The 72,089-nt window shown below is 35.8% G+C and overlaps 3 protein-coding genes across 4 annotated transcripts; 2 read left to right on the top strand and 1 right to left on the bottom strand.

The window, feature by feature from the left end:
- The first annotated feature begins 13,027 nt into the window (after positions 1–13,027).
- Positions 13,028–19,044, top strand: LOC130981657 (uncharacterized). 2 transcript variants are annotated; one of them, XR_009086973.1, is made up of 15 exons: positions 13,028–13,475; positions 13,557–13,638; positions 14,366–14,863; positions 15,100–15,268; positions 15,375–15,527; positions 16,549–16,646; positions 16,847–16,938; positions 17,240–17,310; positions 17,408–17,543; positions 17,740–17,799; positions 17,900–17,965; positions 18,127–18,203; positions 18,296–18,366; positions 18,594–18,651; positions 18,796–18,829. XR_009086973.1 is itself a non-coding variant. In XM_057905280.1 (15 exons), exons 1-15 carry the CDS (start codon positions 13,252–13,254, stop codon positions 18,916–18,918), a joined length of 1,995 nt encoding a protein of 664 aa, XP_057761263.1. In that variant the 5' UTR covers positions 13,030–13,251; the 3' UTR covers positions 18,919–19,044. The 2 variants fall into 2 exon arrangements, 1 of the variants encoding a protein (XP_057761263.1); XM_057905280.1 differs by having other exon boundaries at positions 13,030–13,475; positions 17,883–17,965; positions 18,796–19,044.
- A 2,707-nt stretch (positions 19,045–21,751) lies between these two features.
- LOC130982588 (protein FMP32, mitochondrial-like) lies at positions 21,752–24,995 on the top strand. Its single transcript, XM_057906626.1, has 8 exons — positions 21,752–22,019; positions 22,208–22,496; positions 22,667–22,798; positions 22,886–22,945; positions 24,136–24,212; positions 24,296–24,352; positions 24,465–24,531; positions 24,626–24,995. Exons 2-8 carry the CDS (start codon positions 22,308–22,310, stop codon positions 24,743–24,745), a joined length of 702 nt encoding a protein of 233 aa, XP_057762609.1. The 5' UTR covers positions 21,752–22,019; positions 22,208–22,307; the 3' UTR covers positions 24,746–24,995.
- A 26,416-nt stretch (positions 24,996–51,411) lies between these two features.
- Positions 51,412–54,860, bottom strand: LOC130979790 (cytochrome P450 84A1-like). The gene is made up of 3 exons (XM_057903334.1): positions 54,504–54,860; positions 53,212–54,005; positions 51,412–52,363 (listed from the first exon to the last, which is right to left on the bottom strand). Exons 1-3 carry the CDS (start codon positions 54,667–54,669, stop codon positions 51,740–51,742), a joined length of 1,584 nt encoding a protein of 527 aa, XP_057759317.1. The 5' UTR covers positions 54,670–54,860; the 3' UTR covers positions 51,412–51,739.
- Positions 54,861–72,089: the final 17,229 nt, after the last annotated feature.

The raw sequence follows: 72,089 nt of genomic DNA, 5'->3' as shown, positions 1-72,089 counted from the left end.
TTAAAATTAATTGTCCCGGCCAGGTAGTAAAGTATTCTCTTTATTGCCTTCCAGTGCTGTTCCAGGGGTGCATGCATAAATTGGGATACTTTGTTCATGGAGAAGGCAATATCAGGCCTAGTTATGGTGGCATATTGCAGCCCACCCACTACGAATCTGTACAGAGAAGGCTTATCAAATGTTTTACCTATTGTATCAAGCTTTAAGATACTAGACTACTAGCCATTGGTGTGGTAACGGGTCTAGACTTTAACATCTTAGCTCTCCTCAGCAGATCTTTGACATATTTCAACTGTTTCAGCATAGGGTATCTTTAGTTCTTTCAACTTCAATTCTAAGAAAAAAAAACATTTTTCCTAAGTCCTTTAGAGTGAACACTTTATTTAATTGTTGGATCAAAACATCAACTTTGGTTTGATTAGTGCCAGTCATCAGTATGTCATCGACATATGCTAGAAAATAACTTATTGAAGCTTTACTGTGTTAAACAAAGAGATAAGGATCTGAGGTTGTACTTGCAAAACCGAAGCTTCTAAGTGTGCTACTTAACTTCAGAAACCAGGCTTTTGGAGCCTGTTTTAAGCCATATAAGGCCTTCTCCAATTTGCACACAAGGCCAGAACTAAGTGCATAACCTTTAGGTTGCACCATGTGCAGTTTATCATGTAAATCCCCATTGATAAATGCGTTGTTGAAATCAAACTGCCTCACTCTCCATCCTTTTGAAATAGCAATAGACAGCAATGTGCGTACTGTTGCAGGCTTAGCAACCAAACTAAAAACTTGATCATAGTCCAAACCTTCTCGCTGATAAAATTCCTTTGCGACCAACCTCATTTGTACTTCTAAATTGTCCCTTCCGGCTGTCTTTTGATGCAGAAAACCCATCGACATCCAATTGGTTCAACTGTTGGTGATTCTTCAACCAAGTTCCATGTCTTGCACTTCAAAAGTGCTGCATACTCCTTATCCATTGCGGCTTTTCAATGCGGAGAGGTTAATGCTTGTACCACTGAAGAAAGTTCAACTTGTGTGAGGTCTAAAACATTATCCAAAACCAGTGCAGTGAATAGTTTTGGCTTAAAAATTCATGCCTTACTTCTAGTAACCATAGGATATGTTCGAATAGGCACTATAGTGTGCAGAGCTGTATGTCCTCTTTCTAGTTGCTCAGCTAACCCTGCATTACCTGAGAGAAACATAGAAGTAGAAGTAATCATAGCAGTATCATCGGTTAATGGACAGTTATGAGCAGTACTAATATTAACAGAAGACTCAGGTTGAGCTAAGGGTGTAGAGAATGATGGAGATGGTTGGGAAAGGTATTGTTGTGCAGGGTGTAGTATTTGACAGTGAAGAGTGGTGTCAGTGTTAGGGACAGGTATTTCATGTATGAGAGGGCTATTGTTGTTGGAAGAACTGTTGAGATGATTTTTTTGGACAATGGTGTGGGCTGGAATGAGGTGCAATGGTGCAGAGGTGATGGTTTAGAGGTGTGGGACAACAGATTTCAGTTTTGGAGTTTAATTAAAGAAGAGGGATTGATAAGGAAACTCGGATTCATCAAATAAGACATGTCTGGAAATGTAGAGTTTGTTGGAAGGTAAGAGACATTTGTACCCTTTATGATGAGAGGAGTAACCTAAAAAAAGATATTTGTGTGTTTTAAAATATAATTTATGAGTGTTGTAGGGTTTAAGTTGTAGATAAAATGCACATCCAAAGGTTTTGAGAAACAAATAGTCTGGTTCTTTATGATTGAGGAGTTCAAATGGGATTTTCTGATCTGTAGTATATGAGGGTAGTAGATTAATAAAATGAGTGGCTGTCAAGAAGGCTTGATCCCAAAATTTTAGGGGTAAGGAGGCTTGAGAGAGTAGTGCTAGGCCCATTTCAGTTATATGTCAGTGTTTTCATTCAACTCTACCGTTTTGTTGGTGAGTGTGAGGACAACTAAGCCTATGAACAATGCCATGCTGAATGAGGAATTCTTTGCAACTGTAAGAGAAAAATTCACCTCTATTGTCAGTTTGAAGGCTTTTAATCTTGTGTCCAATCTTGTTTTCAAGTATCAATTTGTATTGGATAAAGGCTTGGAGAGCTTAAACTTTGTTTTGCAGCAGGTATAGGCATGTGTATCTTGTTTTGGCATCAATAAAAATTATATAATATCTAAAATTTGAACTACTGATGATTGGTGCTGGCCCCTAAATATCAGAGTAGACTAATTCTAGGGTTGTGTTATAGGCAATGAGTGAGTCAGAAAAGGCAAACTATGATGTTTTCCTTGACAACATGCATTACACAAAGGAGTAATAGCTGTTGTGTCTCTTTTATTCATATCATCAACCACAATTTTACAATGTTACATTATTTTTGCTATTGTTTTTTTAACCGGATGTCCTAACCTTCTATGCCATACTTCAAACTATGACACAGATGCAACTTTACAATGTGCATTTTCTTCTTCTTTTTTTTTTCTATTTTTGTTCACTTTCTTTTTCTTTTTCTTCTTGGTGTTGCTCATTTTCTTTTTCTTTTTCTTTGCTTTTCTATTCAAGCTCAATACGACCTGTATACTAAAATGAGATTCCTGGTTACTACTATCAGATACAGTGGCTTTTATTACTTGCAAAGCTTATTTTCTTCCTTTGAATGAAGGTATACTGCTTGATAGTGCTGTCCTAGCCAATATGCCAATGTTATCAAATTGATAAAGTCCTCCTTTAAAAGACCCTCTGAGAAGCAGTTCGTTGGTCTCCTGAGCTTTAACAAAATAATCAAAAGGATGGAATTCAAAGAACACGTGATCATCTTGTGCAAATTTTGCTACACTAATGAGGTTCTTTGTAATTGAGGGAACGTGTAGTAGGTTTAGTAGTTTAAAGTAGTGTGTGTTGGGCTAATAAGGTGGGTTAGACGCAGGAAATAACATAATTCTGCCAATATTATTGATGCACATACCTTGACCATTACCTGTGAACACCTGTTCTGAGCCTTCATACTCTGAGCCTGTAACTAGTTTATTGCCATTAAATATAAGATGATGTGATGCTCCTATGTTCAGATACCACACTCTATCTATCAAAGGTGTAGTTGACGGCGCAGCTGCAACCAATGCTCTTGGTTGTGAATCTGTTTGTGACTGAGCCTGATGAAAGGCTGAAGACGGTGGAGCTGGTGGATTTGATGCTGCTTCATAAGGTCTTTTATAACTTTGATTAAACCTGTGATAACAATCCCATATAGTGTGTCCAATCCTTCCACATAGCTGACATTGCGGACTTGAATTGCCATAATGGAAGGATCTGCTACCTCAAAATTCTCAACCACGAGTTCGTCCTCAAAACTCCTGACCTCTTCCTTGATAGTTATGTTTTTGATTTTATGAATATGTAGAGTAATTGTGGTGGTGTTCTTGCAGTTTTGATTTTGAACCTTGAGCTAAATTTACACGCATAGTGCCAAGTACATTCTTCTTAAATCTCTCAACTAATTCTTCTTGTCCTACTAATAATGCCTCCACCTCACTCTCATTTATTTCATCAACCTTTGAATTTATCATAGTAATAAAAGCACTATAATCCTCATTCAAGCCTTGAGCTACTACTTCTACAAATTCCTTACCAGTAAGAGGTACACCTAATGCAGAAAGTGAGTTTGTTACCTTTTTTTATCCTGGACATATATTTAGTTACGGATCCTTGAAGTTTGATGGTCTTAATTTGTGTTTTCAACTGCTTTACTTTTGATTTCATCCGTTTTGCAAAATAATCTTCCAGTTTGGATTGAGATGATCCTTGAGTTTATTCAATTTTATGAAGGCCAGTGCTTGACGTCTCCATAGAACGGAGTTATTTTTATCAAGCTTGAATGCGATGATGTTGATCATTGTTCTAGGATTCACACTTGCGGAAGCTGGAATTTCACTTGGTAGCACCATGGATCAGAACATAGAGCTCTGATACCATGAAAAGATATTAGAAACTCTAGTAGATCTTAAAAGAGAGATAGGAGCGAGAGAGAAATGGAATAGAGAGCAGAGAGATGAGAAGAGAATGAAAAGATAAATTCATTGATTCAGAAAAACTGCTATACAGAGGAGGTTTACTCTTGCATTTATAGTCACAACTGAAGTAGGTTTTTCTAATAACTAATTACCCTTCTAACAAACTTGACAGCTCAGCATAACTAACTCCTAATCACACGCCTCACACTTAAGCTAGTTTCATCTCTTATCTCTATTTATCCTCAACAGTACTTTCCAAGGTTTGCTGTGAGAGCGATGCCGAGCTCCTGGCTTAGATGTTGTCTGATTGTATGGTTAACATTCTTAGAGAAGTAAACACTTGATTTATTGAAACTGATCTTCTGTCTAGAGCTATCACAGAAAATTTGAAAGGTTTCCTTAATAACTTTGACTTGCTCCTTGCTAGCTTTAGCGAATAAAATAAGGCCATCTGCAAAAGCAAAGATGAGAAATCTTAGGACTATTTTTGGATAGGGTCATAGGTTCCCACTTCTTGTCCTCCACTAATTTATAAATAAGTTGAGATAATCTTTCAATACATAAAACAAAAAGATAAGGGGATAAAGGGTCTTCCTGTCTAATTCCTCTGGTTGAGATGAAGTTCTCTAAGAGTGAGCCCTTCCAAAGAAGGTTCATAGTGGGAGTAGATATGCAATACACAATAACATTAATGATGCTCTCTGGGATGCTGATATCTTTCAAAGTATCAACAACAAAAGACCAGTTAAGTCTGTCGTAAGCTTTTCCAAAGCCTATTTTAATGGCCATGAGACCTTTTCCATGAGTTTTATTTTTCATGGTATGAACCACCTCTCTTGCAACTAAAATATTGTCTACACTAACCTTGTCAGGAACAAAACTAGCTTAGGTGTCAAAAATAAGAGTAGGCATATACTTTTTTAGCCTCAAGACAATAATTTTAGAGACAACTTTATAACACACATTGCAAAAATGCAAAGGTTAATAGGCCTAAAATGACCAAAATTTTTTGGAGAGAAAATTTTAGGGATAATAGCAATAATGGTTTGATTAACTATTGCAATATTGTTAGGCTCTCTAAAAATCATTCTCATCCAGTCAAAAAAAGATTTAACCACTTCACTCCAAGAATGTTGAAAGAATTTAGCAGGGAGTCCATCACTTTCGGGTACCTTCTAACTTCCGATGCTAAAAATTGCATCCTTGGTTTCCTTTAAGGAAATTTCGCGTGCAATGTCCGTATAATCTTCGTCATTTAGCCTAGGGAAGCAACCTGAAATTAGAAACATATTAGTGCTGCAATCTATAGAGTAAAGAGATTTAAAGAAATTAACCCCCAAAGCCTTTAGGGATTCTATATCTTCAATCTAGTCCCCTTCCTTATTCTTTAAGGCGGCTGCATAATTTCTCTTCCTTCTGTCATTTGCCTTCTGGTGAAAATAACTTGTATTCTTGTCTAGAAATTGTGTGACCTTACATCTTGACATTTGTTGTCAGTATGATTCTTTATGAATAACTATAATTTCATACTCTTTCCACAGTTCTTTTTGAAGTTTGTTAAGGAAGGTGGTTTGGCTGAAAGGACAAACTATTATTGATACCTTCCAGTCTTGAAATTATTCATTGTTTCTTCTTGAAAATGTGACTGAAGACTTCTCTATTCCAGATTTTGGTATTTTTGATAAATCTTTTCATGTTCATAGAAAGAACATCTTGTCTGCTTCAACTTTCAGCCACCAACTTGTCGTAATCTTTATGCAGAATCCATGACACAATAAACCTAAAAGGCTTATTATTCTACTCTCTACCCTATCCTTGAAAATTTAGCAAGATAGGGAGGTGATCAAACTTTAGTTTAGGTAGATGTCTAACCTCTACATCAATAAACATGTTAGAAAAGTCTAGGTTACTCAAGCAATGATCAAGTCTTCTTTTTATCTTTCTCCTTTGCTAGAAACCTAAATCCTTCAAACCACATTTATTAATACAGTTTTAAAATATTGAGTATTTTAAGAGAAATTAGAAGAAACCCATGTATCCTTTAAAGAGAGAATAGAGTTAAAATCATCCCCTAAAGTCCAGGGTCCATGTAAACCCCGAGTAATTAGTAAATAATTAATTAATAAATTAGGGTTAAGTACAATTTTGGTCCCTAACGTAGTGGCAAAAAATTTATTTCATCCCCGACCTTTTTTTGCTACAAAATGGTCCCGAAGGTTTCAATTTGTTTTAAAATTGTCCTTCAGACGAAAATACCCTTCCCTTCTTCCACAAAATCAACCAGGAACAAAAGCAGAACCTGAAGCTGAACCAGAAGCAAAAGAGCATCAGAAGTATCAACAATAAACAACAACAACCAGAAGAAGAAGAACAACAATAATGGATCATATATACAGTTAACCATTAACAGAAATTCAATAACTAAGCTAATTCTATCAAACCTAAGCTAATTCAACAACAACAACAACAATTCAGCAGCAACTTTCAGTAATTCAACCTAAGCTAATTCTATCATACCCACCTAAAATAAACTAACAGAAAATCAAAATCCAACTAAACTAATCCAGAATCAAATCAAGGAGCTAACATTAATCAAAAATAGAAATTAAAAGCAAAATATTAACCTAGATTATGAAAATAGAAAATAGAAAATAGTAAATAAGGGACAGGAGAGGCAGTGGTGGAGCGCCGGCAATCTGGGCATGACGGGAAGGGGCTGGAGAGAGGGAAATGGGCAGTGGTGGCTCTGGTTCCTTCTGCGATAGCGTTTGAGGGAGGCAAGGGCGAGATGCTGTGAACGGATAGTGGGGAAGAAGGGATTCACGTTGCTGCGTGGTGGTGAAGCAGGGGAGGCTCGCCGACGATGAGCTCTGGTTCGAGGAGGTCCAAGACAGGGAAGGATAGAAGGAGGGGAGAGGGTCTCGATTGCTCTAGGGTAAGCGCGAATGGGAGAGGCGCAGCGGCAGCCGCAAGGAGCAGCGGCAACGGTGTGTGAAATTAGATTGTGTTCTTGTTGATTTGGAGTTTAATTGGGCGGTTTGGAACGAAATCCGAGTGATTAAGCTTGAGAAATTGATGTTTGGAAGCCTGGAGCTTGTGAAAGGAGAGGTTTTTGAGTTGTTCCGAGCTTAGGGAGAAATCGGCCAAAGCATGATTTTGCTTTCTCGTAGATAATGTATAATATTTTGTGAAAACATAGGCTAGATGACCATAGGATAGGTTAAAAATATGGGAATGTGTTAATGTTAGTAACCTTGATGGAAATGTGAAATTATATTGTGAATGAGTTGATGAATGATGATTTTGTTGAGTTGGTTGTAGGAATTATGTTAATTAATGTTGTTGATGGGGGTTGATGAATGATTATTGATGAATGTGAGTATTGATGATGAAATATTGAGGATTGGTTGAGTTATGTATATATGTGCGTGCGTGCGTGCGTGCGTGTGTGTGTGTGCGCGTGTGCGTGCGTTGAATAATGAATGAATTGAGAGCTAAAAATAATTTGAAAAGGGTTTGAAAGGTGGTTTGGTTGGGACCCGAGAACGGTGGCAAAGTCCGAATTTTAAAGGAGATGTTGTTGAATTTTTTATAAAAATTAGAGATTTGGTTTGAAGTATTATTTAGACAAGTATGGATAAAAGAATTATATTATTTGACTTTGATTTATAAATAAAAGAAATGCATTATGTTTTGGAACTTGATTTATTAAGAAAAGTATTATGTTGGAGTTTCAATTTATCAAGAAAAATGTTATGTTTTGAGTTTTATTTAGTTAAGAAGAGAATTATGTTTTGAGTATGAATTATTGATGAATGGAATGAAAGGTGTGATGATGATAATTGTTGAATGAATTGAATGATGATAAGGATGCATTTGATATAGAATTATTTTGTGGGGATCATGGTTATTTACCGCCCACCAGATTTTAAAGAAAATTGTTTTGTGGGGATCGTGGTTATTTATCGCCTACCAGATTTGATAAAAAATTATTTTGCGGGGATCATGGTTATTTACCGCCCACGTGTGTGTTATTTTCCAATTAAAAATGTTTGTGGGTATCGAGATGGTTTACCGCTCACTAGGTGAGGATCGTGGCACTATACCGCTCACCAATTTTCAAGAGGACGATGTCCGGGTGGCTACCGGACATGTCGGGTTGGCTGTATAACCAACAGATGAGACTCATCAGCTATAGGGCAGACATAACATCATATGCATATGTGTGTTTTGTTTGATTGTGCATTAATTGGACTTGCCTATGTGATTATTATGCTTACCTGCTATATTTGCTACTATTGTATCTATATTCTACTTGTGTTTGTTTTGTCTGTATTGCTTGTCTGTGCACCATAGTTTTGGAGAATTGGAGGAAGGCGGAAATTAGGGCTTAAGTTAGAAAGGAATTAGAAATAAGAACCTTAGATAACCTACCTTGTTTATGGTTTTCCATTTATAAACTTTAAGATTTAAATCTAAGTGTCGGAGTTCTAGGATTGCCTCTAGCTTTTCCGAGACCTTATATATTTTGTATGTGGGAACCATTACCATGCTAAGAACCTCCAGTTCTCATTCCATATCTATGTTGTTGTTTTCAGATGCAGGTCGAGATGTGACTCGGTGAGCGTCTGGAGGTTCCTATGGCAAGTGAAGTTGGAAAGTTATATTTTGGGGTTGTCTGTTATGTATTTTTTGTTAATAGATTTTCCTATGTATATATAGATAAATGATGTTTAATCCTCTTAAAGGCTTTTTGGAGAACTATGTGTTTTCTTTATGCATGTTAGGTTATCTTAGGATATATACTTATTATGCTTATATATGTATTTATACTCCGGCCAGCCTTAGCTTCGCAGGTTGTATCCAGAGCTTGATATTCTGTATTTTGGTACTCAACCCTTTGTATATACTCACGTCTTACCCTTATCATTTCTCCGGTTTTACGTTTACGAGTGTAATGCACTTTTCTTTTTGTGGGTTTTTCTTAAACCTTTCTTTAAGACTTGTAGTTACAAATTTTTTCAACTATATCTACATATATATTTTATTCTTAGAGGTCGTAATACCTCATCACCTCTATTTTACGACCTAAGCGTAAAGCTCTGTGTGGTAGGGTGTTACAGTCCACCTATATTGTTAGCTAAAGTCTCTAAATATCTCCAAAGATCTTTTCTGATTCCTACATGGGGGCTCCCGTAAATGGCTGTGAAGTTCCAAGGTTCCATATTATCCCATCTCACTTTCAAATGAATAAACTATTTATGGATGATAACGGGTTTGACAGTCCAATATCCTTCATCCATAGACACCATCCCCCTGTAAAACCATCTACATCACTAAAGCAATGGGAGTTAAAACCCAACTTAATAACTTGGAGCCTGAAATATGGGCTTCAAACAAAATATAGAATTTAGTGTTATATCTAGACCTTAAATTGGAGATAATAGATGTAAACGCCTTAGAAGAGGTTCCTTTATAGTTTTAGATAATGATATTCATGATATACATAATTAAATAAGAAATAAAGAAACTGAAGCAAGAGAGAAAAAAAACTCCCTGGTTCCAAGCCAATTGGAAACACGCTATGCTTCCATAGGGGCTGGGTATCGCTGACGCTTCATCATTTCCATTTTGGAAATTCTCAGCTTAGATAGAAATATAATTTTCCAACATAACATCATCTTGAACAGAATTTTCTATTTCTAGTGGTTTCTCCTTAAAGTGTCCATATTCCTAATCCTTATGAGCCCCCTCCAGATTTTTTGATACCAGAGGGTGTGAGTTTAGATTCCGAATGTCTTTAGAAGAGGACAGAATATCTTTTTGATGGTTGTCACTGAAATCTTTAGCAAGTCTATAGAATTGATGCCAATGATCTTGATGCCCAGCATCATTCTTTTTTTCAGATTTCTGATTTTGTTGATTTTTTTTCTTTGCATGCAGCTGCAGTTTCTTTGTCTTGCTTTGTGCTTTTTATGTGGTTTTGACTGGTAATATTCTTTTTAGCTGTCTCTTCTTCTTTCCCGTAATAGTCTTGCCGCCATTATTATTGTTAGGTGCCATTCTCTAATTTAAAACATTCTTTCCATTTGTAGCATGTTGATGGTTATTTTTCATAATTCTTTCCTCCCCCTGTTGACTACCTATTTGGTTAAGCTTATCATAATTTTCTTGACTTTCCTCACTTGGATTCATATCTCTAAGGACTTCAAATGTAAAAGAGTAATTTCTTCCTTTATGATAATTATGAGCATCCCCCAATTTTTGTCTATTCCTTTTTTGTAATTTTTTTTACCACTATCCATGGTCTAAAGCAACTTTTCTTATTTGTGACCTTGGATTCTTTTACAATTATTACATTTTTCAAATTATTTGAATCACCTCCAGAAGCTTGATTTCTGGTATCTTTCTCCAAATTTTTTGCCTCAATCTTTTCTTTCCCTTTTGGGCCCTCCTTGTCGTCTTGCTGTTGTCCATCTTGTACGGCAGCACTACCATTATTTTGCTCCTGATTGCTGTCAATTGGCAGCACAAAGGTATTACTTCCTGCTTTTTCTACCATTTTTTTGGGCAAACATCCATCTTGTAACCATATCTCCCACAAGCAAAACAAATTTTGTGGAGTCCTTCATACTCTAATCTAAAATACTTCCCAAGCGCAGTAAATGATAGAATCATCTTCTTCCACAGGTCAATTTCCACGCAAATACAGGCAAATTTGTCCCTTGAGTGAATTGAAGTTAATTCATCAATCCTTAGTATAGTCCCTAAGGTACCTCCTACCTTCCATTGGAAATGCTTGTTATACAATTCAGCGGGTTAATTTGGGATTCTCACCTAAACTACGATTTTTGGGACTTTCATTTCTTGAGGGATAGAGAGAGGTCTCCATATCTGTATTAGTAGATAATGATCAGCGATCATCCACGGACCCTCAAACAGAGCGTGATTGTACACATTCTGATTTGCAAAATGTACCAGGAAGCCAAGTCCATAGTGTAAACTCTCTTTTTTAGTCCATCTTTTAATAATCCAGCATTTCATCACCTTTAGACTGATTCTCTTGTCCAATGATTTTAATATAAGCGCCTATTTTCATGGCCTACACCATTCGTCGTATTTTTTCAAAGTTACATCAAGTTTTGGTTTTGGATTGAAGGGAGTCAATATATCCTCTACAGGATCCATGAACTCCTTGTTTGAGAGATAATCCTCCGTAACCAAATCTACAATTTCTTCCGGATTGAGGTTGTCCAAAGCATCGGCCACCAAACAGTCCTTATATGAGATTTTTGGGGTCGATTATGAATCTCACCTGCATCATTTGTAGTCTTTCTCATATTTTCACTTTCTTCCTTATCCATGTCTACATCTTTAGGACCATGAATTTTTTCTTCCATGTCTTCATATTTCCTTTCATTGCTATTCATCTTGACTTTGTACTTCTAGCCACCAAATCTTCTTCTTTCGGTGACTGTTTCTCAGTGTTGATGAGAGAGATAAGAGCTCATGATTTATTTAAGATTTTCTATTATAATGAATAAATATATAAATAGGCATTTGAGTAATGCAACATAAAATGCTAGTGCAAAATCTCAAACCTATATGCTGTGCATGACATATTCAATCTAAATTAGTGACAGGATGATTGAGTTTTTTATCTAATCGATTGGATTGGACCGAATTTAATAATTATGTTAAAAACAAACGTTAGTAAGAGTTTAAATAATAGTAATATGAAAAATACTAGCAAAATTTATTATTTTTTACTATTATTTTTAGTCATTAATTTAATTTTTTTAGTCTAATAATTTAACAATATAATTTTAATTTATATATTTAAACCTTGATAACTGACTGACAAAAAAATGAGAAAAATCCAAAATAGTCCCTGACAATTACCTCAAAAGACAACAAGACCCTTGACAAAAAAAATACCAACTCGACCCTTGAAATTTACTTTAATGGGACTGATTAGCCCATGTGCCAAAAAAAGTCAATGTTGGTTTTTTATGGCATAGGGGCTAATCAGCCCTAAAAAAAATATTAGGGACCGGGTTGGATGTTTTTTTTCTTGGGGTCTCGTTGTTCTTTCGAGATAATTGTCAGGGGCCGAATGGGGTATTGACTCTAAAAAATAGAAAAATTCTTCACATACAAGCGTTTTTCATACAAGTCATATAAGTCATTTATTTCTTCTTTTTTTTTTCTTTTCTCATGCCTCCTCTTTTTCTTCTCCTTCTTCTTTTTCCGTGCCTCTTCTTCTTCTTCGTTTTTGAAGTGTTTCATCTTCATCGTCGTGTTTCTCCTCGTTTTTCTTTTGATTTTGCAACATTATATATTTTTTTCTTTTTGTTTGATTTTTTCCTCTCAAAAAGAATTATGAGAATATGAAATAAGAAAATGAAGAAGAAAAAGCAGCAGAAGATGAGGAGGAGAAAGAGGAAGAGTTCTGAATTATGCATAAGGTGTACTTCAACGAATTTTGGGTGTATTTTTTAAATCGTTTGTGTGTATTTCTGTAATCCTTTGGGTGTATTTCTATAATCGTTTGAGTGTATTACTGTAACCGTTTGGATATATTTCTGTAATCGGTTGCGCGTATTTCTATAATTCAATTATCTTCAAAACGATTTCAAAACTTGATTTCAGAAATCATGAAAACTGAAAAAAAACGAAGCAAGAATACCAATGATAAATGCAGATAAAACAACGAATGAAAAGGTAAAGAGAGAACGCACCAAAGAGATCAAATTTGGCAAGAAACTCGTTTTCATGGAGTAAGAAAAAGAAGAATAAGAGAAGAAGAGGAAGAGAAGGAGGAGAAGGAGTAACGCGAAGCACTCCATAAAAATCGTATATGGGTCAGCCTGTGTTTTATTAAGTTTCTCCCAACTTGTAAGACTTGTAAACCAAATAACTTGTATGTGTAGGGCTCATAAAAAAAATAACAATTCTACCTACTATTTCTATAGTAATAATGTAATAAAGTAAGAAGGAAAAAAAAAAGGAATAGCAGAGACCGTACATCGTAGAGAACCAAAGAGAAGTAGAGACACGTTGTTTGGGATAGACAACACAGACCGTGACGCGTGAGGGTGGCGACTGGTCACAGTCCCATAAGAAGAAAGTTGAAAGCAGAAGGCAGAGTCAGATAAAGAAAGGGTTGGTTCGGTCAACGGAAAACACACGGACACCGAAATTCGAGAGAGAGAGAGAGAGAGAGAGAGGTTGATTGATCGATGGCGGCTGCGACGACGTCGTATCTGTCGCCGACGCAGAAGTACGCTGCAGGAGCCCTCTTCGGGCTTGCCCTTCACCAGGCCCACCTTCACCAGACCCACCCCCTTGGTTTGCATTTCTATTCCGACGACGATCAACCCTCCACCAGCGACTCCGCCGCAGTTTCCGAGGATCCCCACCTTTGGGTCCACCACTCCTCCGGTCTCCTCCACCCCGTTTTCAAGTATTTCCCTTTCCCTTCCAATTCACAATTGACTTTGAGTCCATCATATTCCTCCATTTCCTTCAGTGTGTTGTGATGCAGGTATCTAGATATTGATTCTGGGGCTTGGTCTGGACTTGAGGAAACTGCTGGCTCTTCTTCTGCTTCGCGTCATGTGGGACCCGTAAGTGCATTCTTTAATCTTTAGCCTCACTCGTAGATGCTCATTATGAACAATTCACCAAACATGCCTTAACTTGCACTGATAGGTCTACATCTTCATATCATTCTCCTTTGTTCTTTTTAACACTCAATTTTGTTTATAGATGTGTGAACTTGATGTTCCTCTTACTCATGAATACCGCATCAGCAGCACAACATCGTTCATGGTTGTCATGTCATAGAAATAACTTTTCAGAAATATATAGAATATAGGGTGGGTTTTTTTTTTTTTTTTTTTTTAAAAGGGGGGGCTAGACAGCTGGAAAAAAGCTGAAAACATTTGTGGCAGACTAACCAAACTAGCATGACAATGGGATGGATTGACAATAATGTTAATGGCAGATGGCTCCACTTCTTTCTGTCTGGATTTTGTTGCTGCAAGGCACAATTCCTTTCGTTCTTAACTGTTACATGAGATAGAGAGCAGAGAAATGAGAGAGTGATTGTATTGATCTCATTGTGTGTCTTTATATACAGGCTACATTAGCAGAGTATAACTAACATGCTAACCAACGAGTGTAACTAACTATTAACACACTAACTAACTCAGTAACTTAAACTACAAGTTACTGATTAATTAATACAAATACAAGTAGTGGCTGATATTAACTCCTCATTCATGTATTCAATTTCTAATGATATCCTTTTTCACCATTGTATGACTAAAAGAAAATTCATGTATGTCACAGTTCTTGAGATTATTATCAGCAGATTTCGATGATGATTCTCAAAGGTCAGATCAAGAACTTGCTTTGTCAGAAGCTGTTGATGCAATGGCATGTACCCTGGAAAAAATTCAAGAGTCTTCAGTGTCTAAAAGAGAGAAGATCCGCGAATACGAGCACCAATGTCGTGAAAAGTTTTCAAATTCAGAAGCTCCATCAGAGTCTGAGAAGGAAGATATGCATTTCGAAACTCCGCACATGCCTGAAACACCTTATTTTGATTGTAAAAACCCACCTCAGGGATCTACTATTAGCAAAATTGATGAAAGTCCAATTGAAGAGGTAACAATGCTCAGCTATCAAAGGAAAATAACAGTTCTCTATGAACTGCTCACTGCTTGCTTGTCAGATTTAGGTGAAGGAAACAAGAAATATACTCGTAGAAGAAGGGGTTATGATGCTCGACAACGTGTGGCTCTTCGCTTGCTCACAACTTGGCTTGATATCCAGTGGAAAAAAATGGTTTGTAAAATGAATATATTAAATGTTGCTTTATGTGTTTGGACAACAGCTTGTTATAAGTTGAAGTGATCATGGTATTTATATTGTTTGCACAAGAGATCAGAGTAAGAAAAGGTTTTGGTGGGCAACATTGACTGTGCATTCATCCTAGATGTCTAAGTTGCATATTGAGCTTAATTTTATATATAAATGCAGTAAGTTTCCTGAAATTTTTCATTGAAATGTTAACTTTGCAGGAAGCCATTGAGACTATAGTTGCCAGTTCTGCAATGGCTTTAATTAAAGAGCAAGAATCAAATAAAGAGGAATCTCAATCAAAAGAAAGCAAATGGGCTAAATGGAAGCGAGGTGGTATTATAGGTGCAGCTGCAATAACAGGGGGAGCTTTAATGGCTATTACCGGTGGTATGAATACCTTAAAGTCTTTTCTATGTCCATGAGTATATGATTTCAGAATGAGTCAATTTTCTTGTGGATATTATTCTTTTCCCTTTTTTTTATTCATGAGTAGGATTAGCTGCCCCAGCAATTGCTGCAGGACTTGGTGCCATGGCTCCAACTTTGGGTACTTTGATCCCTATAATTGGAGCTGGTGGATTTGCTGCAGCTGCTAGTGCTGCTGGAACTGTTGCTGGTTCTGTTGCTGTTGCTGCATCATTTGGAGGTATATATTTTCCTATATTTGATTGGGTTTACTTTCTTTCTTGTGCTATGCTAATACATCTATGCTATAAATAGAAATTAAGTTAGTCTCTTTTAAGTATTTTCTCTGTTGTATAAAGATATTTTTCATGTACACCATGACACCAGGTCACTATTAATATGCTTGGCTGGATTTGTTTCTAAGAATAGGACAGGACAAGACACTGATGGATAGAGACACAAAATTTTGTGTGCTTGTATTCTGTTTGGTGATAAACTAGAACAAATTATGAAAATTCAATTTATTCTCATTTTTTTTTCATTCAAAAAATTTGAGATGAAAAATATAACAATAAAAAATATAATTATGAAAAATTAACAAGAATAATGAAAGAAAAAATAAAAAATAAGTTGTGTCCCTTGTTAGTGTATCCGTGTCCTTCCTGTCAGGATGGACACAAAATACACTAATTCAGTGTCTCTGCACACATTGTCTCTGTCCATGTCTCCTCTACCAAACACGATTTTGTGTCTTAGTGTCCCTGTCTCAGTGTCCTGTCTCTGTAAACAAACGCAACCCTTGTGTTCATGCAGCCTTAGAGATCTGTTGTATTCAATATAGGGTAGTTTTGGGTTGCGTGCTGATAAAAATGTATTGAATTTTTTTTGTACAGTTTATTGATTGGCATGATTACAATAATTGCTTAAACTAGATAGGTTAATAATTTCCAGTCAAGCTGCGAAGGTAACTCTTTAATTTGCCTTTTTTCAGACAAGGTGTTACAAGGGATATAAGGGAATTTGATTTAAATTTAGAACTGTCTAGTGGAGTGGTGCATGGTCATTAATACCTCCTGTACTGTATTATCCTGAAAACAGTTCATTTGAACTGTTGACCTTCATTTTACCAAAGTTTTTAATGTGCGTCTATTGTGATGACACGTATATCGTCTATGGGATACTAAGTTATTTGTATTTCTCTATGATGTGATGTACATCACTTAGGTGATGAAAATTTTAAATGTATCTCTTTGTTTTGCTAGCTGCTGGAGCTGGACTTACTGGAACCAAAATGGCTAGGAGAGTTGGGAGTGTGGATGGGTTTGAATTTAAAGCTATAGGAGAAACCCATAACCAAGGTGTAAGTTTTTATTGATTTCAGTTTCCTACTTTCTAATGATGTTTTTTCCTAAACTAAAGATTTTTGTAGGTGTTTATGCAAGACCATGCTTGCATCAACTTTGACTGCTCTTTTTTCCCCTTTTTTTTTCCTTTCCAATTTCAACTTCTTAGTTTAGTTTATCATTTCATAATAGATTCTTGTTCAACTTCTCCATGCAGAGGCTAGGGGTTGAGATCCTGATCTCTGGATTTGTCTTTGAGGAGGAGGATTTTATAAGGCCATGGGATGGATTAAATGACAACCTGGAGAGGTACATACCTTTGCCATTTAATGTCTCCTAATGCCGTTGTTTTTATAATTATTTAGGTAAAAAAGTTGATGTAATTTAATATTTTCCTTGAATACAATTTTCATTGGCCATGGAAGGTAGTTTCAGCTTGAAAAGTGCTTTATGTTGATAGGTGTTGATGGAAAATTATCTTATTATACAATATCTACCTTGTGTTGCTTCAGCTTCTCCTTATTTTAAAAATGGTAGTGTTAATAATACACTAATGACTGATTATCCTACCATAACAAGTCACAATTCATATGCCCTTGTGAAAAGCTAGGTATGCACTGCAGTGGGAGTCCAAGAATCTAATTGCCGTGAGCACTGCGATTCAGGATTGGGTTACTTCAAGTAATTGGTTTGAGTTCAGGCTTCTAGTACAATTTTAGTTCGTATCATATTCAGGTATAGTTATGGATGATCTCAATATTACTCTTATTTGCATTAGGAATTGCGATGGAGCTGATGAAGCAAGGTGCAATGATGACTGTTATGAGTGCACTTTTAACTGCATTGGCTTGGCCAGCTACCTTACTTGCAGCAACTGATTTCATAGACAGCACGTGGACAATCGCTATTGACAGGTTAAATTTTAGTTCTTGATTGCAAGTAGAGTTGAACTTTTACTGGACACTACACAGTGATGTCATTGAATGTTATTGAGCTGTGATAATATATAATAAACTTCACCTTAGACTAATTTGAATTGGTTTAACTTTGAGGGTTCTTACCATAGTTATTTTGAGCACAAAGATTTCTAATATATTTCATAATTTTCAGATCAGACAAGGCTGGAAAGTTGCTTGCTGAAGTGTTGTTGGGAGGATTGCAGGGAAATAGGTATTAGCTTAATTCAAAGTTTGTCTTAATTCAGCTCCGAGAAAACTGTTGAATGTATAATATTGTTGATCTGTGAGTTTTAGGCCTGTGACACTTGTAGGTTACTCACTTGGGGCCAGAGTTATTTACAAATGTCTAGAGTGCTTGGCTGAAACAGAACACAGTGGTAGATATTTCCACTCTTCTTTTCCTTGTCTGATGTTATTTTCCCTTACATGTCTGTTAACCATATCAACTACTTATCAGTATCCTTAGTATTTACATACGATTTCGTTGTGTGGGTACCATGCTCAATGATTTAAAGGTGCTTCTCCTTTTGATTGCCAGCTGAACTAGTAGAAAGAGTTGTTCTTCTTGGAGCACCCATTCCAATCAAGGATGAGAACTGGGAAGCAGCTAGAGAGGTGAATTTTTGTAGAAATAGTATATATTTGAATCTCATCCAAAACTTTATGATGTAAATATAGTTTTCTTCTGAGATCATGGTATTCTGTAGATGGTATCAGGAAGATTTGTAAATGCTTATTCAAGGAATGACTGGATGCTTGGAGTTGCTTTCCGTGCCAGGTACATCAAATTAACATATTGACCAAATAATGCTTTCTAAACTCACTTCAGATTAAGGAATGCACTATGATCAGAATTGCTTATTTTCATTTTTAGTGTAACAGCCTTGTCTAATTTATTTGTTTTTCTTTTGCTAATTTTAGTGCATGATTAGAATATTAGTACATGGTTGCTTGTTTTTAATGGAGAGAGAGGTTGAGAGTAATCTACTTTTTGATTTTATGCAGTCTGCTTTCTCAAGGATTAGCTGGAATCCAACCAGTTGATATTCCTGGTATCCAAAATGTGAGATTTTTATTTTACCTTCCTGCCTAATGCCTATGCTTGCAAGTTGATATCTTAAATTCTTATTCAATTAGTGGCAGCTGCTCTCTTAGTTCATTGGATTTGGATGTTTCTGCTAAAATAGTTTTTATTTGGATTTGGCAGGTTGATGTGACAGATCTTATTGACGGTCATTCTTCTTATCTTTGGGCCACACAAAAGATCTTAGACCAACTTGAATTAGATTCCTACTATCCTGTATATAATAGCATTCTTTGTCATTTCTGATCACCCCTCCACCCTCTCTTTTATTCCTTGTTTGACAGTGGAGCAAGTACATAATATGGGGATGTGGAAACTACTTAATACATATAAAGAAGGATACAAGAGAAATGAGAAGATATTTTAATGCAATCTAGTCTTTAAAAATTAAAAGAGTAGCGTGTAGAAATAGTAAAATATATTTTAGTGACTAACTTTTCATTAATTTATTTGGGGATCAAATATTTAAATTGATGAAGGTCATAATAGTTGAATACTATTTATCCAACAACTTGTCCGATGCCTGCCACGGCTACGTGAGCGGTTTTAAGAAATAGATCTAAAATTTAATCTAACCATTTTGTTAAAAATAGAATCAATTAAAATCTGATTTAGCGTAGTTTTAATGGATTTTTGGTTTAGATTGAATTGGATAAGTGGTTTAATTTAGATATATTTAAATTTAAACATTTTTAATGGATATAAAATTAATTTTATTTATTTATAAGAATTTAATTTTAATATATTTTTAGTATCAATATGAAAAGTAATTAATTTTATTGTTGTGACGTATAAAATTAGACAATATATTAAAGGTATGTCTAAATTAAGCACAATAATTATACGCTTATTGAATATGTCACATTATATAGATTATTGAATATGTTACATTATATAGATTATTAGATGAAAATCAAAGGCTAATATGAAAGAAGAGTATTAATAGACTCTAATAAATATAGAATATCTTAATACATAATAAATATTTTAAATGACAATACTTTGATACACAATACTTTAAATGGTAATAAAATCTTTTATTTTTAAATAATTAAATATAAAATATATAAATATAAAAAATATGAGTATTCTTTATTCATTAAGATTAATTATTATGCAAGAAATTTTTATAATATTAAAAAATTATATTAAAATAATATTTTAAATTATAACATAAAAATATAAAATAATTAAAATTTTATTTTATATTACTTGACAAATAATTAAATTTATTCAAAATTAGATTATTTTATTTTATATTATATATAATACATGAAAATATTAACTTTTTTATTTTTAAATTATTTTAAAAAAATAGAATAAATAATATAATTCTAAATACATGCCTTTACATTATATATTTAATTATATTAGTAAAACTTAAACTAATCAAACTTATGCAATTAAAAATATTGAAAAAAGATAAGCCAGATAAAAGTATTGAAAAAAAATTCTATCCAAATGCAACCTAAATCAAGATAAAATAAAAAATAAATGAATTTTTTTTCAAATAAAATAGTTTATCAAATTTAGTTTTTTTTTTCGGTTCACCCAATAAAAAAAATTGTTTTTTTTTATAAAAAAAGAGACATAATTTGAGTCCAAATCTAAAACCCAAGTTAAAATTGAAGTGTTGAACATATCCAAGGGACTCTCTAACTCATTAGCACCATCTATTAGTGTTCATAGATCGATTCGCATATCCGTGGTATTTATCCAAATCTGATTCAAAAATTACGAATATGGATCCGATTCACAAGCCTGTCGAATCTGATCCGATTCGATTTGCATACTAATAGGATCGGATTGCGGAATTGTGTAAGTATTCGCATATCCAATCCGCATATCCGCGTATCCGCAAAAATAAAAAAATAAAAAAAATATTTTTTTATATTTTATTTCAACTAATAATTATCATATATATTGTATTATTTTAATTTATTATTTAAAAAATATATTTAATATTATTTTAAGAGTAAACATATTTAAAAGAATAGAAAAAAATAAATTTTATTGATATTTTTTAAGAAAAATAAACTTTTAAAAATATTTTTGTATCTTGCAGATATATTCGATATCTGATCCGATCCGATCCGCAAATGTACATATCGAATAAGATCAAATCCAAATTTAAAAAATGTGGATACTAAATCTGATCTGATCCGATCTGTATTCACCGCATCCAGAAAAAAGCAAAGAGAGGAAGACGATGGAAGCATGTGTAGTAGCAACTTATGGTGCGGCCTCAAAGTGCACCCCACTTAAGTTTTCCTAACTTATTAGTATTTAATTATGTAAGTTTGATTAATTTAAGTTTTATTAATATAAGTAAATATATAATGTGATAGATATATATTTAAAATTATATTATTTATTTCATTTAAAAAAAATAAAAAAATAAAAAATTAATATTTTCATATATTATATATAATATTTTAAATAAATTATATTTTAAAAATATTTTGATAAAAAATTATGTTATAAAATAATATTTTTAACAAAAATAGTTAGTTAATAAATTTTAAATATAATAATTTAATTATTTTTCAAGTAATATAAAATAAAATTTTAATTATTTTATATTTTTAAGTTACGGTTTAAAATATTATTTTAATATTATAAAAATTTTTTACATAACAATTAATCTTAATGAATAAAAACACTCATATTTTTTGTATTTATATGTTTTATATTTAATTATTTAATAATAAAAAAATTTTATTACCATTTAAAATATTGTGTATTAAAGTATTGTCATTTAAAGCATTTATTATTATGTATTCTATATTTATTAGAATCTATTAATACTCTTTTTTTATATTACTCTTTTTTTATATTAATTTTTAATTTTTATCTAATAAAATCTAATAGTTTATATAATATGGCATATCCAATAAACATATAATTATTGTGCTTATTATAAACATACCTATATATTAAAATTAAATTTATTCATAACAAATTTGTAAGCATTTTAAACTTTATTGGATAGAATGGATAGTTTTCTCTATTTATTATATATCTATTTCATTCATTCATACTTAGAAGCAACTTATTTGATCAACTTATTTACATATCTATAGAAAATAATTTATTTGATCAACTTATTGAACTTAAGTAGTTTACTTGAAGGGAATGGATGGAAATTGCACGTGAAGAAACCTAGGAAAAATTGCCGTGAGAAATAGTACACCATCGTTTCGATTCAAAATAGGTCTGCCATCGTAGAGCCATGTACTTGCAAGCAACCGCGAATCCATTTCCTTTTTAAGTTCCCACCGATTCAAAAGTACCGATTACTCCTTCCCTTATCTTAATCTGTATTTCCTTGTCCTTTTCACATTCAGGTAACTCCATGAAATCTCTCTTTTTCTGCCTCTATGCCTTTCCTTCTCATCTTGTTTGGTTTCCAGAAACTGGATTGATTTGTGAGGAATCAAAATCAAATCTTGTAAAAAATTCTTCTGCTTTCTTGGCTTCTTTCATGTTGATTAATTTTCCGTCCTTGGATTCTGTTTCTTCTTTGTTTGAATAGTGGCTGAAAACAAGGTTTCTATATCCGAATTGGGATTAGTGCACATTTAGGCTCGAATATTCCTCTTTGCTTTCAATTTCTTATTTTTGAGGAAATTGTAATGGCCGCCGCTGCGGCTTGCAAGCGATTGGCACAATTGGGAACGAGGTCGGGGATTGCCATGCCCATAACACAATTTTCGAGCTTTGGGGCCTCAAAGTCGTTCTCTTCCAACTCAAGTCTCAGATCATTTTCCCAATTGGTGAAATCAAATGGACAGCGGTTGTTCCTCGTTGATACATTAGCCCTTGTAATTTACGTTAACCTTCTTACCAATTTTTATTTTTCTCTTTTTTCATGGCCTTTTTGTTCACTTATTTTGTTTTCTAATTAGTTGCAAATTTGCAATTTTAAGAACGATTGAATATGTTAAGCTGTTATGAGTGGTTTGTTCATTGGTAATCGTTTTCTGCTTTCTAGGTTAGGAAACTTGAGGGGCAAGGATTGCCCACAAAGCAGGCTGAGGCGATAACTGCTGCCATAACTGAAGTTTTGAATGACAGCCTGGAAAATGTATCAGAATCATTAGTATCAAAAGCAGAGATGCAAAGGGTGAGGCCCATGTTTATATTGTTCTTTATTTGGCTCCTTTGTGAAGTTTACTACTCTTTTGGAATCTAAGATACTGCTTTTTTTTAGACTGAAATGCTCCAAGAGTCCAGCCTGTCCAAATTCAAAGCAGAAGTGCAGAGCTCACAGGTAATTTGTGTTTACATTTATGGTATAGGTGCACATGAATGAGATGAAACAAGTATTCTAAGTGATAGTTAGAATATTGCTGACTAATGTAGGTGACATAAATTACAGTAATCCATAACAGAATCCTTTTTATATTTGTGTGTCGATGTTGGGGATTAGGATACATGTGTATCCCACTTTTCTAGCTGTTATTTAGTAATTACAGAGCATGTGTTTTTAGTTGTTATTCTGGACAACAATGATACATTCTATTACATTGATATGATTGTTAAGTTACCTCATTGAATGATATTGCAATATCAGGCTAACATCTTAGTTCGTTGTCTTTTTATGTAGCTAGGTTTCTCATGTTACTTTTATCCTGTTTGACACCAGGATAACTGAAGAATGACATTCAAAGGGAATTATGTTAATTGCCAATATATAATATTTGCACCTGAGTATATGGAAAGCAAAGGATGAAAGAGGATACATTCCATAAATTGCTTTTTCTAGCATTTAAAATATGGCCTCTTGGACTAGATATTGTGATGGAACTTCTTAAAAACTCCATTTGGTTAACCCATAGATTTGACATCTTCTAATCAAACGATTCAAATATTTGCCTTGTAGAAATTGTTTGTGTCTGTTTCTTGTGAGGTATTGTATCTTTGGATAATGATTGTAATCTTCCTCAATGTTCATCTCATTTAATCATTAAATTGATAGTTTTGTTTTTATTTTTTTCAAAAAGTGAGAGCTATACATGTCTTCGAGAAATTCTCTATTTGTTTCTTGTGGTATTATGTTTTTAAGTAACGATTGTAATACTCATGGAGCATGTCTCATGTTCTCATTTATTCATAAGATGAGAGATTTCATTATATTGATATATATCTATGTCTTGGCATCTTAAAGTAGATACATGGGTTTAGGGACCATGAATAATTCAAATTGTTATTGTTATTGAAACAAATCATGTGGTAATATATATATATATATATTGAAAGTTTGATTTGGTTCTTTGCAATGTTAATATGTATAAAAAGTGGTTCTAAACTATGGAAATTATGTTGGTTCTTGTTATTTATTTATTTATTTTTTTACACTTCTTGTTTTCTCTTCTCATTTTTTCTCATTTTCTTGTTATGTTGAGGTTGTCAATTTGCACTTGTCTTGTGCTGTTATATGATGGAAAATTTATGATGTAGGGACATCATTACTCCTTGCTGCAACAAGAGACTGAAAAACTAAGGAATGATATAGAGAAGATGCGCAGTGAATTGAGGTCCATTTTATTTTTAAATCAGCTACTAGTTTCTTTTGTCATTTTATGCTCCTTAAGGTGGAACTTGATGGATTGTGATGCAGGTATGAGATAGATAAAGTCACAGCTGGGCAACGATTGGATTTGAATCTTGAAAGGGGGTAAGAATTAGGAAAGAAAACATGCCACTTTTCAGGCACTATGGAACTTTGTTTCATTGCAATGTCTCATTTTTTTCTTAATACTATAACCAATGGTTCTATGTAAGTGCAGGAGAATAAGGGAGGAATTGTCTAATCAGAGTGCCGAAACTAACAATCTGGCTAACAAACTTGAGAGAGTAAGCAAACAAGTGAACTTCAAGAAGGACTTCTCAGTTATTATCTTGCCACATCATTTTAATTTGTTTCTTTTTTCTTTTCAATATTGTCCAGGAGGTTCATGCTCTAAGGGCACAGTTAGAAGCAGCAAAATATGATGTTATAAAATATTGCATAGGAACTCTTGTCTCAATATCTGCTGTTGGACTTGCTGTTCTCCGCATCTTGATGTAACCAGGTTGTATTCCAAATTAACAAATATTGTATGTTCTATAAAGAGCAATTTCACCGAGTCACTGTAATACAGAATTTGAGGAGCAGAAGATAGAAGCTCCCATTAGACACCAGAAGGGGCCATTTTTTTAAGCCCTATTCTTTTCATATTCTTTTGTTCATTTGCTTTCCATTGCTTGTGGAACATTTCCTCAATTTGTACTTGCCTGTCAAACTTGGATTATATAGCAATATTGGATTGAAGTCTGAATTTGTTTACTTTATCACTTTAAGATAGTTGTCATTGTCAAGGTAGACAAAATCGCAAGTTGGCTCGTGGAAACGTATGAGTTTACGTTTCTTCTCTCTCTCTCTCTCATGCTTCTACTACTCGAGTTACTGGAGTTGCTTATGTACAGAAACACTGGGGAAAGTCACAGAGTTGTCGGAATCGCGGTTCTGCTTACGACCTATGTTTTGAGAAGAAAGTTGGTCCAAAGCTTAGTTTTGTTGTGCAATGCAGAATCCAACTTGGATCCGAAGCATAATCTGCTAAGGTGGTGTTGGAACCTTAGATTTTCTTCCATTTTTCTCTCTCTTTGCTTCTAATGTGTGTAACCCACCATGTCTTTTTTTCTATTTCATCACTTTGATAGGTGTTATTCTATTAGAAGAGGGATAAGGATATGTCTGGAAATAAGTTTATTGTTTTGAACAAAAACAATAAGAGGAAGTACAGAGAGAAGAGAGTGGCGATGCAACTGAGATGATTAATAAAATTGGTTTATTTTATTTTATTTTTCTTTTGGGAACTTAACTCTTTTTCTTGTTCTTTTCCTTTTGAATTTGGTTGTTTTTTTTTTAGTATCTCTTATTGATTTTTTTTCATATCCTTTCATGATTTGCTTTATTGTTTTTAGTTAAATGAGCCTTGTCCATTGTTTTTGTCCAAGTCAGTGTCTTGGGCTTATAGCATATACATATATAATTATGAATTACTTAGGAATTAACCCAAAAAAATTATGAATTACTTAGGCAAAAAAAAATTATGAACTACTAAATTGTTTCTTTTGTTAGAAATAATTTGACAATTAATTATGAAATTTATTTTTATTTGTTAATTTTTTTATATATTTTTTTATAATTTACGAATCATGTTTATGTTTTGCCTTACATGAATTATGATTTTATTATAGTCATCTGAGTTAAAGTAAAAGCTACATGAATTATGATTTTATTATAGTCGTCTGAGTTAAAGTAAAAACTACGAATTAACTACTCGGTCATTGTTATTACCAATTGTCTAATGCCATTTCTCAAATTCTATCATATCTTGGCCCTTGAGCCTTCTTCCTGATAAATTCAAAGTAAATCGCACAACATAGGTTATTTTCATGATGAATTAAAATATTATTTCCTTTTTTAATATATGAATACATTTAAAGCCCAGGTTCAATTTTAAACAGGAGTGCTGCATCTTCTCAGTTTTATACAGCCCAGTTTATCCTTGAAGTCTTGTAATTTAGTAGTTGATTGATTAGTTCTTACAGACCCAAAAAATAAAAGAATAAAAATAAAAATAAAGGAAAAAATATTACGTAGTTCAATAGCTGTCAAGTTAAGTTTAGGCCCGAGTTTGGATTTCCGATATAATTATTCAATCTCATTAGGTAATCAAGAGGGTGTTGAGTCAATTCCTGCTAATTCCTATTAGGCTAAACCTCAAAATCCAATAATTAGGAAAAAAATATTCTCCAATTATTTCTTGTAACATTCTACTACACAGAGCTTTACAGCTAGGATGTAAAACAGAAGTGACGAGACGCTACGACTTCTAAAAGTAAAACATATATATATATATAATATAATATAATATAATTAAAAATGGTTTATATCTAGGAGTCTTTTGAAGGAAAGTTAATAAAAAGTGTTAAAAGAAAAGCGCATCACTCACGTAAGCGATAAACGTAAATTCAATAGGATACGAGTAACATAAATACATAAAAGAAGAGTTTCAAGATACAGATAACAAAGCCTCTGACTCGACTCGCGAAGTTAAGACCGGCCAGAGTATATATACGTACATATACATAAGAATCCCAAAAGAGCCCAAAATACAGTTTACAAAACCTGTTTCTCCAAATCAATCTCTAAAAGGGATAAAGAAATATTTACATATATAGTGGAGATATACAAGTATCTATATATAGGATTTGGATCCTCTAAAGTTTGAATTTTACTTTAGAGAGTAAAGTGTGATCTTCTACCTTTGAATAATTTCTCTTTCATATTTATTCTTGGTCTCACCTATGAAATCAATGGTGAGAGATCATACTTTACTCTCTTAAGTGAAATTCAAACTTTAGAGAATCCAAATATCAAAACCAAAATAAAATCCCAAAACACAAAGATCTTCGCTTTCAGAAGCTCCCAGTATGCCTCAGCGAGGTGCTTCACGTCTTGCATCTAAAAAAAATAAAATATGTACCCGGTTCTCAGCATGGTAACGGTGCCCACATAACTAACATATAGGGTCCTGGAAAAACCGAAGGCGATCCTAGAACTTCCGACAATAGATTCAAACTTAAAACTAACATTGAAAACAATAAGCAGGGTGAGGTATCTAAGGATTCTTGATTCTATCTCAATTTCTAACTTAACTCTTGAGTTTATCGCCTTTCCTCCAATCCTCTGAAACACCAGTGCACATACAAACAATGCATACGAGGAAATTACAAGTAGTTTACAGTTACAACAATCAGAATATATATCAGTTAAGCATGAATATCAGTTACGCAAACCCAAGAATGCAAAACCAAACAAGTCACTCAAATGCATATGATGCATGCCTTTCCTAATGGTCGTGAGCTCACGTGTCGATTACTTTGTCAGAACCCGACACATCCGGTAGCTAACCCGGATATTGTCCTCTTTAAAATCGATGGGCGGTACACCACCACGAACCTCGAAAGATCTTCAATTGAAAAACAATACACACACGTGGGCAGTAAACCACCACGAACCCCACATAACATTCTCTTTTAAAAACATGTGAGTGATACATCACCACGAACCCTACATACATCTCGACACTGGACAAGTGGTAAACCACCACGAACCTTGCCAGATCAAGCTTAAAACAATTTCATTTTCAAATTCATTATAAATCATTTATTGATATCCATTCATAACCATATCTCATTCATCATAAATCTTAACATCAATATCATCTTTGTCATACTATATTCATTATTTTTCAACAAAATCATTTGTCGTTATAACTCATCCCAAACCTCTATCCTCTACTCCATTGGCTCTAAATTCATGATGGTAAACACCACTTTTTAATTCACCCACTACCTCTTATGCTTACCCCAAAGTATAAACACTAGCTATCGTACTTTTCATAGGTTTTACAGAGGTTTGCAAGGTTAGAGGAATGGTTTAAAACATTAAAAAAACACATTTTTAGAAAAATAGGAGTCTGCGTACGCGACACTCTGCTCGTATAAGCAGGAATCAATTTTGGGCACTCTCGCGTACATGTTACTGGTTCGCATACGCGAGCCCCTCAACCCGAGAGCTATGTCCGCGTTGCGTGTGCCCCTCGCATACGCATGCATAGCAGAAGTTGCAAAAATGTTGCTATGTCCAGAATTCCTGTTTTGTACACTAAACTTTGGACGCGCACAACTTTTTCGTTTTAAAATATTTTTTTATTCGTTCTTCAAACGGTGTAAACCTCTCAGACCAAATTTTCATTCTAGACAAGTTTGATAAAAAAAAACGGAGGTCCGGAGGCCGAGTTATAACTCGTCGAAATTAGTCAAAAATCTAAGATATCTTTAAAATTCCAAACCTCAACTTTCAAAATTTTTATACCTCAAACCCCTTAAAAACTTACCAAATTTGCATCAACCAAGTTAATCATTCCTCAACATCCCTCATTTACTCCATAACACACCAATTCACATTTATAATCATTTCACACAATAATTCATGTTCAAACAACATTATACATAATCATTAACTTCATGTATATACACTTCATCAATCTCCATAAAATTTACATTATTTCACCAATAACAACCTTAATTTACCAAACCTCATAAATACCAACCAATCCTAAATCATCAACAACATCCACATCTCAATAAACATCATCATTGTCATTTATCAATCTCATATACCAAGTTAAACATATCATTCATAATAGCATCAATCACAACCTCAAAATCACTAACCAACATACAACTTAATCAATCTCAACCATCAACAACGTCAAAAATTCAATTCCTATCTTACGGTCAACTAACCTAAGTTTTCATGACACATTATATTTTAGTTACGAAAAACCGAAACCATACCTTGGCCGATTCCTCTTAAAGCCCAGAACATCACAATTATCACCGTTCCTCAATAGTCCAAGGCTCCAAGACCTTACCAAACAGATTTTCCAGCCTCCAAAGCGAACTTCAGGTCTCTAATACTACCAATTTATTTCCAAAAATATACAATTCAATCTAATTTCACAAAACAATACTAAAATTACCATAGGATTCACTAATTAGATAACTTGACAAGGATTAAATGTTCCTCACCTTACCAACGAAAGTTTGGGACAAGACCCAGCAAGCTCACAAGGTTAATTTGATCCTAAGGCACCAAAATTACATAATTCTTAAAAATAATTTCTCAAATTTTCAAAACGGAGATGAGAAGATCTGGGTGAGAAAACTTAAGTTTCATACCAAATTTTTTAGTGGGTTTTGAAGAGAATTTCGAGAAGAACGCGTGGCCACTGACGACTCGTCAATCGGAATTCCAAATCAAAAGTTATGTGAGATTGAAATCTAGCCAAGGGTTTTGCATGTCCCTTGCTCCCCTTCATCAATTTCCCAGCATATTTCATTATGAAACAAGGGATGAAGAGCTAAAGCTCTTATTAATTGTGTGCTTGGGTTGGGCATTGGGCCCATTTTGGACCCGGTTCGACTGGTTTGTCCCGTTCGATCCAATCTTAGTGTCAAAATTCTTATTTTAATTAGCTCTATCTCATTAAACTATAAAATTAAAATTTTTTATTTCTTTTATTAATAATTAATTTATTAGCTAATTATGTACTAATTTTACGGGTTTTACACCCCTCGTTATCCTAATTCAAAAATTACTATTGACCTTTCGACCTACCTCTATTTCCACCGCCATCGTTCTTCTTCACCTTATCACGCACGACAGCCACGCACTGACCAACCTCCTTCGCACACCGTCAACGTTGCCGCGGACAATTCCGTTGAGAGCGCCTCCGCCGCTTCCTGCGAAGGTTACTATCGTTGCCTATCAAGAGCAACTGGTCGTCTTCAGAAGCGTAGCTCAGTGCTACCACTGCTGGTTCCAGTGCAGGTCACCGTCGAAGTGTGGAGTCCACCTCTTCCGAAACCATGGACGTTGCATCGCCATCTCCATTCGTCCATCGAGCCGCACCTCCCCCAGCTATGCCTCCACGTCGCGTCAGGTCTCATTGTCTCTCGTCGTGAGCAGCTGCTCCTGGTTCAGTGGTTAGTAGTTTTCTTTATGTGTTTTCCTTTATTTTAGTAGAATTAGTAGTTCATATGGATGTTATTTGATGAAAGCAGGTTTTTTGGTAAGAAGGTTTTTAGGATTTTAAGTTAAAATGGATGTTTTTGTTATTTTTCCATGGTTCAGAATCTATGTAAAAGGATTAGTATGTGATGTTCATTGAGTTTGTTCAAGTATGGATGTTCCATGATATCAGTTTGATTAATGGATGTTGCTTTTGAATGATTTCAGATGTTCTTAGTGGTTTAGATTTTCCAGCTACTGATTCTGACTGCTTTGCTTGATGTCACTTTGCATAGGCTTGCAAATGTGTCTTTTTTATAGTTGCGGATGTTTCTTCATTTTTTAGATTTGATAATATATTGACATTTCTTTTTTGTTAAAATGATGTTTGTTCTGTGACTGACTAAACGGTTTTGTATGCTTTGTTGGATTTATGTGGATTGGGAGTTTTGGAAAAAAAAGTTAGTAACAAGGAAGTTCAATTATTTCCAAAATATTTTTTTATGTTTTTATCACAAAATAGGGTTTAAATGTGGTCATTTTAGTTTATTTTTGGTTGAATTGACGTTGGTTTATAATTTAGTCCTTCAAATTGGTCAATTGTTTGGATTAGGTATATTTTTTGTTTTAAGTTAAAATGGATGTTTCTGCTTTTTTTCATAATTCAGAATCTATGTATAAGGGTTAGTATGTGATGTTCGCTGTCAACAGCGCACCTCATCACTTCCTTTACTAGTTCGAACGCGGGTCAATATTGCCACCGAGGGCTAGTAATCTTGGTAAACTCGCGACATCACGCCATAACCTATATCCTTCCAACGAGCCGAGTCAAGTCCGCCAGGCTCCGCGACGCGCCAACCCATCTTTTCCTCTTCTGTCGCGCGTTGTTGCTCCAACATGTTAGTAGATGATTAGGGTTTTATTTAATAGAAGATGTTTCTTATCAGTTCTAGTGTTCAGATACTAAGATTTTTTATTTATATGAGTTGTTCTTTGATTTTGTTGAATTATTGGCCGTTTCTTTTTTATAGATGGATGTTTTTTTAAAAAGTTATTTTCTGATCTGTTAGGACATTGATGTGTCTTTTTGTTTTCGTTAAACACTTGTTTTATTTTAACCAGTTAATGCTTGGATATATCTTTAATGGATGTGTCTTCTTTTTAAACTTATTTGGATGTATCTTTAGTAGATGTGTCTTTAACGGATGTATCTTCTATTTAAAACTTGTTTGAATCTGTCTTTAATGGATGTGTCTTCTGTTTAGAACTTCGATGTTACTTTTCAAAACTTTGTGGTTCTTTTGGTTAAGACCGGGATTTTTCTTCTCTGTTAGACTTATTAGTACGTGTTTCTATTGACAGTAAGCACTGCACAATGTATTCCACCAAAGTCCTGACCCCAGATGTTCCTTCTATGATAATGAACCATATAAGGAAAAATTGCTTCAGATTCATATATTCAAAGAAAATCAAGAACACCAAAAAAAAAAACATAAGATTCTTACCTAAATAGCGTGGTTGGAATAAAATCACGGTCAGAATTAGAATTGATTATAGGATCAAACCTCTCTTGAAAAATCAAATATTCGAAATTAGAATAAAAATCTTACCCTACAAGGTTGGCACTCTCAACAAAATTAAAAAAAAGTTAAAAAAAGAGACTAGATCACAATCCATCCCTAACAATAAATAACTTGACAAAATAGAAGCTACACACACGATACGCACATGGAAGATGGCAACAGTCTTTGAAAGCAATGTTCCGATGTCAACAGAAGCAGCACGTTTCCAATTTAATTAGAAGCATCCATTTAATACCAAATCCAATAAGAAAAAACAACCACTATAGTTTCCATATCCTCTACCTGAGTCCTTGAATTCATAAAACCAATATTTCATCTCAATCATTATATGAAAAACAAGTAAACAACGGAATCCTTTTACAACCAATTAGAACAATGAAAGAAAACCAACTACTTGAAGTTGTAAAGTTCATGGCTTCTATTCATCCCGGGTTCATTAAAAAAACTCTAACCTTATGATTACATGTCCTCAAAATCATTCTTAATTTTTAACTTTAAAGTTTTGAAATCGTGAAAAAATACAAAATGTTACAAGCATTATTACAGAAACAACACGCAAATTGGAACAATCGAAAAAATTAAAAAAATTGAATTTTAAATTAAATTGCAGAAAAAAGAAGGAATTCGAAAAAGAAAAAATAAAGGAATATGAATTGACTCACCGGAAAGGTGATAAGTTCCGCTACGAATCGCGAGGGGAAAGGGATTGCAGTGGTCAAGTGACGCTTCTGCGAATTGTGAGGAATAGGTCGCTGCAGTGGTCGGGCGGCACTACTGCGAATCGCGAAGTAGAGTAGGGCTGTGGCATTCGGTGGTGGCTGCGGCGCGCAAGGAGGAAGCCGCGATGATAGACAGAATTCGGCAGCGCTGCACTTTGCAGTGGTTAAAGCTATGGCGTCGTTTCCGTTATAGCGTGATGGAAGGGGAAGGCGTGAGTGTGATTGTGAGGAATTTGTGTGAAGAGAGAGGCGGGAGGGGGATTGTTTTTGTTTTCATTTTAGGGTATTATATTTTTTAATTTTAAATTAATTTTTTAAAAAGTTATTCAAGTTGGTTGGTCAGTGAATTAGTTTCCTATACTTTAAAAGTCTTGGGAGTCAACTATGGTATAAGCCAACTAAACTAATTCCCTTTTATTTTTTATTTTGAAATTCGAAAAATTAGGATAATGGAAAATTATTTTTTTGTTTTGTTTTATAATAGACAATAGACCTATTTTTCAACTAGTTGGTTAGAGTTGGTTTCACTCTAGTTGATTCCTTAGTAGAACCGTAGTAGTAGTAGTAGTAATAATAACAATAATAATAATAATAATAATAATAATAATAATAATAATAATAATAATAATAATAATTGTTGAGTTAAGAAATTAACTACTTAAATTAGTTTAAATTAGTGATGACAAATATTATTGGACAAGATAAATAATTAGTGTTGATTAATTAATAATTATATGTTACTAATTATTTATAAATATGTTGCAGGCCAAAACTTAGTTTAGCAGCCCAATTGGAATGAAAAATAATACAGCAAGGCTGGTGGGTCAATAATATAAACAAAGCTTATAAGGAAACAAGGCTGGAAAAATCAAAACAGGCAAAATGAAGTGATCCGACCCAAGCCTTAGTACTTCACTCAATTCAAACTCTTTCCATGTGCTTCAACCAAAAGTAACGTACACTTCTCTGTCTCAGTCAACTCACAAAAGAAAGAGAAAGAGCTTCTTCTACACGCCATTCACAGAAGAAGAAAGAAAGAGAGAGATTAAGCTTGAAAGACAGAAGTCTAATCAACCATTTCAAACCAAATCAAGTTTAGGTTAAAGGTAACCCATTTTCTTTTACATGCAATACACTTTCTTTTCTTCATCTTCAACTCTCTGCCACTCCGTTTTGAGCTATATGGAAAAGAGGATTTTTGTTCTTCTCTGTTATAAATCCACGGTCTCAAACATGTCTTGGGGATCAAGTTGGTTTTCAAGGGTTCAGATTAAGTTGACCATTAGAAGACTTTTGTGGTTGCTGTTTTATGGCTTTCAGTCAAGATGAAGAAGTCAGAAGCAAAGTTTCTACTATGATGTTTAATGAGAAAAAGTGAGTTTGTGGGTTGGTGAAACTCAAGGCTCAAGAAGTTGACCTAGGGTGAGCAACCAAAGAACATGCAAGGAGATAAAAAGAAGCTTTTTGGTAATTTAGAACTAAGGAGAGAAAACCAGAGTTTGAAAGTTGTGTTCTGCAAAGAAGTTCATCTGCTTGGATAATGCTTTCTTTCAAAGAAGCATTCGGTCAATACTGAAGAACTGTATCTAAGGTTTGCAAATCTGATTTTGCACATAGCAAAGAGGCTGCTGATAAAGTCAATCTCTTTCATGTTTTACAGATTGTGATGTACTTTTCTATGTTTATCTTTCTGTAATTTCTTGTGAGAAAAGACATTGTGAGAAAGCTCAAGTAAAAGCCATGAGTGAAAAAAGGCTGAGTGATACACTTGAGAGAAAAGTCTAGAGTTATTTTTCTGATTTCTTTAGGTTGGTTAAGTGTCTTGTATCTTATACCTATAAGGTATCCCTTTCTTAGTTGGGTTAGCACTAAGAGTAAATAGTTAGGTGTTAGCATAGCCAATGTCAAGTTAGGTTAGAACTCGAGTGTAAAATTGGTGTATGTAATACTTTTAACTATAGTGGAAATTCCTCCATTGTTGTGGAGGAGACTGGACGTAGGTTGCACAGCACAAGGCAACCAAATAAGGATATATGCTGGTGTTAGCTTTTCTCTTCTCTGCTGTGTTCTGTTTTTTGATATTCATGAGACAAAAATAAATTGTCTCATAAATTTTTGCTGCTGAGTACAAAACAGAATCAGAATTGAAAGTTTGATTTAAAAGGTCATAACAAGCATAGATTCAACCCCCCTTCTCTAAGCCTACCACAACCTTCAATAATAATAATAATAATAATAAAGTTAGTTAACTTAGTTATAAAACTATATAGTCTAATAGTCTATAGTTATTACTTATTATAATCAAATCGATAATTGACCTGGCGGATTATAGATTCAACTGTTGGATCATTCGTTAAATTAATTAAGTATTTTTAAATTTTATTTTGTATTAAATTAATTATTATTTGAGTAAACTATCATTTGTATCCACAAAAGTTAAAAATGTTGACATATCTACCCATAAAAAAGGAAATTACCATTTGTACTTATGAAACATAAACTTTTGCTAATAAAACTATCCAAATCTAAAAAAATTATTTGAAATTTCTAAATTACCCCACCACCACCACTTACTCCACACCACCACTTTTCTAATCCCAAACCCACCACCGAAATTCTTCCTCACCACCATCCTAAACCCTAATTACCACCATCACTCAATTCAAAGGCATCACCACCTCATTTCCTTCATCACTACCATCACCACCACCACCACCACTATACCTCCATTATCATCTTCTTCACATAAAACAACAACAACAACAACAATAGAAAAAGCAAATTGTCTGAGACCACCGCACCACCACCGGCGAACACCAAGTTGTCCCCCCTCACCCGATTTTCACTCTTCTTCCTCTCTCTCTCGCCCCTTCTTAGCTCCTCTGCGTAACCTCCGTCGCGGCACTCAACAGTCGCTGGCGCCGTCAAGTCCCACCCAACCTCCACTCGCCGCCGCCGCGTCCTTTCCCCCTTTCTTTCCTCTTCCACCCTTTCCCTCTCTCTTTCTTGTTCTTCCCCTTGCTTCACCTCCGCGAGCCCAGGACCACCGTCGCCTTCTGTTTTTGCTGCCTTTAACAACTCTAGAGCCGCTGCCACTGCCTGATCGCTACCGCTACCCCAACCCGTTCCAACTAGCCTTCCATCTCTCGCTGACATAGAGCTCCAACCCCTGTCCAGTCCGCAGTTTCACCCGTTCTTCTCCAGTCTACAAACCCAGAGACTACTGAACCTACATCACGCAACCATTCGAAGAAGTAGAAGAGAGAGAAGCAAAATATAGAAGGAAAGAGAGAGAAAGAGAGAGAGGAAGGAGTTCGCAGAGTTGACAGACTCTGGCGGCGGCGACGAGCTCAGAAAATGGAAGGAGAGAGAAAGAGGATGGGGTTAGGGTTAGTGGTGGTGGTGGTGATGGGGAAAAGATGATGCGGATGATGATAAGGGTAATTTGGAGTTTTTTATATGATTTTTTAGTGTTTGGATAATTTTGTTATATAGAACTCATGTTTTATGGGTACAAATGGTAATTTTCTTTTTTATGAGTAGATATGTCAGCGTTTTCAACTTTCCTAAGTAGAAATGGTAATTTACTCTTATTATTTTTTAATTTTAATAATTTATTAATTAATTTACACTTATTATATATTTTTATGTATTTAATGAGAAATATCATATAACTATAAAAGGATACTATATTGTGATTAATAATATGTATTTTTGTCTTCTTTTAATTTGCAAATATTTAATAAAATTTAATATTTATTTTAATAATTGTGTATGATTAAAAAATATAGTTAATTTGATAATTATGATATAATCTTTTAAAACTGAAATGATAAATATTATTTATTTTTCTTAATTAATGGTGCCAGGACTAGTTTCCTCCTCCCTCCCGTAAACAAAGTGCTGATATTGTTATTGTTATTTTTATTTTTTATTATATCATTTTACAAAAAACAATATTGTTAAAATAAGAGGAACCATATTTATTATTTAAAAAAACGGTATTTAGTGGATCATGTCATTTATTAAAGTTTAACTAATAGAATATGACTAATTGGGTTAGCCAAAGATAATGAGGCAAGTTTTCAGGAATACTGCTTGCATTTCTTTTTCATAAACCACTAAACCTCTAATTAGGAAATGGAGTGCAAGAAAAGATAAATAAAAATTACGTGATTCACATATTAGTTATCATCTTTTTATAAACACATTTTTATATAAATAGCTACCTACAAATTATAAAATATCTCTCTCTTACATGTATAATCCAAAATTATCTCTTAACTTTTGGTAAAATTAGGGTAGCATTGGGGGCGCATTAAAGGGCATATTACTAGATAACATTTTGTCCCTTGGTAAAAAGGTTAGGATCTTATTGTTTGATTCGTCATTTCCTTCATTTCAGTCAATAGTAATACATGCAAACTGTTTAATTCATGTGCTTCAGTCAATGAAGGCGAAGAGACACCTCCTTTAATTTTCCATATTATATAAAAAGAATTAATTGAAAGTAATAATATTATAATGAGTTATGAGATGCAACCTTACATATTACTCTTGCTCTCATGAAAGCATATATATATATATATATATATATATATATACACGGAAAAAAAATAAAGAAACTCGAATTCGCAATCTCTTAGATGAGTATGGAGAGACTATGCTATTTGAGTTATAATTCATTGGTCATAAAAGCATATATATATAACTTAAAAAAAAGTTTTCAAATGTATCCCAAATATCGGTGTTATAATAATTTTAATTAATATATTATATATATTTTTTATAATTAAAATTAATAATTAAATTTATTAAAATACCAATATATTTAATACACTTAAAATTCTTACTATAATTTATAGCATATCAAAATTCGGTGATGAATTCTCAATTTGGGGGTGATAGTTAATGAAGCAAAGTAAAATTAGGTGTTTGAAGTTTTAAAAAGAAGTTTCTCACACATTAATTTGTATTTTTATAATATTGATGGTTAAAAATTATTAAATAATAATTTAAATAAATATATTAAATTATTTAATGAATTTTAATAATTATTTTTACAAGATAATTATATGTGAATTTTTATCTCTAAAAAAATTAAAATAACAAATCAAGACGGATATTTTGTACTTTTATTCTTACATAGCACATGTTAATACCCTGACCCAATAATAAAAGCCCAGGATCAAGCAAAAGGTCTAATCCAAAGGGTTGGGGCTCACCCAGTACCAATCCTCGTCTTATGAAGTCGGTACTCACCACGACTTGCTCTAAAGAAGTCTGGTACGAGGGTTAGCTGGCAGATAAACACTCCTTCAAATGAGTAACTGCCCCAAGAATCTCTCTAACTACTTCACAGAGCCATATCTTAACCTCCCTAAGATAAAGGGACGGTTAACACCCTAAAAAGGTGGCACTACTCCAACGGTAGTTATTGGTTCACCACTATAAATACGCTGACACCCCTCAGGTATCTCTAAGTCCAATACTCTCTAGACCTGCTCACACTCTTGCTAACTTAGGCATCGGAGTGTCTTTGCAGGTACCACCCCCCATTCTTTCACGAACACAAGTCGGACGGGGGTCCCCGAGTTGCAGACCCATTTGAAAACCTCCTCCTTCACACGTTTGGGCCAACCAATGCCATCTAGCCCATCAATCTCCGGTTACCCACCGTAACATTGGCGCCGTTGCCGGGGACCCGAGAGATCAACCACTGATGGCGGACAGATCCCCCGAAGAGGGTCATGTGGAGTCAGATTCTGAACAAGAGAATCTGGACACAGGCAATAATGATGCAGACTTGACCCTCCACCAGGGAACTAATGATCAACACAGGGAAGGTACCTCCGGAGTAAAAAATCCGAAGGTAAACTCTTCAGAAGGGCACGAATCAGAGAAAGAGGGACCATCCCATGCAGCTGAACTCATGGGATTAGTCCACAGTCGCCTGGAACAGTTAGAACAAGAACGGGAGCGACAAAAGGAGACCGAAAAGAACCTAAAAGAGGAAATGGAACGATGAAAAGAGTTAGAAAGAAAACTCTTAAAGTTAGAATCCTCCCTCAAAGGCCGGAACTCCAGTGACGAGCAAGAAGAACCGCCCCTAGGAGGGGAGGATCCTTTCAGTGAGGACATAATGAGGGCAAAAGTTCCGAGGAACTTCAAAAGCCCCGATATGGACCTCTACGATGGAACCACGGATCCGAAGCACCACTTAAGCAACTTCAAAAGTCGGATGTACCTAGCTGATGCTTCCGACGCTACGCGATGCAAAGCTTTCCCGACCACTCTATCGAAAGCAGCGATGAAGTGGTTCGACAGCCTCCCCCCGAGGTCGGTCACCAGTTTTGAAGACCTCTCAAGGAAGTTTTTAATGAGGTTCTCTATCCAGAAAGACAAAGTGAAACATGCACCGAGCCTCCTGGGAATAAAATAGGAGGTCGGAGAATCCTTACGAGCCTATATGGAAAGGTTCAACAAAGCATGTTTAGAGATTCAAGACCTGCCCACAGAGGCAGTCATAATGGGGTTAGTCAATGGACTTAGAGAAGGTCCCTTCTCACAGTCCATATCTAAAAGACACCCCGTCTCTCTAAGTGATGTACAGGAAAGAGCTGAAAAGTAAATCAATATGGAGGAAAATGCTAAGCTGAGAGACTTGAGTTGGCGACCTGGGCACCCTCCCTCAACAAAAGAGAGGGAGAGGAAAACCAAGAAAAAGGAAGAACTCGGTCTCGAGAGGCCAAGAAAATACCACTATACAGAGATATTTGTAATACTGAAAGGCTGCCGCCCCCTAGACCCATTAAAAATAAAAAAGGGGGGAGCCGTAGCGACTACTGTGAGTACCATAAAATATATGGTCACTCCACAAATGACTGCTACGACCTTAAAAATGTGATAGAAAAGCTGGCTAGAGAAGGTCGGCTTGACAGGTATCTCATAGAAAGGTCGGACAGTCATAGAAAGAGAAAGCGAGATGATATGGATAGAAGAGACCCACCACCGCAGACTCCGGAGAGACATATCCATATGATCTCTAGGGGGTTCGCGGGAGGGGGACTCACCAAATCCTCTTGCAAAAGACATCTCAAAAGAGTCTACCAGGTCGGTGAGGAGTCATCCGACCTCCCTACCATTTCATTCACAAAAGAAGATGGGCAAGGAATAATCTCTGGACACGATGATCCAGTGATAATAACTATGATCCTGGCAAATGCCCATCTCCACAGAACCCTAGTAGACCAAGGAAGCTCAGCGGACATCCTTTTTAAGCCCGCTTTTGACAAACTAGGGTTGGATGAGAAAGAATTAAAAGCCTACCCCGACACCTTATACGGACTAGGGGACACGCCAATAAAACCACTGGGATTTTTGCCCCTCCACACCACTTTTGGAAAGGGGGAAAATTAAAGAATCTGAGTATAGACTTCATAGTCATCGATGTAGGGTCAGCATATAACGCTTTAATCGGCAGAGCTACTCTTAATCGACTCGGAGCAGTGGTATCCACCTCCCACCTTTGCATGAAATTCCCGACTTCAGCGGGGATAGCAACGGTAAGGGGAGATCAAAAGTTGGCAAGGAAATGCTACAATGAAAGCCTAAATCTGAGAGGAAAGGGCAAAGAAGTTCACACAATAGAGCTCGGCGGTGCAAGGGCCAGAGAAGAGCTGCGACCACAACCGGGAGGAAAAATCGAGGAGATACAGGTCGGCAAAGAGGAAGGAAAAAATACTCACATAGGAGCCAACCTAGGGGAAACCCTAAAACAAGGGTTGACTAAGCTCCTAAGAGATAACTCCGATCTCTTCGCCTGGAAGGCCTCCGACATGCCTGGGATAGACCCCGAGCTCATGTCCCACAAACTCTCGGTCTACCCGTGGTCCCGACCTGTACAACAAAGAAGACGCAAGCTCGGCCCGGAACGAGCCCTAGTAGTAGAAGAACAAGTACATGCGCTCCTAGAACCTGGTTTCATCAGAGAAGTCAAGTACCCAACATGGCTAGCCAATGTAGTGCTAGTCAAAAAACAAAATGGCAAATGGAGAATGTGTGTCGACTATACCGACTTGAATAAGGCATGTCCCAAGGACCCTTATCCACTGCCAAGCATCGATACCCTAGTAGACTCCAGCTCGGGGTATCAATACTTGTCATTCATGGATGCCTACTCGGGGTATAACCAAATCCCGATGTACGAGCCAGACCAGGAGAAGACATCATTCATCACACCCAGAGCTAATTTCTGCTACGTGGTCATGCCATTTGGATTGAAAAATGCAGGAGCCACATACCAGAGGTTGATGAATAAGGTGTTTGCCTCTCACCTTGGGAGCCTAATGGAAGTATACGTCGACGACATGCTGGTAAAGACCAAGAAAGAAGTCGACCTCTTGTCAGACCTCTCACAAGTCTTTAACACCATAAGGCTGCACGGGATGAGACTAAATCCCGCAAAGTGCGCCTTCGCGGTGGAGGCAGGGAAATTTCTAGGATTTATGCTAACATAAAGAGGGATCGAAGCCAATCCCGATAAGTGTAGAGCCATCCTAGAGAGGAAAAGCCCGACTTGTTTGAGAGAGGTCCAGCAGCTGAATGGCCGACTTGCAGCCCTCTCCAGATTTTTGGCAGGATCAGCACTAAAATCCCTTCCACTGTTCTCCTTATTGAGAAAGGGATGTCATTTTGAATGGACCCCTGAATGCGAGGAGGCGTTCCAGGAGTTCAAAAAGTTCTTAAGCCAACCTCCTATTCTGACCCGACCCGTAGCTGGAAAAGACCTCGTCCTATACTTATCTGTAGCAGACAAGGCTGTCTCATCAGCCCTGATAAAAGAAGACGAGGTCGGCCAACATTCAATATATTTCATCAGTAAAGTTCTACAAGGCCCTGAGCTAAGGTACCACAAACTAGAGAAATTTGCCTACTCCTTAGTAGTAGCCGCACGAAGGCTACGGCCTTACTTTCAAGCTCACACAATAAGAGTCCGTACGAACCACCCCATGAAGCAAATTCTCCAAAAGACGGATGTTACAGGGAGAATGGTTCAATGGGCAATAGAGCTCTCCGAGTTCGACTTAAGATATGAAACTCGGACGGCGATTAAAGCCCAATGCCTCGCCGACTTCGTTGCAGAATACGCAGGGGATCAGGAGGAAAAACCAACTACATGGGAACTCTATGTAGATGGATCCTCCAATAAAACAGGAAGCGGTGCAGGCATAATATTGGTAGATGAAAGAGGAACCCAGATAGAGGTTTCCCTAAAATTTGAATTCCCAGCTTTAAATAATCAGGCAGAGTATGAAGCCTTGATTGCTGGATTGAAGCTGGCAGAAGAAGTCGGTGCTACAAAGGTGATGATATACAGCGACTCACAAGTGGTGACCTCCCAGATAAGCGGAGAGTATCAGACAAAGGACCCAAATATGAAGAGGTACTTGGAGAAAACTCTGGAGCACCTTAGGCGCTTTGCAGAAACCGAGGTTAAGCACATAACTCGGGATCTAAACAGCAGAGCGGATGCCCTATCCAAGTTAGCAAGTACCAAGCCAGGAGGGAACAATAGAAGCCTGATCCAAGAAACCCTCCAGGAACCCTTAGTGGTAAAAATAGAAGACAAACAAGAAGTCCTTGAGGTAGTCGGTTTAAACCTCAGATGGATGAACCCCTTGGTCGAATACATAAAATTTGACATCCTTCCAAAAGAGGAAAAAGAGGCCAGGAAAATCCGGAGGGAAGCACAACATTACACTTTGGTGAGAAATATTCTCTACAGAAGGGGGATATCAACACCATTGTTAAAGTGCGTACCGACCTCAAGAACCACCGAGGTGTTAGAGGAAATCCACAGTGAAATCTGCGGAAATCATCTCAGAGCAAGGTCACTAGCCAGGAAAGTAATCTGAGCTGGATTCTACTGGCCGACCTTGCAGAAAGATGCCACAGAATTTGTGAAAAAGTGCCAACCATGTCAGATGCATGCAAATTTCCACGTGGCTCCCCCAGAGGAGCTCATCAGTATCACTTCTCCATGGCCCTTTGCAAAATGGGGAATGGATTTGTTAGGTCCTTTTCCCTAAGCGTCAGGACAAGTCAAATACCTGATCGTGGGAATAGATTACTTCACAAAGTGGATAGAAGCAGAACCATTGGCCACCATCACTGCTCAAAGAAGTCGGAGGTTCCTCTACAAAAATATCATCACAAGATATGGGATACCTTATTCCATTACCACAGACAATGGAACCCAATTCACCGATTCTACCTTCAGAAGCCTAGTAGCCAGTATGAAAATAAAACACCAGTTCACCTCGGTGGAGCACCTGCAAGCCAATGGGAAAGCCGAGGCAGCCAACAAAGTCATACTGGCAGGGCTAAAGAAAATATTACAAGAGGCAAAAGGAGCCTGGGCTGAAGAGCTCCCACAAGTGCTATGGGCTTACAGGACAACGCCCCAATCCGCCACTGGAGAAACGCCCTTCCGACTAGTCTATGGCGTAGAAGCAATGATACCAATAGAAATCAATGAACAAGGCCCAAGGGTAATTCTCCATGACGAGATCGGGAACATACAGGGGCACAAAGAGGAGCTCGACTTGCTCCCCGAAGTCCGAGAAGAAGCCCAGATAAAAGAAGCAGCGTTGAAGCAAAGGATGACTACAAGGTACAACAAAAAAGTCATTCGAAGAACATTTGCCCCGAATGACTTGGTCTTGATCAGAAACGACATTGGAGTCAACAAGTCAGGGGAAGGAAAACTCGCTGCTAATTGGAAGGGACCATACAAAGTCAATGAGGTCTTAGGAAAAGGTTATTATAAAGTGACCGACCTGAACGGCACCGAGTTACCAAGGTCGTGGCATGCTTGTAATATGAAAAGGTACTACAGTTAAAAGCGAACTCTACTCCCTGATGTACTCTTTTCCCAACTTCATGATTTTTTCCCAAAATCAAAGGGTTTTTTCTAGAGGAGGGTTTTTAACGAGGCATCATAGTAGGAGATAAGGGAAATAGACTGTCAAAAACCCTTAGTAGCAATAAAGTATTTCCCCAATTAATAAAGATCTTTTTCATCTTACAAATATCTCTTAAATTCCTTTTTTGTTGTTTTCTCTTTCTTTCGACAAAACGCACCGACTTAAGCTCGACAAAGCGTGAAAATCCCATGAACCGACCTAGATGGTCGTCAGGATAAAACGACGAGGTACAAGTCGGTGTAAAGAGGTTATAGAAGTTGATCATGAGGAACTCGGAAATATTCCGACTCATAAGTCGAAATGAAAAACCGAGTAAAACGAAAATGAATCACGAAAGTAGCCTAAGTCATGAAAACTCAATAAATCAAAATTGAGTACTAGGAATAACAAAAGAGATCGAAAAACCCAAGAAAAGCTTAAAAGCTGTCCTAAAAATCCTTGAAAACAAAAAGGTTTAAAAAGACAGACAAGCCAAGAGTTTTCAGAAAAGATTAAGGAAACTTCCGAAACCAGAAAAGCATGCACGCATAAAGGTAACTTAAACCCTTATCCAAAAAAGGGTATTATAAAGTATTTTGTTTACGGCCTTAAAAGGCCAAAAAATTGTTCAAAACATCACCGTCAACACAAATAAAGAGTTTAAAAAAAAGGGGGGGACCCACAGGCCGAGCCCCCATATAGCCATATAAAGTTATTTCTGCAGAGGAGTTGACGGATCACCACCACCAGAGTCAGGAAGAGCGCCACCAGGACCGGGAAGAGAGGCATCCATAGGAGATGAAGAGGAAGTCGGATGAACGATAGAAGAGCTCGGAGCGTCCTTAGGGCGAGGAGGGGACTCAATGATCCTCTGCCCCCGAGTCTTCAATTCTGACTCGAAAACGATCACGGGGGCAGGAGGATCCACAATGGCACCATCAATGACAACTTTGTCAGGATCCAAAGGAGAAAGATCCAAGTCAGGAGCAATGACTCCGACTTGCTCCTTGAAAATCCTCCAAGCCTCCTCGGCGCCATCAGCAATAGAGTCCTCCAACTCAGCATATGCATTCCGAGAATTCAGCAAATCCTTCCTCACAGACACAAGATCTTGAAATAAACTCTGGTAACTCTCCTATGCTGCTTTCTCAAACCCGCCTCCATGTTGCATTGGGCCTGCAACTTACTCTCCTTCTCCCGAAGGCTATCTCTCTCCTCCCTCAGCTTAGCGACCTCCTCCTTCAACTCCCTCTCATGCTCTTGATAAGTAAGAAGCCTTCCCTCCAGCTCCTCAACCTTCGAGGTTAACCCCAAAGAGCTGAGAGGAGTCTTCTCAAAAATATCCAAGAGTTTGCCACAAACACCCGTCGCCCTGAAACTCTCCTCAGCCAGAGTGGTAAGGTGGTTCCGAACAGAGACATCATCCATACTTATATGAGGATAGATGTTCTTTCGGACGAATGCAAGAGCATCCGCCTTAACCCCACCGTCAAAAGAAGAGCCAGACTCTAAAATCTTGCGCTTCTTCTTCTCCGGCTCAGAAAGAAGTCGGGCGGAGGGGAGCGGCCGAGACAAAGCTGAAGAAGAAATCACAATGGGCTAGGAAGGAGTCCCCGTGTTCTGGGGAGGAGGAGGAGGAGGAGAGATGATCGCCCTGGTGCCACCAGTCCTAGCCCGAGACCTTGCCTTAGCCTCCTGGACTCGTTGGTAAGACTCCTGAGCATTCTTCCTCGCCATATCTGCAAAAGAAATAATTAGCAAAAACAACAAGTCGTCAAGCCTCAAAGTCGGCAGATACAAGTCGGAAATCAGAAATATATATATATAAGCTACCTAGTTGCGACCGAACAAAAGTTGGCGATCCCTGGAGAAATTTTCTAGTATCCAAGTACGGGGCCCTCCCCCACACTTCTCGGAGAAACCCCACAATGGCCGCCTCCACCTCGTCTAGGTCGTCCAGACCGTATTTCTCACAGGGGGAGGCCTCCAACCAATACAGGGGAAAACGAGGGGAAGAATTCTCATCCAAGAAAAAGGGGTGGTGACTCTCTACAGTTTGAACTTTGAAAAAATAACTTTTGAAGTCGTGGAAGGATTCGTCAAAAAGGGTGAAAATTCTCCGACCTTGTATGGCTCGGAAAGACACCCATTGCTGCTTATTATTTAGCCCACTGAAGGGCTTAGTCATGTGGAAAAGATAGAAGAAAATCCTCAAAGAGGTCGGAAAGTCCAAAGCGTGACTAATAAATTGGTAAATTTTCAGAAAACCCCAAGAATTGGGGTGAAGTTGGGTAGGGGCAACTCGACAGTGGCGTAAAACAGCCATTTCAAATTCAGAAAACGGGAGAAAAACACCCAAACGGGTAATCATGCTCTCATACATATAGAAAAAATGAGGGACCTCCTCGGAACCCCTCCCAAAACAAACCCGGTCTTCCAGACCCGGGGCCACCAACTCATACTTGGGCTCATCCTCCTCAAAAGTACAAATGCAGTGATGAGTGCGAAGATGGGTGATGAACTCGGCATCAACTAAGGGTTCCTCCCCCAGGACCGTAACATCAACCCATTGAGCAAGAACTTCTACAGAAGACATTTTTTCTAAAATACGATGAAAACCTACAAAGGAAAAAGAAAAAGAATAAAAAACGAGAGTCCCTAAGGGGATACGAAACTTAACAGAAGCCTACAACATCATTTCTCCCTCTCCAAAGAAAATAAAAAAGCATGCAAACAAAAGCGATTAACAAAGGGAGATAAAAAAGAACCAACCTTTGCCGGAAAAAGGTAGGAGAAGATGAAAGCCTTCAACGAAAGAAGTCCCACAAACTGATATGAAAATGCTTCACGAACGGATGAAAGGGAAAATTTGAAAAAATCGAAGAAATGAAACAATGAAAGAGAGAGAAAGTATTTATAAGCATGTTAGGGGCATAATGGTAAAAGCGGGGCAATCATTAATGAGAATGCACCGTTACCAAGGACATCAATCCCTACGCACATCCCTAACGGACACGACGCTTGATTAGACGTAACTGTCAGAACCAAAAGGTTACGAAAAGTCACGTCGGTTTCAGACCATCACGTCGGTCCTCCTACAAGTTGACTACGACCCCGAGTAGAATACTCGAACCCAAATCTTGAAAAGAAAATTGGGTTCGAGTAGGGGCACTGTTAATACCCTGGCCCAATAATAAAAGCCCAGGATCAAGCAAAAGGTCTAATGCAAAGGGTTGGGCCTCACCCAGTACCAATCCTCGTCTTATGAAGTCGGTACTCACCACGACTTGCTCTAAAGAAGTCGGGTACGAGGGTTAGCTAGCAGATAAACACTCCTTCAAATGAGTAACTGCCCCAAGAATCTCTCTAACTACTTCACAGAGCCATATCTTAACCTCCCTAAGATAAAGGGACGGTTAACACCCTAAAAAGGTGGCACTACTCCAACGGTGGTTATTGGTTCACCACTATAAATACGCTAACACCCCTCAGGTATCTCTAAGTCCAATACTCTCTAGACCTACTCACACTCTTGCTAACTTAGGCATCGGAGTGTCTTTGCAGGTATCACCCCCCATTCTTTCACGAACACAAGTCGGACGGGGGTCCCCGAGTTGCAGACCCATTTGAAAGCCTCCTCCTTCACACGTTTGGGCCAACCAACGCCATCTAACCCATCAATCTCCGGTTACCCACCGTAACAGCACATATGAATAATCAGATTTTTTTTTAAATATAAACGTATAAAATAATGCTAGAGAATGAAGTTTTATTTTGGACGATATAGTGCATCACTGACATGAGGAGAAGAAGCTTAGTTTAGGTAATTGATAATAGGCATTTTCGGTGTTAATATTCTCGAGTATTGTCTCTACTTTTTAGTTAATAACAAAAATTTGATTTTCTTTTTAATGGCAATGCTATAGAATGGTTGGATTTTTGCCTTATTGTATTGGTTAGGGCAGTGTTTTTACTTTTATTTTTTGTACGAGGCTGTTTGTTTATGATGTTTGGCTTTTTGTAAGTGGTTTAATTTGGTACCATTTTGTTAGCAAATCATACATATTATCGTATACAAATACTTTACTCTTCGTTTGTGGTTATTGAGTTTTCTAACTAAATATCGGGGGGAAAAAAAATCTTTTTTAATGATGAGGAAAACTATTCCTTCGCCCAAAGTGGATTCGTTTTTCTCAGTCAGAACCAGATGAATATACAAAGTATGTGCTTCATAATCCTGAAGACAATTCTTCTGATGATGACTACAGACCAATCCACTGTATGGCACCTGCTCCGCCTCAACAGCACATGCCAGAAGAAAGATGTCTAGGAAGCCTAGGTTCCAAAAGAATTGATGGAATCCAACGACCCCACTTCAAACTCAAACTTTTGGCGTCCAAATATGATATGCCAAAAAAGGTCGTAGCCCTGCTTGATACAGGATCTTCTGCAACTGTTGTCAGGCCCAATTTGTTACCTGATGAAATTTGGGCTCCTCATGACAAGACCTACATAACAGCCAGCCAAGGACGATTTACTATTGACCATATTTCTAGAGGAAATGTTGGGCTACAAATATTTCCTGAAATGGTGATTTGGCTGAAAGTTCTAGGAAGCTACCTCCCTGAGAAGGATGTACTGTTTGGTTTTGATGCATATTACCAAACACAAGGAATGTCAATATGGCCTGAAGGACTGAAATTCAAAAAGAAGTTCTTGCCATTTCTTGAAAACAGAGGCATCTATGAAATTAGCAAGGCTCCTTCAGACTATGAAGCTATCCAGAACAGGTTACTGAAAACTTGTTGTGACAGCCACGACAAGTTTGATCACCCTCTTCCTTTATGGAAGAATCAAGAGTTCTTCATTCAATTGCCCTTCAAGAAGAATATATATTGACAAATTTAAAATTTAAAATATAAAATATATACTCAAATATGTCCTAAAAACTTTTACGTCGGACATTTTTATTTTAAAAAAAATTATTACATTAAAATTTTTAAATTTTATAGAAATAAAATATATAAGTTTTTATTTTAGTCAAAATTTTTTATTTTTATTTGAATAAATAAATTCTTAAAAGTATGAGGGAAAAATTTATAGATTTTATTTTTGTAAAGTTTAGATATTTTAACGTAATAAAATTTTTTTAAAGATAAAAATGTTCGATGCAAAATTTTTTATAGACCTATTAAATATATATTCACCTCAATTATCTTAAAAGTTAGGTGTGTATTTTTAATACGTGATGAATAAATATTATCATTTTAGATTATTATTTAGTTAATAATAATTTATACTCATATTTATAGATATTTATACATAAAAAATATATAATTTATATATATATTTATCAAAATTTATATATATAAGTCAATATAATTTAAATTTATATTTTCAAAAATTATATATATAAATATTAATAAAATTTATTTATTAAAAATAATTTAATAATTATATTGCTAAATTATGACCAAAATTATTAACAACTACTGGCCCCTAGAGTTTCTGTATAAAATATTATAATTATTATGAATGGGGTAAATTAAATGGCTGTTATGCAACGATTGGGACCATATGAGGAGCCCAGCCGATCCAAGTTGCATATCAAGATGTATTATTATTTGATGAATTAATAATATTATAATTCATAATATTATTATGTGCATTAAATTCATTAAAGAAATGGTAAGTTGGTAACACATCATTATATGTAAGTATGAATGTAAAAAACACACTAAAATTACCATCAAAATAAGTTTAGATGAGGTATCTTTTGACCTGTTTTCTAGGAGCCGTGGATGATTGATGTATTTTTCATTTTCATTTTCATTTTCATTTTGTCCTCCTATGTTGATTTAGTCAAATTTGACTTTAACTCGCTATTAAACATTTGTCTCTCATTTCATTTTCGAAAGAGATAAATGATTTCCACACATGTTGAAATTGAAATATTTGGTAATTAAAATAAATTAATTAAAAATTATTTTATTTAATATTTATAACATAATTAATAAATATTAAATAAAATAAATTTTAATTTTTTTAATATCGCTATTATTAAAATAAGAGAAATATTAAAAAAATATAAAAATTTATTTTTTTGTCATTATTTAATTATTAATTCAATTTTTTAATTTAGTAATATATTTTATTTAATATTTTTAAGTATTAATAACTAATTGATAGTCAAAAATAAATTTTGATAATTTTTTAATATTTTTTAAAATAATTTAATAATGTTAATCCTAAAAATCAATTAGATAAAATTCAGGTACAATTAATTTTATCTAAAATTGATAATTAAAAATTGCTAACTAATTTAATAAATTTAATTAAATTATTATATAATAATTTTTAATTATCACCTTAGATGAAGTTAATTAAACTTAAGTTTTCATTTTAGGACATAAGCCTATGTCCTTTCCATTAACATCTCCATTTGTTAACCGTAATTATGGTGATGGTAGAATGAAACAAAATCAAGACGTACATGCTGATGGATGTTGAATGATGATTCTGAATCTGAACACAAAATCCGAAACAAACAAAAACAAATGAAAGCATTGTGCCAAAGAAGCATGATCGCCGGGAGCAGCAAGAAAGGGTTACAAGCAAACAAAAGAAACTGCCAATCATCAACATATGTGTTCATTCGTGGTAGTTGAACGTCGTATACACTGTTTAAACTTCAAACTCTTTTAATTTGCCAGTGTTACTATATGTCTATATATACAAACACTAAATGACAAAACCCCATGTGCCCCACACACAACAACGACGCGCTCCATCACTTTCAATTCTTAATTTCATCCTTTGAATTCTAATTCAAAGCAAAGCCTCATATATATCCTCTCTTCATCAATTCTCACTCTCACCTAAACACCCCAGTTCTGTTGATTTTCCTCCATGCATTTGGATACCGTATTACGTATGTGATGTCAATCAAGTAAACTATAAATAATATTATAACATAATGTTATTTTCATCAAGTCCACTTTATTAATTTTATTAACAATTGGTAATATACATTAAAGATATAATTAAATACCGCCATTTCGGAATGTAGTGGTAAACCTAACCACAAGCAAATTCAGGATAAGCTTCAAAATCCCTATGTCCTTTTCATATCAACAAGTGACCCTCAGTTCTCTTCCCCACATAATACTTAACAAATGCTTAATTTCTTTGTGTTCGTTTAACCTATATTTGTTACTACTGGTGCCAAAAAGAAATAGATAGATATGCATGGAAAGAAGATCGATATGTCCGCATAGAGTCTTTTTCATTAGAAGTTGGATCAAATCAGGTAATCGTGCTTAATAGCATCACTGCATCTCTATCTGTCTTTAATTAGATTATTATTATTATTATTATTTTCAACTACTAATTGATTATACTCGTTGATTTTGAACTGTTTTGTTGACACATGATTACTTGCTTTTTGATTATCACATAAAAAATCAACTTCAATTCCGTCACCTTCCCTACCAAAATTAAATTCCTCACACGCTAACTTTGAAAACATGGATGGCTACCACGTTATTTATATATATTATATTCGTATTACAACTTACAACAAACAATGCAACATATATATAATACAAACTCTTGAGACAACGAAGTAAAACCTTCAACGACAACAACTCGCGCTGGGTTTCAATCTCAAATTAGAAATAAAAACACAAACTAAATTACTAATGCACTTAGATTTGCCGGACCAAATATGCATATGTTGCTTAATTATAACCTGTCACATACTTTCACCTTCTAAATGCATGAACTTAATTCACATTTTCCTTACGACAAATAGCAACGAAAGTTGGAGGCGGGTGGAATCAATAACGTCAACGATTACCACTGTATAATTTTGTTTGCAACAAACCTTACATCACATCAATAACCTAATTAAGTGTCCTCTCACAAATTAATTAAAAGGGAAAAAAAATAGAAGCAGTAAACTAGACATTACTTCCGTTCCTTGTTGGGTTCGTTATTTCCATTTTCATTTTCATAGTTACATACATATATAGATACGTTTTCTTTATGTATAATTTTTTTGGTGGGGGGATTAAAAAAAGAGAGAGAGAAAAAAATTACAATAAAAAAAAGGGCGGGAAAGTGTTTGTTATGTTTGGAGAAGGAGGTTGTTGGTTTGGGTTTCTAAGAGAGAGGGCAGAGCACGCGCTTTGTGGGAACAGCGACGAGGCGAGTGGCTCTGGGAGCGGTGAGTCCGAAGACGTCGCTCATGTCCATCTCGCTCGGCTTCATCCCGTCGGGAAGCTCCCACGTGAAGCAGTGGAGTAGATGGGCCACCGCCAGCTCAAGCGCGTACAGCCCCAACTGCATCCCCGGGCAAGACCTTCGACCCGATCCGAACGGTATGAACTCGAAGTTGCTTCCCTTGAAGTCCGGAACGCCGGCCTTCAAGAACCGCCCGGGCCTGAACGTCTCCGGCTCCTCCCAGCTGCTCGGATCCCTTCCTATGGCCCACGCGTTGATCATGACGCGCGCCCGCTTCGGGATAAAGTAGCCTCCGACGGTTGTTTCTTCCGCTGTTTCGTGGAGGAGGAGAGGGATCGGCGGGTGGAGGCGGAGGGTCTCCTTGAGTGCGCAACGGAGGTAGGTGAGCTTCTCGAAGTCGGACTCCTCTACCCGACGGTCCAGGCCCACAACTTGGGCTAGCTCTTGTTGAACCCGCTTCAGATCTTCTGGGCTTCTCATGAGTTCTGCCATGGCCCACTCTATTGCTGACGCTACCGTCTCTGTACCTCCAAACATCACGTCCTATTTTACGGAAACAAGAATTACACAAATATCAAAGACAATAATAATTGTACCATAATACCATCACGATACAAAAAAAAAAAAAAGAATATTAATAATTGTACCATATCCATATAACCAAGAGATAAAGTCAATAATAATGTACACCACAAAAAAGTCAATAGTAATATACTATACTATTACTATGATCTTGATCATTTACTTTCCAGCTTTCTCTAGCTTTTTTTTTTTGCTTTAATATATATGAAATTTATACAAGAGTAGTATCTGCTTGATTTTGTTTGTGTACATACGTGTGTGCCACTGCTGGACTAAAAATTGGAATGAAGGAAATGGAAAATAAAATGTAGGTATCCTAGAGAGGGAAATAACAACAATGAATAAAGAATCCAATCCACTTGTTAATATATATATTATGGGAATGGTACAGAGATCACTTAACGTTTGCTGGTTTTACTCATTCACATATTGCTTATACATTCAATCTTATCTACTTTTGTCACCGCACCTTATTTGATTAGCAAACAACATGAAATAGCATTAATATCATAGTCATATTTTTGGCCTGCAAACGGTCTTTCCTTTTTTACGAAAAGATTAACTGACTCCTCACTGTATAACATTAGGACACAATCATTACTTAGGGGCATTTATGACAGATCAACCAATTTGAAATGAGTTTAATTGATTTAATTATGTTGATTAGATTCTTACTAATTCCGTGAAAGATTTACAGGAAGTAGTACAACACTATAGCAGTCTCAAATAAGAGACATGTCACAATCAAATTAAAATTTGTTTAATTAATTAATTTAATAAGAGCAGAGAGTGAAAGAGAATGATTATACCATAATGATGGCTTTGATGTTGTCCTTTGTGAGTTTGATAGAGTTGTGCAGATCGTCCGCTTCATTGTTTAGCTTGGCCTCCTCGCTGTAGAAAGCCAACAACTCATCCACCATATCAGACTCTTCAATATTATTACTGTGATCATTGTTGTTCTTCTTCTTCACCTTGTGAACATGATCATCGATGATCCCGTCAATGAAACTGTCCAACGCAGCTCGAGCCTCGACGAGCCTGTTGTTAAGGCCCTGAGGATCGATTCCACCAAGGAAAGGGATGAAATCTGCGACGTTGAAAGCTCCAAACAGCTTCGAGAATTCCTGAAGGATCTTGATGAACTCGTCTTGACCTTCTTGGGAACTGGACCCGAAGGCGGCGCGGTAGATGATGTTCTTGGTAAGGTTGAAAACGAGTTCGCCAATGTTGACGGGTTTTCCGGTGTTGGAGACGACGGAACCGACCACCTTGTCGACTTCGTCTCTCACGGACTCCCATGACTCTTGGCGCTTGCGGCTGAAGAGCTTCATGACACAGAGCTTACGCATCTGGCGCCAGAAGGGGCCGTAGTGGGCGAAAGCCATGTCGGCCCGGTCGTAGGTTAGGTAGCTTATGGCTATGGTGGCTGGACGGTTGGAGAAGATGTTGTCTTGGACTTGGAGGACTTGGCGTGCTGAGTCAGGGTCGGAAATCGCCACCATGTGGAGGAACCCCATGCGCAGGTGGAAGATTCCGCCGTATTCTTTTGCTAGCTTAGCCAGCCCACGGTGTGTTAATTGTTCCATCATAAGCATGTTGCCTGTAACAATATGGGAAAAAAATGTTAGTACTTTCTTTCCATCAATAAGACTAAAATTAACAAAACAATACAAAACAAATATCCGATCCATTGTTATGAAAGAGAATTAAATTATTATTTACACGATTAGAATGAACAGTTTTTAGTATAAAAGCATTTTTTGGCATATATATTATCTAGGTTTATAAAAATATAGGCTAGCTTCATAATTTTGTGGTTAAAGTATCACAGATTCTTATCCACCTAATCTCAAACATTCTATAACACTATTTTCTAAAGTGATTCGAATCTTTGTCTATATACTACAAACATAGGAGAGATTTTTTAGGTAATCTTCTCCGATCCATTCTTCATTTCTTTCAAACTTTAACCATTTTAGTAATATAAAAATAAGAAATAACATTGTTTTACAAAATATAAATTTTTTCTTATATATACTGAGAGGACAGGTAACTTTATTGATTTACGAAGTAAAAATAGAAATGGAAGTTTAATTACCTATGATGGGTAAGCCTTTAGGCCCTGGTGGATACGGTGGCCTTCGGCGGATTCTAGAGACTAAACCTAGCAACAACATCAGTGGGATTACGAGCATGGCGGCCATGTGGAGCGGTTGGAGCTCAAAGTTGGCTATGCTTAGTAGTGGCTTTTGAATCGTATCCATAACTCTTTGGCTGTGTAATAGACTTGATCAATGGCTAAATAATAAGTTGTAAACACTATTTTGGCAAGGGATCGATGAGGGAGAAATGGATTATGTGCATGTGGCGATAGCACTTGTGACTTTTGGTCACGAGGGACAATGCAACTGTAAATGTTGCTAAGTAGAGACATATAGTATGGTGCCTTATATACACACTTTTCCTGTGGAGCTTCAATATTGAACACAAAATTGTGAACCCTCTTATTTCTTAAAAATATCTCCTCTAAGTAGGTGAAATTTGCGGCAACACTTTTATTTATTTATTTATTTATTTTACTTTGACATGAAATCAGGCAAATATTGTAACGTATATAAATCATTTTTTATTTTTTATCTTAAATATGATATTATTTAATGAGATATAAAAATCAAACTTTTTAATTTCTAGAATTCAAAAATCAAACTTTTAAATTTTTACTTTTAAAAAAATTTAACATATAAAAATCAGACCTTTCAATTTTGATTCATCCTATAATTTTAAAAAATAACAAAAATTATATTACTCATTTCCTTTCCATAAAAAAAATTAGCTATATAAACATCTAAATCTATATATATGATGTTTTTACAGTATACAGATTTTACTTTCGCAAGTGCTAAACATAATATTAATTAGGAATTATCAGATATAGCGTTAATAAAAAAAAATAAAACATCAATTTAACACTCGTATTTCAATGAGTTTGAGATATATATATATATATATATATCATTCTCTTGTGAAAATATTGTATATATAACTACGCATGAAATTTTTTATTTATTAGAAGAAAAAAATATTCGTATTATATTGTAATTTTTGCTTTCACGGAAATGATTTGCTAAGAAGGAAAAGAAAAAATAATTTCGATTACTGTAAGACCAACCACGGGAAAGCGAAATTAAAAGGGTGTGTTGTTTTCAGACAGAAAAATAGTCATATATAAGACCGTCCTGCGTAGCAATATACGTGTCTATATATAATTGTTTAGTCGCCCATATAAGTATATAACAGTATCATGACATTACACATACAATTTAATTAATTTTGGTTGATTGATACAATTTACCGAATCCTCTAAATATTGCAATTGGAGATTTTAATTAATTTAAGAATAAGAAGAAAAAATGGGTAAAAAGGTCGAAGGGGACGACACAGGTTCAGACAAGGCGCGCGCTTCTCTTGTATGTGCCTTTAACAGCGTTTGAAGAGTTATTAAACTGACGATGCAAAAAGTAAACCAGAGTAGAAAATTATTTACGGTAGAAAAAGCCTCCTGTGATTTGAAATTTGGAAAGGGATTAAGAATTTCCATTGAGCTTTTTGTTTCTTTCTTCTCTTTTCTTTCATATGTTTTGACGCAATACACATGAATAATACTATAGAATTTTGACTTGAAAAAGCACGGAGGGCCTTTTTTTTCTTGTTAGATTTGGAACAAGTTAGTATATCCTACCTCTGTTATTTTACTAAAATATTAAAAAAAACTATATTCATGTAAGAATAGTGAATTTTTTCAGACGCACGTATTTCATTCCAAAAGAAAAAAATTAAGTAAAAGTAAGAGGAAAATAGGAAGTTAAATACTTAAATGTGTAACTAAAAGTTGATTATTTTAGAGTTGATCGAGGAAAGGAGATTTGCGAATAGGCTTAGGTTCAGTTTGAAACTTTGAATTAGTGGGCAAAGAAACCATTACTCAGAGCTACTAATACGGTAATACCATAAAGTGATAACTATGAAGGCTTAGGTGCGTTGTCTTTCAAATAATTCATGCAACTTGATTATATCAATTAAATCTCACAGTCCGCTAAATATGTTATCTTGAGCGAGAAAGATTAATTACAATTTTTACTAATATATATTAATTAATATTTGATAAATATTTTATTTTATATTATTAAAATTTAAATTTTAATATTTAAAATTTAAAATATTAATTAAAAAATAAATTTTGTTAGTCAAACATTACCATCATCAATACTAAAATGATTGAGGCTTTCCCCTCCCTTAAGAAATCAAACATATTTGTATAGAAAATTTAGTATCTCTTTTTATTTGAATTTTATTTTTTTTTAACGATACTGTCATACTATATGTATATTAAAATTAATTATTTAAATTAATTATTAGTATAAAATATATATTAGAATATAAATAAATGTTAAAAATAAATTAAATTATATTTATATATATTTATACACCAATACAATAATAACTAATTTTAATAGTTAATTTTAATATATAAATAATATTTTTATTTTTTTTAAATATAAGTCATTCTCATTCTTTTGAATATAGTGAAAAATGTAGGTATGTAGTTGGGTTCCCGTAAGTGAAAATCCATTTGTGTATTAACCAACTAAAAAATTAATTTAATTAATATTAGTCAATTTTTTATTATAAAATTATTTTTTATTTTTTTTAAATAATTTAAAATTTAAAATTAAAATTTATAATTTATAATTTATAATTAAAATAAAAAATAATTTTAAAGAATTAATTAATATTAATTAAAAATAATTCACTACCTAATTAAACTCAATTCAATTTATGTTACAATTGGATTTAATTTTTTTAGTTTATTGTGCTACTATGGTTAAGTTAATTAGTATAAGATTTAATAATTAAATTGAACCTCTTACTTTCCATATAAAACTACTTCTCTCAATTATTACTAATAATAATGTTTTGAAAAAGAAATCAGTCAAAACAGTTTAAATTTCACTATAAAAAATATTGAGTATCGTCAAATTTATTGTCGGATTTAATATTGTACATTAGTGTCAACTTTATCAACAGATTTATCGACGGTTTAGATGTAAAATTTATCAGGTAAAATCGTTATCAGCAAATCTCTATTTTCAACAGTAAATTCATGGTAATAGCTAATTAGAGGAAAAACGAAAAAAATAGTCGCTAAATGTAGCATGGAATTTACTGTCGAATTACTCTGACAGTAAACACATTTAGTGGAATGCTGTGTTTTGGTGATCTGTAACACGTTACCGCCAATAAATTCGACGGTAATAGTGGCCTAAATTCGAACCGTGAACCTTTTTTCCCTTCATTTTGAATATCTCTCTCTCTCTCTAACCTCTCGCTTCCCAGTCTCTCTCTAACTCTCATTTCTCCTCCCATCAACACCTCTTCGGCAGCTGTTGTCCTCTCCGACAGCCCCCTCCGACGGCACCCTCTCATGGTTTTGTTGCCGCTACGATTGGAAATGCTTTTGCCGTTGCTTCTGCTCTTTTTCTTCTTCTGCTACTTTTCTTCTTGGTGCTGGCGTAGGAGAAAGGTCAGAAGCTCCTGCTTAGCCGTTCTCTTCTCCTGTTCAAGCTCATTTCATGTAATGCTTCTAAACTTCTAAAATAAAATTAAGGTCTGAGCTTACTTGTTATTATAAATAAGATTTGTATTGATTATTATTGATTTGTGGTTATTATTCAGGTTGCTTACTGAAGTTTTTATTATTGTTGGTTTAATTTATTTTTAATCTTTTACTTGAAAATTATTTTTTGGTGTTTTAATTTTTTTCAAATTGTTTGCTGCTTCAATTAGGTGATAATTTAGAATCAGTTAGAGAATTTATAAAAATTATTTTAACATATTATTATGTTTCTTGATGAATTTAAATTTGAATTTGTTTGGACTGGATGAAGGTATAAACTTATTTGTTATTATAAAGTAGGATTTTTGTTGATTATTGTTGATTTGTGTTGGTTATTCAGGTTGCTTAGTGAAATTTTCATTATTTATTATTATTATTGTTGTTGTTGTTGATTTAATTTGTTCTTAATCTTTAACTTAAAAATTATTTTTTGGTGTTTTAATTTTCTTTTTAAGTTGCTTGCTTCAATTAGATGATAATTTAGAACTGACTAAAAAATTTATAAAAATTAGTTCAACATGCTATTATATTTTTTAAATTTGATTTTTAATTTGTTTGAACTGAATTAAAATCTGAGCTTACTTGTTATTACAAAATAGAATTTATGTTGATTATTGTTGATTGCGCTGATTATTTAGGTTGCTTACTGAAGTTTTTATTATATATATATATATATATATATATATATATATATATATATATATATATATATATATATATATATATATCTTAATCTTTAACTTGAAAATTATGTTTTGGTGCTTTAATTTTCTTTTCAAGTTGCTTGCTGCTTTAATTAGGTGATAATTTAGAATTAGTTAGAAAATTTATAACAATTAGGTCAACATGTTATATATTTCTTGAATTTGAGTTTGAATTTATTTGGACTGGATTGTGTTTTAATTGAGTTTTGAATGATGTTGTGGATTTAGATTAGTCAGATTTAATTGAGTTTTGAATGATGTTGTGGATTTAGATTAGTCAGATTTGTGAAAACCGTAGAGGTATAGTGGATATATGCAAATTTTAGGGGAGTTATGTCAAAAAAATTTTAAAATAATATAAATGTTAAAGAATTTATGTTGTATATATGCTGATTAGTGTTAATTGCTATATATTCTCTTTACGGGAGTTATCGATTTGAGGGAGGGGATGGAGAAGCTCACACAGACAAGCTCAGTCTGAGAAGAGGTACAACAAGCTTTTTGCATGAGTGGGATATACTGTTGCGATCAGGTCAGAGCTAATGGAAAAATTGGAGCAGTTAGAGCGCTTACGAGACCAAATGACTGTATACAACGAGTAGATGCACGCTAGAGGCAGCAGTGGCACTGTTGGTGAGACACTGACATCAGCACCTAATCCGCCGTGTCAGCAGCAAAAAGAAAACGACGACGATTACCGAGATCATAGGATTTAGGAATTTAATTTATTTTATTTTTATTTCATTGTATTTGACTTTTTTAACTTTTTATTATATTCAGATCCTTGATATTTAATAAAATTATTACTTCATTTTTGGTATTTAGAATTTGTACTCTAAAAAATTTTAGAAAAAATTTTAACTTGGCTGCTAATTGTGCCAAAAAAAATTGCATACCGCCAAAAATAATTCGAATAAATAGGCGCCACAAAATATAACATGGCACCAATATTATCATCGAAAAGAGTTCGACACTAATCAACCGTTTATTTTTGTTGTATTAACTGTAAAATTCGACGCAAAAATTTGCTGATAATTAGCATCGAATAAAATAATCAGCCGATAAATATTTTTCGACGCCATTTATACCGTCAAATTCACTCTAACAGTAAACTAATCATCCACGAATTTATTTGATAAATTCGACAATAAATTCGACGATATGGTGGTTATTTTATTTAATATTTATTAATTATTATTAAAATTAATAAATACTAAATAAGATAAGTTTAAACTAATTTTTTTTGTCTCTCTAACATTGTGCATTAATAATGTAATTAGTTTTGACAATTTGGTAAATTAAAATTATTGAAGTATCAAATGATACATGAATTTTAATTTTATAGGAGAATTATGGAGCCTTTTTAATTAAGTCAAGTGCACTAATTGACTGCATAGACAAATAATCTACTAATATTAACATTCTAGACTTGGTCGAGAGTCCAATTAATATGTACTCACCTTTCTTTCTATATATATGTTAGTTGTCTTCCTTCTTAACTTCCATGATTAACATAAATGAACTTTTCAAATAAACTGCCAAAACAACAAGATTTGTACTGCACAGCATTGCAAATGGGCACTACTAGACTAGGTTGCTGGTGATCCAATCCAAACTGATTATTTGCATCTATAGGAAGCTCAGTAGATTTAGATATATTTTTTTTAAAATTTGACCATAGTATATATAGTTTCAAAGCTAGATTCAAATTATATTTTAAGTCACCATTTTTAAAGTTATACGAAGAACCAATGATAAATTACCCATTTTCATACTTCAATAATGAGTACATTTGCATGATATAACGTTACTTTTAATATGTAGTAATACAATTTCTTTTTGTTATACTTCAATGATTTTATTTCAGTTATACCTTAAAAAAAGAATTTGCTAACATAATTTTAATATCTATATTATGTAACCTAGTCCCATTATTATTAATCAAGTCATCATGGGACAGGGATCGGATATCATCCCATAACCGAACTATGATATGAGCGAGTCTGCTTAGTTAAACATATTTAATAGGCCATCTATCATTAGTAATACTCATTTTGGATATAGAGGGTCCTTAAATAATACTCATTTATAGTATGAGTGTTTTTTTTAACAGGGAAGAAAAGGTGATGGAGTTAATTAATCTAATGTGTTTCCATCTTTTAATTCTTTAGTAGTTAAGTTAGCCCCAATTTTCTTTCAATTTCAGGAGCGCTTTGGTATCTTCTAATCTTCATCTTCCAGAACAACCTATTTAGTAAGAGCGAGGTCTGTTAGGTGTAGGGGTGTGAGGTGTTAGATATTTGATTCATTATTATAGTGATCTAATTATTGCTTCGTGTGTTAGTTTCTAATTTTCTATTATTTGGTGCCTTGGAAAGAAAATCTCCAAAATAACATACAAATTTGACCATCGACCTCTTTCGTGATTCTGTAATAATAATTTATATCTTTTCGCTATGCATGCACACGCATATATATAGCGTTTTTAGTTTGCTTTGCACGTTCATTCTCTCGCCTAATTGATTAGACAAGAGGAAAAGAGGGGGGGGGGGGGGGAGTTGAAGAGTTGTTTAACGAGGTAATTGAGAATTATTGGTGGTTTGATTAAAATTTTAGATATAACATATATCCACATATCAATTATATATCATTTTCATGTGAATAGTTACTTAAAATAAAATATATAATCATATATAATAGATAATGTTTACATACATACTCATTATATATAAATACTATCTAGTAATATGAAAAATTAAAAAAAAAAAAACAAGCATTCGATCAAGTATGTTATTTTTTTGTTCTTAGTTGTGTAATTGAAATATATGAAGTTTAAAGATAGGTGGAACCTTGTAATCGTTGAGCGGCAGTGAAAGGTGATGGATTTGATGTTGGACCATATTTGGTCGCTCTTGATTGTTAGATATGAGAACCATTTGAGGGTTTTGTTCCACCGCTTCATTCACTACTCCTTCTGTTCTCTCTCCCTTAGCATCCAAGTCACTCACTAATTCATTAATCAATAAGGCTCATTATGCATATCTCTACTATACTGTAATTATTGCTACTCCTAACAATTGAAATCTGAGATCAGGACAAACTGTCCTTGCGTGTTTTAGCATCACGGTAACATCACTTTCTATATATAATGAAGCTGTGAAAGCAATAGCAACTAGTAATGTGATATTCAATCACTTAGTACTTCCCGTAGTAGCATTACTAAGATTGATTTATGATTTATCATATTAGCGTAACTCCGAAAGACGAAAATTGATAGTCCAATATATGAAACTAGCAGTTTTCTAATTAAACACTACCACTACTTTTAGAGTAACAATAATATAACATGACTACTTAAATTGGATGGTGTATTTTATTTACAGCAACGTTATGTATCTATTATCTAATCAATATTATCATTTTTACTTTTATTTACATAAATTTATACAAAAACTTATATAATTTAAATTTAAATTTATTAAAATTTATATATATAAATTAATAAACTTGTATTTATATTTATTAAAAATAATTTAATATTTGTATAAAAAAAATCCAAAGAGTTTCTGCTTTGTCCAAATCAAGAGACATGTATTAAAGATTTAGAGTAGAATTTGTCGGCGGATGGATGGATGGATGAGAGATCGTGTATTTTTCAGTTACCAGAAATCGTGAAAAGAACGTGGGGTAGTTTGTTGGGCCCACTGGGATGGAGGGATGGATGGATGAGGTGGGAGAGAAAGAAAGTGGCCACGTGATGTACATTAGGTATTCAGTAGATTATAATTAAACTTTCATTTACTCCTCTAAAATTAAATGACTAAATGAAGATTTAACTATAATCTACTGAATATCTAATAATATATACGGTAGAGCTGGAGCATTGCTACCCAACCGTTAAACAAGAATTAACGAGACGCAGGCAAAAGGAAAGAATATCACATATTTTGGTTGCAAGTAAGAATTTTTTTTTATATATATTGGTATAATTTTAGTGTAATACTCAATTATTGGATTTTATGATATTTTTTATATATTGTATAATTAAAATATACAATACAAGAAAAGCATATTGTACTATTTCTACAATTTTAAAAAATACCATAAAATCTAATGATTGAGTATTATACCAAATTTTTTTTAATATACAAAAAAATTAACCTGCAAATAAAACATGCAAATGGAACTTCTTTATTTTTTAAATTAATATTAAAATTTAATTTTAATATAATATTAATATAAAATAATTTTATATATATTTAATTATGTAATGCATATTAATATTATAAAAATAAATGTATCATTGTATCAAAATTAAATTTTAAATATTATTAAAATAATTCTTTTATCATATATTTTTAAGTGAGATAAAAAAATTATATATTAAAAAATATCATCTAATAGAAAATTGCGGTTAACAACATCAATTAAAAAAACAAATTAAGAAGACCGATTCTGGTAAAGCCGCTATTGAAATGAGCGTAAGTGCATAACTCAGTGCAACTATAGGGGCCACAGGCCCACAGCTCACAACTGCACCCTGCAGGCCCCATCCAGGCATCCATGCCTTCTTTTTCTCAACCTGTTTTCGTTTGTCAATTTTAACAAGTCAATGTACTTTGTTGAAAATCATATTATTAATTTGTTAAAGTAAGTTTTGAAAATTTAAATTTTATCTTATATATAATAATTTATTAAATAATGTAAATTTTAAATATAATTTAAATTTATAATTAATTAATTTTTTATTTATTAAATTAAAAAATATAATTAAAATACAAATAAAATATTTTTTTGACAATATATCAAAAATTCTAAAATGATATTTTTGTAGGTTCTTTCTTAAATAATTTATTTTTTATTAATTAAATAAATCTTAATTATTAATTTATTATATTCTATATCAATAACTTAATTTAAAAAATTACCCAAAAATGCTATTTAATTACTTTTTTTTATAAGATTATAAGAAATGCTCAAAATTTAATAATTTATTTGTTACCTCTAAATTCTAATAGTAAGTTATTTTCTAACTAACATTACACTCACCTTTTTTTTTGAAACGCATTTGTTACGGTGGGTAATCGGAGATTGATGGGCTAAATGGCGTTGGTTGGCCCAAATGTGTGAAGGAGGAGGATTACGAATGGGTCTGCAACTCGGAGGCCTCCGTCCGACTTGTTTCTGTGAGGAGATGGGGGTGGTACCTGCAAAGACACTCCGATGCCTAAATTAGCAAGAGTGTGAGCAGGTCTAGAGAGTATTGGACTTAGAGATACCTGAGGGGTGTCAGTGTATTTATAGTGGTGAACCAATAACCACCGTTGGAGTAGTGCCATATTTTTAGGGTGGTAACCGTCCCATTATCTTAGGGAGGTTAGGATATGGCTCGTAGAAGTGGTTAGAGAGATTATAGGGGCAGTTACTCATTTGAATGAGTGCTTATCCGCCAGCTAACCCTCGTGCCCGACTTCTTTAGAACAAGTCGTAGTGAGTACCGACTTCATAGGATGAAAATTGGTACTGGTGAGGCCCAACCCTTTGGATTAGGTCTTTTGCTTGATCCTGGGCCTTTATTATTGGGCCAGGGTATGAACAGTGCCCCTACTCGAGCCCAATTTTTTCAAGATTTGGGTTCGAGTATTCTGCTCGGGGTCGTAGCCGACATGTTGGCGGACCGACGTGATGGTTTGAAACCGACGTGACTTTCCGTGTCCTTTTGGTTCTGACAGTTACATCTAATCAAGCGTCGTGTCCGTTAGGGATGTGCGTAGGTCTTGGTAACGGTGCATTCTCATTAATGACTGCCCCGCTTTTACCATTATGTCCCTTAGCATGTTTATAAATACTTTCCCTCTCTTTCATTTTTTCGTTTCTGCGATTTTTCAAATTTCCTCTTCCTTCGTTCGTGCTGCGCTCTTGTGTTTTGGAGACTTCTGCTTCTTTCCAACCTTCATTTTTGGATAAAGGTTAGCTTTTCTTCTTTCGTAACATGCCTTATGTTTGCATGCTTTTATTTTGTAGATAGATAGATTGGTTTGTAGACTTTAGTTCAGTATTTCCTCCCTTTAGAGACCGTGTTTTTTATTTTCCTTTTCTTTTCCTTTTGTAGGTTTTTGTTACCCTTTATAAGAAAAGAAATGGCTTCTGTAGATGTTCTTTCTCAATGGGTTGATGTCACGGTCCTAGGGGAGGAACCCTTGGTCGATGCTGAGTTTATCACCCACCTTCGTACTCACCACAGAATTTCTACTTCTGAGGAGGACGAGCCAAAGTATGAGTTGGTAGTCCCGGGTCCAGAAGACCGGGTTTGTTTTGGGAGGGCCAATGAGGCGGCCCCTCATTTTTTCTTTATGTATGAATGTATGATCACCTGTTTGGGCGTTTTTCTTCCTTTTTCGAATTTTGAGATGTCCGTTTTGCACCACTGTCGAGTTGCCCCTACCCAACTTCACCCCAATTCTTGGGGTTTTCTGAAAATTTACCAATTTATTAGTCACGCTTTGGACTTTCCGACCTCTTTGAGGATTTTCTTCTATCGTTTCCACATGACTAAGCCCTTCAGTGGGCTAAATAACAAGCAGCAATGGGTGTCTTTCCGAGCCATTCAAGGTTGGAGGATTTTCACCCTCTTCGACGAATCATTCCACGATTTCAAAAATTATTTTTTCAAAGTGCAAGCTGTAGAGGGTCACCACCACTTTTTCTTGGATGAGAATTCTTCCCCTCGCTTTCCCCTCTATTGGTTGAAGGCCTCCCCTTGTGAGAAGTACGGTCTGGACGACCTAGACGAGGTGGAGGCGGCCATTGTGGGATTTTTCCGAGAAGTGTGGGGGAGGGCCCCATACTTGGATACTAGAATATTCCTCCAGGGATCGCCGACTTTTGTTCGGTCGCAACTAGGTAGCTTATATATATATATATATATATATATATATATATATATATATATATATATATATATATATATATATATATTTCTTACTTCCGATTTGTATCTTCTGACTTTGAGGTTTTGACGACTTGTTGTTTTTGCTAATTGTGACTTTTGCAGATATGGCAAGGAAGAATGCTCAAGAATCTTACCAAAGAGTTCAGGAGGCTAAGGCAAGATCTCGGGCTAGAACTGGTGGCACCAGGGCGATCGTCTCTTCTCCTCCTCCTCCTCCTCCTCCTCAGAACGTGGGGACTCCTTCCCAGCTCATTGTGATTTCTTCTTCAGCTTTGTCTCGGTCGCTCCCTTCCGCCCAACTTCTTTCTGAGCCAGAGAAGAAGAAGCGCAAGACTTTAGAGTTTGGCTCTTCTTTTGATGGTGGGGTTAAGGCGGATGCTCTTGCATTCGTCCGAAAGAACATCTATCCTCATATAAGTATGGATGATGTTTCTGTTCGGAACCACCTTACCACTCTGGCTGAGGAGAGTTTCAGGGTGGCAAGTGTTTGTGGCAAGCTTTTGGATATTTTTGAGAAGACTCCTCTCAGCTCTTTGGGGTTAACCTCGAAGGTTGAGGAGCTGGAGGGAAGGCTTCTTTCTTATCAAGAGCATGAGAGGGAGTTGAAGGAGGAGGTCGCCAAGTTGAGGGCGGAGAGAGATAGCCTTCGGGAGAAGGAGAGTAAGTTGCAAGCCCAATGCAACATGGAGGCGGGTTTGAGGAAAACAGCACAGGAGAGTTATCAGAGTTTATTTCAAGATCTTGTGTCTGTGAGGAAGGATTTGCTGAATTCTCGAAATGCGTATGCCGAGTTGGAGGACTCTATTGCTGATGGCGTCGAGGAGGCTTGGAGGATTTTCAAGGAGCAGGTCGGAGTCATTGCTCCTGACTTGGGTCTTTCTCCTTTAGATCCGGACAAAGTCGTTATTGATGGCGCTATTGTGGATCCTCCTGCCCCCGTAATCGTTTCCGAGTCAGAATTGAAGACTCGGGGGCAGAGGATTATTGAGTCCCATTCTCGTTCTAAGGATGCTCCGAGCTCTTCCGTTGTTCCTCCGACTTCCTCTTCATCTCATGTGGTTGCCTTTCTTCCCGGTCCTGGTGGCGCTCTTCCTGACTCTGGTAGTGGTGATCCGTCTATTCCTCTGCAGAAATAACTTTATATGGCTATATGGGGGCTCGGCTTGTGAGTCCCCCCTTTTTTAAACTCTTTATATCTTGTTTGTTGGTGGTGTTTGAACAATTTCTTTTGGCCTTTTAAGGCCGTAAACAAAATATTTAAAAATACTCTTTTTTAATAAGGGTTTTAAATTAACAAAATAAATACCCTTTTTTGGATAAGGGTTTAAGTTACCTTATGCGTGTATGCTTTTCTGATTTTGATTTTTCGAAGTCCCCTTGATCTTTTTTTTTGAAAATCTTTCCCTTTGGCTTGTCTGTTTTTCTGAGCCTTTTTGTTTAAGGACTTTAGGACAGCCTTTAAAATTTTTCCTAGGTTTTTTCAATCTCTTTTTTGTTATTCCTTATACTCAACTTTGCTTTATTGAGTTCTTATGACTTAGGTTATTTTTGCGATGCGTTTTTCTTCTACTCGGTTCTTCACTCCGATTTACGGGTCGAAGTGTTTCCGAGTTTTTACTATCGACTTATATAACCTCTTTACCCCGACTTGTACCTCGTCGTTTTATCCTGACGACCATCTAGATCGGTTCATGGAATTTTCACGTTTTGTCGAGCTTAAGTCGGCGCATTTCGTAGAAAGACTTAGAAAATAGAAAGGAGTTTATAATAGATATTGTAAATGAAAAAAGATCTTTATTGATTGGGGAGGTACCTTCTTGCTACTAAGGATTTTTAATAGCCTATTTTCCCTTAGCCTCTACTATGATGCCTCGTTAAAAACCCTTCTCCAGAAAAAACCCTTTGATTTAGGGAAAAAATCATGAAGTTGGGAAAAGAGTACATCAGGGAGTAGAGTTCGCTTTTTAACTGTAGTACGTTTTCATATTACAAGCATGCCACGACCTTGGGAACTCAGTGCCGTTCAGGTCGGTCACTTTATAATAACATTTTCCTAAGACTTCATTGACTTTGTATGGTCCCTTCCAATTAGCAGCGAGTTTTCCTTCCCCTGATTTGTTGACTCCAATGTCGTTTCTGATTAAGACCAAGTCATTCGGGGCAAATGTTCTTCGAATGACTTTTTTGTTGTACCTTGTAGTCATCCTTTGCTTCAATGCTGTTTCTCTTATCTGGGCATCTTCTCGGACTTCGAGGAGCAAGTCGAGCTCCTCTTTGTGCCCCTGTATGTTTCCGATCTCGTCATGGAGAATTACCCTTGGGCTTTGTTCATTGATTTCTATTGGTATCATTGCTTCTACGCCATAGACTAGTCGGAAGGGCGTTTCTCCAGTGGCGGATTGGGGCGTTGTCCTGTAAGCCCATAGCACTTGGGGGAGCTCTTCGGCTCAGGCTCCTTTTGCCTCTTGTAATCTTCTTTTTAGCCCTGCCAGTATGACTTTGTTGGCTGTCTCGGCCTGCCCATTAGCTTGTGGGTGTTCCACCGAGGTGAACTGGTGTTTTATTTTCATACTGGCTACTTGGCTTCTGAAGGTAGAATCGGTGAATTGGGTTCCATTGTCTGTAGTAATGGAATAAGGTATCCCATATCTTGTGATGATATTTTTGTAGAGGAACCTCCGACTTCTTTGAGCAGTGATGGTGGCCAATGGTTCTGCTTCTATCCATTTTGTGAAGTAATCTATTCCCACAATCAGGTATTTGACTTGTCCTGGCGCTTGGGGAAAAGGACCTAATAAATCCATTCCCCATTTTGCAAAGGGCCATGGAGAAGTGATACTGATGAGCTCCTCTGGGGGAGCCACGTGGAAATTTGTATGCATCTGACATGGTTGGCACTTTTTCACAAATTCTGTGGCTTCTTTCTGCAAGGTCGGCCAGTAGAATCCAGCTCTAATTACTTTCCTGTCTAGTGACCTTGCTCCGAGATGATTTCCGTAGATTCCACTGTGGATTTCCTCTAACACCTCGGTGGTTTTTTAGGTCGGTACGCACTTTAACAGTGGTGTTGATATCCCCCTTCTGTAGAGAATATTTCACACCAAAGTGTAATGTTGTGCTTCCCTCTGGATTTTCCTGGCCTCTTTTTCCTCTTTTGGAAGGATGTCAAATTTTATGTATTCGACCAAGGGGTTTATCCATCCGAGGTTTAAACCGACTACCTCAAGGACTTCTTGTTTGTCTTCTATTTTTACCACTGAGGGTTCCTGGAGGGTTTCTTGGATCAGGCTTCTGTTGTTCCCTCCCGATTTGGTACTTGCTAAGTTGGATAGGGCGTCCGCTCTGCTGTTTAGATCCCGAGTTATGTGTTTAACCTCGGTTTCTGCAAAGCGCCCAAGGTGCTCCAGAGTTTTCTCCAAGTACCTCTTCATATTTGGGTCCTTTGTCTGATACTCTCCGCTTATCTGGGAGGTCCCCACTTGTGAGTCGCTGTATATCATCACCATTGTAGCACTGACTTCTTCTGCCAGCTTTAATCCAGCAATCAAGGCTTCATACCCTGCCTGATTATTTGAAGCTGGAAATTCAAATTTTAGGGAAACCTCTATCTGGGTTCCTCTTTCATCTACCAATATTATGCCTGCACCGCTTCCTGTTTTGTTGGAGGATCCATCTACATAGAGTTCCCATGTAGTTGGTTTTTCCTCCTGATCCCCTGCGTATTCTGCAATGAAATCGGTGAGGCATTGGGCTTTAATCGCCGTCCGAGTTTCGTATCTTAATTCGAACTCGAAAAGCTCTATTGCCCATTGAACCATTCTCCCTGCAACATCCGTCTTTTGGAGGATTTGCTTCATGGGTTGGTTCGTACGGACTCTTATTGTGTGAGCTTGAAAGTAAGGCCGTAGCCTTCGTGAGGCTATTACTAAGGAGTAGGCAAACTTCTCTAGTTTGTGGTACCTTAGCTCAGGGCCTTGTAGAACTTTGCTGATGAAATATACTGGATGTTGTCCGACCTCATCTTCTCTTATCAGGGCTGATGAGACAGCCTTGTCTGCTACAGATAAATATAGGACGAGGTCTTTTCCAGATACGGGTCGGGTCAGAATAGGAGGTTGGCTTAAGAACTTTTTGAACTCCTGGAATGCCTCCTCGCATTCAGGGGTCCATTAAAACTGACATCCCTTTCTCAATAAGGAGAACAGTGGAAGGGATTTTAGTGCTGATCCTGCCAAAAATCTGGAGAGGGCTGCAAGTCGGCCATTCAGCTGCTGGACCTCTCTCAAATAAGTCGGGCTTTTCATCTCTAGGATGGCTCTACACTTATCGGGATTGGCTTCGATCCCTCTTTGTGTTAGCATAAATCCTAGAAATTTCTCTGCCTCCACCGTGAAGGTGCACTTTGCGGGATTTAGTCTCATCCCGTGCAGCCTTATGGTGTCAAAGACTTGTGAGAGATCTGACAAGAGGTCGACTTCTTTCTTGGTCTTTACCAGCATGTCGTCGACGTATACTTCCATTAGGCTCCCAAGGTGAGAGGCAAACACCTTATTCCTCAACCTTTGGTATGTGGCTCCTGCATTTTTCAATCCGAATGGCATGACCACGTAGCAGAAATTGGCTCTGGGTGTGATGAATGATGTCTTCTCCTGGTCTGGCTCATACATTGGGATTTGATTATATCCCGAGTAGGCGTCCATGAATGATAAGTATTGATACTCCGAGCTGGAGTCCACTAGGGTATCAATACTTGGCAGTGGATAAGGGTCCTTGGGACATGCCTTATTTAAGTCGGTATAGTCGACACACATTCTCCATTTGCCATTCTGTTTTTTGACTAGCACTACATTGGCTAGCCATGTTGGGTACTTGACTTCTCTGATGAAGCCAGCTTCCAGGAGCGCCTGCACTTGTTCTTTTACTATTAGGGCTCGTTCTGGGCCGAGCTTGCGTCTTCTTTGTTGTACAGGTCGGGATCCCGGATAAACCGAGAGCTTGTGGGATATGAGCTCGGGGTGTATCCCAAGCATGTCAGAGGCCTTCCAGGCGAAGAGGTCGGAGTTATCTCTTAGAAGCTTAGTCAATTCTTGTTTTAGGGTTTCTCCTAGGTTGGCTCCTATATGAGTATTTTTCCCTTCCTCTTTACCGACCTGTATCTCCTCGGTTTTTTCTCCCGGATGTGGTCGCAGCTCTTTTCTGGCCCTTGCACCGCCAGCTCTATTGTGTGAACTTCTCTGCCCTTTCCTCTCAGATTTAGGCTTTCATTGTAGCATTTCCTTGCCAACTTTTGGTCTCCCCTTACCGTTGCTATCTCCACTGAAGTCGAAAATTTCATGCAAAGGTGGGGAGTGGATACCACTGCTCCAAGTCGATTAAGGGTAGCTCTGCCGATTAAAGCGTTATATGCTGACCCCACATCAATGACTATGAAGTCTATACTCAGAGTCTTTGATTTTTTCCCTTTTTCAAAGGTGGTGTGGAGGGGCAAAAATCCCAGTGGTTTTATTGGCGAGTCACCTAATCCATACAAGGTGTCGGGGTAGGCTCTTAATTCTTTCTCATCCAACCCTAGTTTGTCAAAAGCGGGCTTAAAAAAGATGTCCGCTGAGCTTCCTTGGTCTACTAGGGTTCTGTGGAGATGGGCATTCGCCAGGATCATAGTTATTACTACTGGATCATCGTGTCCAGGGATTATTCCTTGCCCATCTTCTTTTTTGAATGAAATGGTAGGGAGGTCGGATGACTCTTCTCCGATCTGGTAGACTCTTTTGAGATGTCTTTTGCGAGAGGATTTGGTGAGTCCCCCTCCCGCGAACCCTCCTGAGATCATATGGATATGTCTCTCTGGAGTATGCGGCGGTGGGTCTCTTCTATCCATATCGTCTCGCTTTCTCTTTCCATGACCGTCCGACCTTTCTATGAGATATCTATCAAGTCGACCTTCTCTAGCCAGCTTTTCTATCACATTTTTAAGGTCGTAACAGTCGTTTGTGGAGTGACCATATATTTTATGGTACTCACAGTAGTCGCTGCGGCTCCCCCCTTTTTTATTTTCAATGGGTCTAGGGGGTGGCAGTCTTTTAGTGTTACAAATCTCTCTGTATACGTCCACTATAGAAACTTTCAGAGGAGTATAAGAGTGGTATTTTCTTGGTCTCTCGAGACCGAGTTCCTCCTTTTTCTTGGTTTCCCTTTCCCTCTCTTTTGTTGAGGGAGGGAGCCCAGGTCGCCAACTCAGGTTTCTCAGCTTGGCGTTTTCCTCCATATTGATGTACTTTTCAGCTCTTTCCTGTACATCACTTAGAGAAACGGGGTGCTTTTTAGATATGGACTGTGAGAAGGGACCTTCTCTGA

The sequence above is a fragment of the Arachis stenosperma genome, chromosome 5, assembly GCF_014773155.1.
Source record: "Arachis stenosperma cultivar V10309 chromosome 5, arast.V10309.gnm1.PFL2, whole genome shotgun sequence".
Lineage (NCBI taxonomy): Eukaryota > Viridiplantae > Streptophyta > Magnoliopsida > Fabales > Fabaceae > Arachis > Arachis stenosperma.
This window is presented reverse-complemented; position numbering and strand designations above follow the sequence as displayed.

What these genes read in the sequence shown, in the direction of transcription:
- LOC130982588 (XM_057906626.1), top strand. Translation starts at nt 22,308, where the DNA reads ATGGCCGCCGCTGCGGCTTGCAAGCGATTGGCACAATTGGGAACGAGG. An exon ending in CAAAAGCAGAGATGCAAAGG is followed by an intron (nt 22,799 to 22,885) that starts GTGAGGCCCATG and finishes GCTTTTTTTTAG; the next exon opens with ACTGAAATGCTCCAAGAGTC. An exon ending in AAGATGCGCAGTGAATTGAG is followed by an intron (nt 24,213 to 24,295) that starts GTCCATTTTATT and finishes ATTGTGATGCAG; the next exon opens with GTATGAGATAGATAAAGTCA.
- LOC130981657 (XM_057905280.1), top strand. Translation starts at nt 13,252, where the DNA reads ATGGCGGCTGCGACGACGTCGTATCTGTCGCCGACGCAGAAGTACGCT. An exon ending in TGTTGCTGCATCATTTGGAG is followed by an intron (nt 15,528 to 16,548) that starts GTATATATTTTC and finishes TTGTTTTGCTAG; the next exon opens with CTGCTGGAGCTGGACTTACT. An exon ending in ATATTCCTGGTATCCAAAAT is followed by an intron (nt 18,652 to 18,795) that starts GTGAGATTTTTA and finishes TGGATTTGGCAG; the next exon opens with GTTGATGTGACAGATCTTAT.
- LOC130979790 (XM_057903334.1), bottom strand. Translation starts at nt 54,669, where the DNA reads ATGGATACGATTCAAAAGCCACTACTAAGCATAGCCAACTTTGAGCTC. An exon ending in TAAAGGCTTACCCATCATAG is followed by an intron (nt 54,006 to 54,503) that starts GTAATTAAACTT and finishes ATATTGTTACAG; the next exon opens with GCAACATGCTTATGATGGAA. An exon ending in ACATCAAAGCCATCATTATG is followed by an intron (nt 52,364 to 53,211) that starts GTATAATCATTC and finishes TCCGTAAAATAG; the next exon opens with GACGTGATGTTTGGAGGTAC.